The sequence below is a fragment of the Phascolarctos cinereus genome, unplaced genomic scaffold (assembly GCF_003287225.1).
Source record: "Phascolarctos cinereus isolate Bilbo 61053 unplaced genomic scaffold, phaCin_HiC Scaffold_9;HRSCAF=440, whole genome shotgun sequence".
Lineage (NCBI taxonomy): Eukaryota > Metazoa > Chordata > Mammalia > Diprotodontia > Phascolarctidae > Phascolarctos > Phascolarctos cinereus.
This window is the reverse complement of record NW_027556402.1, coordinates 263229144-263297992: the sequence shown is the minus strand read 5'-3', so window position 1 is coordinate 263297992 and position 68849 is coordinate 263229144. Positions and strand designations below refer to the sequence as shown.

Here is a 68849-nt window from a genome sequence, read left to right as displayed (position 1 = left end):
AACCGCAGGCGTCTGGTCCCCAACTCGGTCCAGCCAGCCCTCCTTCGTCCCAGAGTGCCGAAGGGTTATCGCGCGCATTAGGGTCAGTGGCCGTGCCCGAGCTAGCAAAACCCTCCGCCCTTCCCTTCTCTGCTTGAATGTTTGTGAACGTGCGCGTGTCTAGGCACAGTCCCAGGCGTTCGTTAATCTCGCAATCAAGCCTCCCATCTTCCCCCGTTTGCCGGCGTAGATGTGGGCTCGGCACCCCAAGCTAGCAAAGCGAGGTGTGTGTATGTGGCGGCAAGGTGGTCTAGGAGCGCGAAGCCGGGGAGCTGGGCAGCGCGCACAGAGCGCAGACCAGAGTCCTCTTGGTAATTGGTCTCGCGGCAGCGAAGGGAACGTAGGGCTCAGCTCTCTGTTTTCTGCGGCCTCCGGTAATTCTGAGGACCCAAGCCCCGAGTTCCCTGGACTGCTCTCGAGGGGCTCGAAAGTTCCCCAGACTCTGGGCGCAGCAGCTACCAGCTTCGGCTTATGTTTTCGGAAGAGAAAAGGAGGACGCACTGAGATTCCCCCCCCCCCAACCAATTTTCCCAACCCCGAAGGGGAGAACAGAGAAAGAGGCAGCCCGGGGCCCATAGAAAGAAGTTAGAGTAGTGGCCCCGAAACCGCTGCAGCCGCCGCGCGGACAGTCAACCAGCAGTCCACCGGCCGGGTGGGCAGGGCTCAGCGGGCGAGCCGAGAAGGCAAGCTGAGAGGGAGGCTGCGCCAGCTGGAGCCTGTAGGGGAACCGGTCCGAAATGGTCGCGGGGGCCCCCAAGCTCTGCCGACGATCAAATAAAGCTGCCTGCTCTCCTGAGTCCCCAACGCCAGGAGCACCCCTAGCTAATTCCCTTCCTACCAAAGACACAAAAGAAAGTCCCAGGAGGGGAGAGGGCAAGCTGTCTGGGCGCAGGGTACTGCCTTCCAGCAAACAAGGGGCCACCAGAAATGGTGGGGGTCCCTGCGAGTTAGAGGGCCCCCGCTAACCCACAACCCAGGAAAAAGCATACCCCAGATTTTGCGAAGGTTGCGGCGCTGTGCTGTCCTAGCGAGGCTGGGAACGTTTAATTGCTCCTTCGTTATCCTCCTCCGTGGCAAATAAACAGCGAAGTGTGTGTGTGTGTGTGTGTGTGTGTGTGTGTGTGTGTGTGTGTGTTTGCGTGCGTGCGTGTGTGTGTGTGAATTGTAGGGAGGCGGCGCGGGGACAGAGAACGGGGACAAGGGACAAGAGAGCCGCGAGGCGTGTGCTGGGGAGCAGGGCTGCGGGCTTGGGAAGGAGACAATACGCGGCTCCTCAAAGCCGGCGCCTTCCATACGGAAAACCAGTCAATCCCTGGGTGCTCAATGAACCCGGGGGGAGGGCAAGGGGACGGCTTGGGAGGCCAAGGACTCCCAGACTGCAGGCACCTCAAGCGGCCGGGGTCACTCTGTCTTGACCTTTAGAGAGAGAAGCGAGGCTGGAGGCGAGTCCAGATTTATCCCTGCAGAAAATACAAGATCTGGGGAGAGAAGCGCGCGCGGGGTGGACCAGGGGTGGCAGTGGGCAGGGGTACCTCAGGGCGCCTTCTTTCTCCTCCGCAAAAAGAACCTTTCTGAGGAAATAAAACCTGGAATGGCAGCGGGGCAAAGTTCGGCCTCTGCTTTAAAGGCAAATATTCAACCAGGCACAGTTAGTCCTTGGGACTCCAATCGAAAGAAAGGGACAAAGTTACCTTTCCAGTATTGTGTAACTGACCCGGGAGAGGGGTGGCTTCTCCCTGGGGAGGCAGGGACGGTGCAGGGACAGAGGGGCTGGCGGAGGGACCAGGCGGCCGGAACGCGGCGGCGGCGGCGGCGGCGGCGGCGGCAGCAGGGCAGATGCAGGGAAGGAGGGAGGGCGAGAAGGAGCGAAAGCGGCAGCTCTCCCGGGCGCCTAGGAGCTTTCCTTTTGCTGACAACAAACCTGAGTTCGTGTCTAAAAGTGCCTCTCGAACAGCTGGGATTGGGGCAGGGGATGGAAATGAGTTTGACGAAGCTAGTGGGAATGAGTCTGCTAGATGGGATGGAAATGGGTTTGGGGATGGCGCTCTGGAGAAGGGTGGAGTTGGGGTCCCACTTGGCTAGATGGGATGAAGATAAGTATGTCTTGGTTATAGCCGTGAGACGAAGGCCCAAAATATTAGGGTCACTGAGCTCATTTAGAAAAAGGGGGCCTTCTTGGGCGCTTGTGGTCCGGTAGGGCTTAAGCCACATTTCCCAGGTGTGGACATTGAGGCAAGGGCCCTGGGGACTCTATTGTTTCTGTAGCATCTGCTTGGCTTCGGAAGGTGGCTCCCCCATAAAAGACAGCTCATTTTTCCACCCAGGAGAGCCCAAGACAGAGTAAGAATGTTCCCCCTTTTTGGATCTCGGTTCCGAATTCAATCAAGCTAGTGTCCCACGCCAAGAATATCTGGCTTCACCCCCTCCAGATGACTGCCTCTGCTTCACACACCCCCACTCACCCCCCCATTATGCATTTTTTTCTACATCCCCATTTCTGCCTCGCACAGGGCTAGAGGGCCATCTATCTCCAGTGACCTGTGCACTTTTGCAGCTAGGCATACAGAATCCCGTGTCTGCAGGTTTCCAACCTAGCCGTGTCCCCACTGTTGAGACCCTGTGGAAACCTATACCCCAAGTGTCCCAAGCACAGCTAGGTTCTGGTGAGTGCAGAGCCAATGTCTGCCAGCAGACGGATTTACTACCTTTCCCAGGGGAACTGCACTCCCTCAGGGGGGAGGTTATGCCTTCTCCAGCTTTTCCTGGGTCTCCCACAGGACCCTGCCTAGAAAGGCCTCATTGCAACTACCTGGTGTCCTGCCAATATCTGGCCCAGACTCACCCTTTCATTTCTTACCTGCAAGGCATCTCTGATCAATCTATGCCCGAGGCACCTGGGCCTGTCACCTGTACTGCACCTCTCCCCTTCCAACTTTGCCTTTCCCCTACTAAGGAGGGCATGGTGAGGGACCCCAATGAGGCCAGGGCACATTCCCCAGCCTCTTCCACTATCCGAGGACTCCTTACCAAGGCAAACTTTCTTTTTTTAAACTCCAGCTGCCGCTTTGGCTCAGGCTTGACTTCCTGTAGCTGAGAGCTAAAAGCAATGTCCAGCCTCCTCATTTTTAGCAACCAAAGCCTGAAATGCTGATACCCTTCAGCAAAGCAAAGAATCCCAGAGCACTTGGCAAGATAGGATTGAGTGATCCTTGGTCTAAAAGAAAGTTCTACAACAGTACGCCCCCACTGCACCCCACAAAATTCGGGCCATTCTGCCCTCTGCTGGGACTTTTAGGGCACACACAAGAGCAATGGCATTTCCACAACCCTCAGTCTACTTTTACCCCGTCTGCAGGGCCTTCCCGGACCGGACCCAAAGTAAATGAAGCTCAGCCTGAATTCCCCTCCTCAGAAGCAGCCTCCAGCTACCCTCCCCTTGTGCCTGGACCCAGGTGAGCCCTCGCCTGAAGCTGCGTATAGCACACAGCAGCCTGGGTACCCGCAGCATCATCCTGGCTTTGCGGTTTGGAGCCCCGAGGTCCCCACAACTAGTTCTGGCTCTGGCTCTGGCTTGGCTTTTGGTCAGTTTGAACCCCAGGAGTACCTGGTGGGAAGTTTTAGCGCCCTCTGTTGCTCTCCTCCCTTGCCTTCCCAGAAGAGAAGCCCATTCCCTGATGCAATTTTGGGCTTTTTCTTTCCAACCCCTTAGCCCCCCGAATTAGGGGACCACTCCCCCTTCCTCCTTCTTGGCTTCTTCCTCTTTCTCCCAGCTCACTCCCCCCTCCCACCTCCAGCTCATCGCCAATGTTTTTCCAATTAATTTCTTTCAACGTCCCCACACTCAGTCAGTCCTCTGGGCCCACAGACACCAGCTGAGCCCACTTGGGAGAGATCGATGGATAGGGAAAAGGGGAAGGCCGGGAGGTTGACACAGAAGTCATCGTCTTACCTCCGGGGCCCTGGAAACTCAAACTCTGGAAATCCTTAGGGAAGAGCCTTGGATAGGGGCTAAGGAGACTTGTAAAGGGACAGAAGAAAGCGGCGCCCGGCCCGGGTCGCGCGATATCCACCAAAGGAGTGAGCCGGGTTGGCGAGGTATCCCAGAGCGGAGGAGGGGACGTGGAGTCCCCGGGCAATTTGGGAGGACTTTCCCAAAGTCTCTAACCCTAACCCTAACCCTTCTTCTCCCCGCAGCCACACCTCTGGGGAGGCCGCCCTTCTACCTCAGGAATCTCCCTGCTCCCCCCTGAGCCGGCAGCCCGCCAGGGTCTCTGCTTAGCCGGCCTAGTGACCCTCGCACCCGCAAGCCTTGGCCCGCATCCTGGCCTTCTTACCTGCAGCGTTCTTCCTTCCCAAGTACCACCACGCCCTCTGGCTCCCAGCACCTACTCTCTCTCTGTGTGCACCGCGGAAGGAACTACTTTCGGATCTGGGGAGTAGCCCCAGAGAGGATGAAACGAGCAGCTGGGTGCTTGGGGCCGAGCTTGGGCACAAAAGCAGCTCGGCCCTTGCTTGTAGCTGCCTCAGGGATTAGGGGCCCAGAGGTGACTGCCCGCCCTCCTGGCTGCCATCCTTCTGTGCTGCCTCCTCCAGCACTCCTCTGACCCTCCGAGCCTCGCAGGCTCTTTCTCCTCTTCCTCCAGGCCCAGGGGGGTGGGGGTTCATGAGAAGGGGTCCAAGGCTGCCTAACAGTTCAGGGATGCAAACTGGAGACAGAGCCGGAGATTTGACTCAAGGGGCTAGAGGAAGGGTGGTGCCTTAAGGTCCCCCCTTGAGAAGCCCCTTCAGTCTTTGAGCCCCACCCCAGGTTCTAGGGTTATCTCTCTTTTTTTTTTTTTTTAATTTTTGGCTAGGCAATGGGGTTAAGTGACTTGCCCAGAGTCACAGCTAGTTAAGTGTTATGTGTCTGAGGCCAGATGTGAACTCAGGTCCTCCTGAATCCAGGGCCAGTGCTCTATCCACTGCGCCACCTAGCTGCCCCTAGAATTATCTCTTAAGACCCTTTGGGGTCTTTTCAGCATCCAGCCTTATGGGTTGTGAGCAGCTAGGCCAGCTTCTCTTCTTGTCCAGTTAGGGCTTGCTCTGAGCCTCAGCAACCAGAAACTAGCCAGCCAGCTGCTGGAGGACTGTAATTCTGCCTCAGCAGTGCCCAGGTCTCTGGCTGCCTTGGTGGGCATACCTTTTCAAAGCCCTGCCTTTGAAAGTCAGAATCTGGGAGGGGATAGAATGTGTGTGTTGGGGGAGCCTGAAGTGGAGCAATGGATGGTCTCAGGGAGGCTCCTGTAAGCTACCACAGTCCAGGAAGGCCGCAGAAGCCACAACCAGAGCAGGGCTGCTTCTTTCTGTCTCTCACTCTTTCTTCTCTCCCTTTCCATCTTCCTCCCCCATTACTTCCTCCCTTTCTGTCTATCTCTGTCTCTTTCTCTCTGTAACTCTTTGTCTCTGTCGGTTTCTCCCTCTCCTTTCCTTTCTCTCTTCCATTCCCTCCCTCCCTCTCTTATTCTTCCCTCCCTCTTTATCTGTTTCTCTTTTCTCCTCTCCTCTCTCCCTCTCTCATCCCTCCCTATCTCTGTCTCTGTCTCTCTGTCTCAGTCTGTCTTTCTCTCTCCCTCTCCCATTCTGTCCCCCCAATTCTGCTGGTCTGTCTCTGTCTCTCTCTTCTTTCCTCCCTTTCTCTCTCTTCTTTTCCCTCTCCCATCTCTCTTTTCATCTCTGTCTCTGCATCACTTTCTCTCTCCCTTTCCTATCCTTCTTTCCCTCTCTGTCTCTGTCTCTTTCTCCTCTTTCTGTCTCCCTTTCCCTCTCCCATTTCCTCCCTCTCTCGTCTGTTTCTCTCTCCTCCTCTCTTCTCTCACTCCCTCTCTATTTGTCTCCATTTGTCTCTCCTCTCTCCCCATCATTCCTCCCTACCTCTGTTTGTCTGTCTCTGTCTCTGTCTCTGTCTTTTTCTCTCCCTCTCCCATTCCCTTCTTCCCTTACTCTATTGGTCTGTTTTTGTCTATCTCTTCCATCTCTCCCTCCTTTTCTCTCTTTGTCTGTCTCTCCCTCTCTTCCTTTCCCTCTCCCTCTCACGTCTCTCCTTCTCTGTCTCTGTATCACTTTCTCTCTCCCTCTTCCATTGTCTCCCTCCCTTTCACTCTTTATTTCTGTCTCTGCATCTTTCTTAGACTCTATTTCCAACTTTCCTTCTCCCATCCCTCCCTCTCTCCATCTCTCCCTCTCTATCTCTATTTGTCTCTCTTCTTCCCTCTCTGTCTCAGATTCTCTCTCTTTCTCCCTCTCCTGCCCTCCCTCCCCTCCCCTCTTCTCTCTCTGTCTCTGTCTCCCTGTCTCTCTCTTCCTCTATCCCTCTCCCATCCCCTCCTTTCATCTCTGTCTCTGTATCTCTCTGCCTCCTCTTTTCACAAAGCATCAATTTCTCCTTTGCCTTCCCCCCTTCTTTGACTTCCTCTTCTTCCTCTGCCCATCACAAGCATCTCTCTTATCTTTCCCTTTCTACTCTTTCTCCCAAAGTACCTTTCTTTTTGTCTTCTATTTCTTCCCATCTCCAACCTCTTCTCTCTCTCTCTCTCTCTCTCTCTCTCTCTCTCTCTCTCTCTCTCTCTCTCTCTCTCTCCACCCCCCCTCCAATGCTTAGCATGGTTCCTGGCACACAGTGGGCATTTAATAAATGCTGGATGAGTGTCTGACTGACTGTTCTCACAGCCTTTTCTCTTCCCTTCCTCTCCCTATATCCTGCTTTCCTGCCCTTTTCTTTAGCCCTGGATTGCCCTCCTGCCCCAGAGTCTCTGGTCTCTAAACTTTCAAGAATTCCTCCAGCTTGGGAAAGGGATGATAGCTCCTGCCCTGTCCCAACAGGAAGGTTCTACCCACCATGGAGGTTCAATTCCCTCAGTTGCACCACCTCCCCTTCCCCTTCCAAGACAGGTAAGCCATGTGGAGAACCCCAGAAGCCACCACAGAACAGATACAAGTCACTGTTGTGACTGATGCCAGAGACTAAAGCAAGGTGAGAGGTTTGGTGGAAGGCCTTTCTCAGATCTGGGGAGTGGCAGCACAGGCTGCTGTGGGCATGCAACTGTCTGTCTGTCTGTCTGTCTGATGAGGCTCCTTTCCCAGAGCCCCACCCTACCCTGCTCACCTACAAGTCTCTCCAAGTCTTCCAGGACTCATCCTAGTGGCCTTGCCCACAGTGCCTCAGAGGGCCTTCTTGCAGCTGGACTCTTAGATCTCTGCTTTTATCTGAAAATTTGAGCTTCCCCTCCCATTCCATATGGGCTTGGGGTGGGGGCTGGAAAAATGAGGGGAGATAATAGAGGGTCACCATCAATCCCCAGACTCCAGAGCATCCCCCTCTCTCTCTCCAATTCCAAAAACTTTCTGAGTGTCAGGAGGTTAAATCCTTCCCCTGCTCTGGACTGGGGGGTTCCTAGTCTCCTGGCACTGCAGCAGGGATCCGAACTCTTTTGCATTTCCCCTTCCCCAAGGTCCCTGGCTGCCTTGGGCCAGAGGGGGACAGAAGGGACTGCTTGTCTGCTGCCTTGTCTGTATCTCATATAGGTCAATATTTAAAGGGGGGGGAGTGACTTTTCTGATTAAAACTTCAGCTCTTCGAAAACTCAGACTAAGTGGAACCAAGGCCCCTCCCCAGGCCCCCATTCCCCACCTTGGGAATGCTGGAGAATCATGGGTGTGGTCACCTAGGCAGCTCAGAGAGATAGCAACCTTTGAAATCTCTGTTTTCCCTTCTCCCTGGTTAGGAGACCCCCCCCCCGCCCTCCTCCCAGCTGGGGGGGGGGGGTGCAACGCTTGAAATGCTGCAAAGTATAGCCCAGAATGACCATTAAAGTGTGTGTCTCTCTGAAAATGTTGCTGACCTTTGTTGACCTTTCAACTTCTGGTTTTCCCAGCTCCCTCTAACTCTCACCTCTCCACCCTGCCCCAAATAACCCCCTTCACCAATGTTCACAAACATTGAAGAAACACAATCCAGAGGGTTTTAAACAGGCTCCTGTTGGGTTGGGCACCAGGCCTGCAGTCAGGAAACCTCATCTTCCTGAGTTCGAATCCAGTCTCAGACACTTACTAGCTGTGTGACTCTGGGCAAGTCACTTCACCCTGCTTGCCTCAGTTTCCTCATCTGCAAAATGAGCTGGAGAAGGAAATGGCAAAGCACTCCAGTATCTCTGCCCAGAAAAATCCCAACTGGGGTCGTGAAGAGTCAGACATGACTGAAAAATAACTGAACAACAACAGAGTAGGTTGGGCAGAGGATTGCCTGCCAAAAGGACCCACAGCCCTCCAAATTGTCTCTGATTGGCCCTGGCCCCTGGTTCAATGGGAGATCCTGGGCTAAAGCAGCCAGGAGTTGGCCCTGGTTCTGATGTGCTCAGATGCCCCAAGAGGATGGGGACTGCACACCACCCAGGGCTGGGGCTGGCCTGCCAAGTACGACCCAGAGCCTTTGTTCCTGAGCTTTTCCCCAAGCTGGGGAATCGCTTTGTTCTCAGGTGGACCTGATGGACCTGGGATGAGAATCTGCCAGGTCTGGGCTCGAATGCTGCTTACTGGCTCTGAGACAAGAGGCAGGCCTTTTCATCTGCAAAACTCTGGTGGTCACTATCCCTCCAGGGTGGTGGCTGCTGGCCAGCTGTGTCCAACTCTTTGTGACCCCTTTTAGGGTTTTCTGGGCAGAGATGCTGGAGGGGTTTGCCATGTCTTATTCCAGTTCATTTGACAGATGAGGAAACTGAGGCAAGCAGGGTGAAGTGACTTGTCCAAGGTCACACAGCTAGTAAGGTTGTTGTGAGACTCAATGAAAGCACTTTTGCAAGGAGGTTGGCAAAGTTTAGCCATTGTGTGTGTGTGTGTGTGTATGTGTGTGAGTGTGTGTGAATGTGTGTCTGTGTGAGTGTGTGCAAAGTGTAGTATGCATGTGTGAAAATGTGGATGTGTGTCTGTATGTGCACATGTGTGAGTGTGAATGTGTGTGCATATGTGTGGGCATGTGCGTGTGCACATGTGAGTGTGTTCACATGTGTGAATGTGTGTGAAGTATGTGTGCATGTGTGTGAGCGTGTATGAGTGGATGTGCTCGTGTGTGCATCTGTATGAGTGTGAGTGTGCATGTGCGAGTGTGCATGAGTGTGCAATGTGTGAGAGTGTGTGTGTGTAGTTTGTTGGTCCCGAGCCCTGTCCATTTCCACTGAGCACATGTGGCAGGCCCACACCTGTGTCCGCACATGTTTCATGCAGCAGACGACTGTTACCATTTAGCTCTTGGTCTAGATTTAGGATTTCTTGGGTGGAGGGAAAACCTTGTTTGGGAATTCTCTAGTGACATAGAAGAGCAATTTATCTATAACTGAGCTTCCACAGAGGAGGGGCTTAATCAATGCTCTGTCTCCCACCTCGCTACCTGTCTGTGTCTGTCCATATCTATCAGTATCTAGCTATCTCTCCATATCTGTCTACCTATCTATTGGTTCTGTATCTACCCATCCATCCGTCTGTCTGACTGCCCATCTATTCAACCATTTATCCATCTGTGTGTCTGTCTGTCTATCCACCCATCTATCTACCTACCAATCGGTCCATTGGTATCTATCTATCTTGAACAGTCATAGTGTGTGGCCAGGAGCGCCGAGGGCTTCAGTGACTCTCCCAGAGTCACACGGCCCACACATGGCAGACAGAGGACTCCAAGTCAGGTCTTTCTGGCTGGTCCTCTGGCCACTACACCACACCCTGAGTTCTGCAGGGCCCCACCCACTGCCTCCCCTTGCCAGCCGCCATCACTGGCGCAGACTCAGTTGCTCCAAGCTGGGAGGGCTCATCCGATGCAGAGGCGGAGACGGAGGCAGGATGGTGCATCTCACCCAGAGTCCCTGGCAGGGCAGTCCCTCCCCAGCTTCCTGGCTTCCATGGCTCTTGTCTTTCGATGGTTACAAAGCACTTTCCTTCCAAGAGCTCTAGGAAGGAGGGAGGGCAGGCATTCTTAGCCTCCTTCTACAAAGAAATGGGGCTTCAGAGAAGAGACTTGCCCAAGGTCACTGGTACCCTTTGAAGCCCTGCTCTCCAGCTTCCAGTCTAGCTGTCTGTCTGTTCAGAGGCAGAAGTGGAAGCCACGTGGTGCCCTGACCTCCAGCCCAGCTTCTTCCCTGCTGTGCCCCAACTGGATCTGGGAGATTGAGAGAATCACAGTATAACAAATCCCAGAAGACACCTAGGGGATCATCTGGTCCAGCTGCCTTATTGGACAGTTGGGGAAACTGAGGCCCAGCAAGTGGAAGGTGACACGGTTACTGGAGAGAAGTTGCAGGGTCCTAGTCTTCAGCCTGAGTTCAGGGGGCTTTGGTGGGAGGCCTGCTGTGGGGGCCTGACTGGGGAGAAGGCAATGCAGGGGCCAGCCCCAAGGCCCCTGGCTTCACCTGCAGGCAACGACCAGGTGGGATGGCCTGGCTCCAGGGGATGCAGGGACAAAGGAAGGGGCTCGGGCCCAGGTCTGTGGCCTGCTTGTGTTGTTTCTCTGGGTGGCCTCAGACAAATCACCATCTCCTCCGAGCTCCCCTCATCTGTGAGTTGGAAGGATTGGCCTAGTGCAGGCCTCAGATCTCCTCAGCCCCAAGTCTGGAGCTTTGGACGAGTTCCTGCAGGCTCCTAGGGGCTATTAGTCAACAGAACGGGGTGCTCCCTGGTTTGGGGGACAAAGGCAAGGCTTCTCTCTGCTGGCCCCGAGGTCTGCTGTAGAGGCCATGCTCTGACGCCTGTTGGGAGTTTGTATTTCCCAGTGGCATTGCAAGTCTGGGGCCTTCCAAGAGACAGGCTGAGGACCCTGCTCCAAGGTCCAGGTGTGGGTCTGAGCCTCTGCCTTGGCCCTCCCACTCACTGGCCCAGATGCAGGAAATCTTGGTTCTTGGGATTTGTGGGTAACCTGGTCAGGAGCACAGACTGAGGAGGGAGCGTGACAGGTCCTTCCCTCCCCCCTGGGAGGCCCCACCCAAGAGCCCAAGCCTCTTCTCCCTCTTTGCCTCTTCCTTGGTCTCGCTCTCTCTTTTCTCACACATTGGTCTGGGCATCCCTTCTCCATCTGGCCAGAGGTGGACGAAGGGATAGGAAAGGGGACGCAGGTCACAGTGGGAAGGGTGGGCTGAGACAGCAAAGACTCTGGGAGAACCCCCTAAACGGCCTGATGGAAGGGCCCCCCACACCTATGGATCCTGATCTCCTCAGCCTCGTGAAGGCCAGCCTCTTCATGTCACCTAGGGGAAACTGAGGCTGGGGAGGTTAAGAAACACCCTTAGCAAGCATCAGAGCCAGCAATGGAACCCAGACAAATTCAGAATGCTCTCTCCGGTGCAACATCATCTCCTGTGGAGTCACCTGTGGTTCAGAGAGGGCTTCTGTCTCACCCAATGTCACCCAGAGAGTGGCCGCGGTGGGATCTGAGTGCTTAGCATCATGACAGGTCATAAATCACGTTGTAGGACTTGGAGGGGACCTTAGAGGCTTTCCCAGAGACCAACCCCCTGCTTTTACATGCAAGGAAACTGAGGCCTAGAGGTGTGGAGAAAGGAAGGGACCTGGCCATGCATCTGCAGCCAGGCAGTGGCCGAGATGAGCCTCAGATGCAGATGCTCTGGCTCCCAAGCCAAGGATCTCTTAAAGAAGGAGGTGGGGGGGGTCTCTTCCCAGCACAGAAACCCACAAGATTTAAGGGAAGCCGTCCCCTAGGTTTCCCCTCAGAGGTGGAGCCTCATGGGATCTAGAAGAGAGCTCAGAGGCCATCGAACCCATTTCACAGGCCCAAGAATCGCCCCAAGTCACCGAGTGGTCAGCATCGGGGGCTGGGCTGGGACCCAAGGCCCACGTGAGGCTAAGTCCTAGGACACCGGGCTAGGACAGAGTGTGGGCAAGCCACAATAAAGCAGACCCGGCTTTCAGGGCGAGCTCCGCCCAGCGGGCTTCTCAGGACCGGGTTCAGTGACCGTGGTCGGCCCCCTGCTGGCTACTCGTAGTAGGGCCCCAGGGGCCTGACAAGACCTCCCCTCAGGGCCAGTTAGGGCGGTGGGAGACAGCTCAGGAGAGAACGTCCTCGGGACCCTACCGGCACTTTGCAGACTATGGTCTACTGTGCGGCCCGTGCTGGTCAGGATGGAATCATCAGTCAGTCAGTCAATCAATCAATCAACATGTATTAGGTGCCGGCTGTGTGCCAGACACCGTGCTAAGTGCTTGGGATACAAACAGAAGACAGTCCCTGTCCTCGGGAGCATAGCAGAGGAACGGGCTGGTGCCGAGCCTTGGTCTTCCGGTGCTGATTCTGCTGGGAGCAGCGTGAGGAAATCCCTGCCTCCCGGGTCTTCTCCACTGCGAGGCGGAGGCTCTGAGGAGCCTCCTCTGCCATTAGGGAGGCCCCAGCCCTCCCAGAAGCTTCTTCTCTTGCTCCCCACAGTCCTACTCTGGGGCCTCCTCAGGAAGGCTCTCAGGCTCTCGTATGTGAGAGAATCCCAGGAGCTCTGAGCTTGGGAGGGAGCACCGAGAGCCAGAGCAGAGCCCCCACCTGAACAAGCACCCAGTGTGCATCCAGGGCCTGGTTGGAGGCTGTCTCTGATGGAAGAAGTCTGCTTCCACCATCCAGCCTCAATCTGCCACTTTGGCCCATGATCCCCATGGCCCCTGGTCCTCCTGTGGCCAAGCAGGGCCACGCCGCTCCCTCTGCTACGGGGCAGGGCCACATTGATCACTCTGCCACAAGGCAGCTACAGGGCAGGGCCACACTGCTCCCTATGCCACAGGACAGGGCCACACTGCTCCCTCTGTCACGGGACAGGGCCACGCCGCTCCCTCTGCAACGGGGCAGGGCCACACTGCTCCCTCTGCCACAAGACAGGGCCATGCCACTCCCTCTGCCACAGGAATGTTGATATCATGCTTCCCTGGAGTCTGGTGTTCTTCTAGCTTAGCTTCCTTAGGTTCTTCAGCCATGGAAAAGGCTGGCTCTCCTTTGTATATTGTCCAGCCTACAGATACCAAGTGTGGATGGGTGGCGGGAACCCTGGTATCAATAAGACCACGGAGCCCAACACCTTTTTGGCCCCTGCATCATGGAAAGGACACACCCTTGATTTTGAGGTGAAAGGGCTCTAGCCATGATCACCAGCTTGGAATGGAGACAGAAGCTGGGGCATTGGGTCCTCACCTGCCCCCATCCCCAAGGCCCTTTGTCCTGACCCCAGGGCTCCCTCCTCACCTTGGCCAGTCTGTGCTACAGGGAAAGAGAGGGTGGGCTGATTGGGAGAGAAGGCCTGTCAAGAAGGAGGCTCTGAAGCCTTCGGAAAGACCCTTCCCTTCTCTGGGCCTCAATTTCCCCATCTGTAAAATGGACAGAGTGGCTTCATTCATGGCCCCAGAGGGTGGGGTTCTTGCTCAGGATAATGAAGACAGGGAGGAGAGTGGGGAGCAGTGGGCAAGGGCCACAGGTCAGTCTTGAGGGCAGGCCGGTGGTTGAGCGGTAGCTAAGGGCCATCTGAGCATCCCAAGGCTCAGGACAGCACCAGACTCCCCCATCTCTGGCCACTAGCTGTTACCGTGGTCAGAGGCTGCCCCCTGGTGGCAATCCTCTGTGCTCTCCTCTGCTGCAGTGCAGCCCAAGCCTGCCCTAGACAAGCCCCCTGAACTCTTTGAAACCCAAGACCACCAGGGATCTTCGGGCTGGGTGGTGGGAACCTTGGGTCAGAATCTCTGCTGAAGTTCGGGGTCCATGGGACTCATGGGAGGAGAGCCCTCTGACCAAGCCAGGGACAGACGTCCCGTCCCATTACGGACTCTTGCCATCCTCAGGGGCTATGCCCTTGTCATTCAGAAGGGGAAACTGAAGTGCAGGGAACATACAGAGTTGGTCCCAGAAGCCAGATCCCTGGCCCCCCAGGCCCACCAGGCCCCAGAGGGACCACTCATCACAGCAGCTCCCGCAACCTTTAAGAAGGAAGGGGTCATATTCTTAGCTCATTGTGCCTGTCTGAAAATTGAATATCTGGGGAGAGGGGAGGAGATGGCTTGGGGGTATCACAGCCAGAACCCCTGAGGCCAAGCTGGACCCTTATCACCATGTCTCCCTGCCAGGCCCATTGAGAGACCCTCCCTCCTTGGGTGAGGAAGTTGGAAGAAGCCCATTACCAGAGGCCTGGTCAGCTGTGGCCAGAGACATGGCCAGGAGTCGAGGTCCTGGCCTTACATCTTATGAACCAGTGAGACCTTAAAAAAGTGCCCTTGTGCTCCTGTCAGGCTCAGTCTCCTCTTCTACAAAAAGGCAGGTTAGATTCAGGGGCTCAAAGGACCCTCCCCAGCTCTGACATCTATTGGTTTGTTTGGTTTTTTTAAAAATCCTTTTGCCAACAGAGAGAAAAGGACAAAAGTAGTGCTCTCACCACAGGCCAGGAGAGGGGTCTGGGAATTCTTGCTGGGGTGGCCACAATCTGCTAGGACTCTCCCCTCCATTCCCCACCCCCACTGCCTCCCTAAGCCCCCGCCCCAAGGGGGAAGGGAACAGAGAATCCTGGGATCTCAGGACTGGGATAGACCCCCCAGCTAGGGCAACTTGGACCTGAATGAGAAACACACACACACACACACACACACACACACACACACACACACACACACACACCCCCTCATACACACACACACACACACACACACACACACACATACACATACACATACCCTCATACACACAAACACCCCCACCCTCATACACACAAATACACACCCTCACACACACTCTAATATACACACACACACACCCTCATACACACAAACACACACACTCTAATACACACACACACACCCTCACACACACAAACACACACACACCCTCACACACACACTCTAATACACATGCACATACATATACCCCCATACACACAAACACACCCACACTCTCACACACACACACACACACACACACAATTGTAGAACTCCCAAGACAGTGTCTGTTGGAGGGTCTCCAGGAGGGGGAACCCACCCCTTTCTGAGAAAGCTGTGTCCTCCTCTTTAGGACAGCTTGAATCCCTGCAGTTTTCTCTTCAATCAAGCTTGACCTTAGCTAATTTCATCTTCAATCAAAGACAGCTAGGGCCCTGAGCCCAGAGTCAAGAAGACCCGAGTTCCAATCCTTCCTCAGATGCTTACTAGTTGTGTAAGCCTAGGCAAGCCCCTTAGCCTGGGGTCAGGGGCTGTTGTGAGGACCAGAGGAGATCTTGTAAAGCGCCTGGAACAGAGGGCTTCCCTGCACCCTCCACCCCTGTCCCGTAGAGTCCACAGGGCTGTCTGGGAGCATTGGGGGAAGAGAGGGATGGAGGAGGCCCGTGGGGAGGCTGCCCAGAGGAAGGGCAGAGAACGAGGATCTTGGATGAGACCGAGGCGAGCGCCAATCCAAGCCAGGAGAGCCCAGAGACAATGGCAGGAACAGAAGAAGAGCTCCTGGCCCAGCTGGCCCCTTGGGAGCTGTTTCCCAGCCCTCCGTGGTTCCCCGTGCCCTGGCTGGGGATGGCTGAGGCTCAGGAGGACTGAGAATGGGGTCTTTAGTGCCAGGCCTGAGGCCTACATCCTGTGGAGCCTCAGGGGGATGGATCACTAGCCGAGCACCAAGGTCCCAGCCCAGCCCTAGTTCACTAGCACTCTTGCTAGCCGTGTGTGGTGGCCAGCAGCTAAGGGGATCGGAGGAGCACCGGCTGTCCGGGCCCTGCCCAGGACCCTGTCCTCCCTGCAGCTGGCTTTGAGCCCTCCCCCCCCCCCCACCCTAGCCAGGTCCTGAGGGCAGAGCCCTGCCTTTTGCCAGTTCCGGGCCAGGAGGTTATGCAAATGGTGGTCTTGGTTAGTGATTCCCAGGTGAGTAATTAGGGCCAGGAGGAGGCTGAAGGGGGTCTGTCTTCCCAGAGGGCTTTGCCACTTCATCTGGCCCCCTCCCCAGCGCTTCCTGGGCCCTTCCTTCTGTGACTCAATGCCTCTAGCCCCCCACCATCCCTTCCCCACTCTTCAGGGCCCTCAAACTTGGGAAGAGCCCCAACCTCGGGAGGGAACAGCTAGACAAACCCATCCCACTGCAGCGTGACTGGGGGCGCAGCAGAGGGGGTGAGGGGAGGAAGAAGCTCCAGACCATCCAGGGGGCACAGGCTTCATGGAGAAGGGGGCTGTGCTTTAATGGGTTCTTGAAGGAAAAGAAGGATTGAATCTAAGGTGGGAGGGGGTGGCTCGTGGGAGGTCGCAGAGCTGCCAAATGGGCCGCCCTGGTCGGAGCAGGGGAGGGTCCTGGTCACAGACTACCCAAATCTCACTGCTCTGCCCAGCTCCTGTGCCCATCCACCAGGCCCCCGGGGACAGCCACCCTTGCTGCTCCCCTCTGCGCCCAGGCAGGGCACCAGCTCATACCGGGAGGATCTCCTCCCTGCTTATATCAGTCCTGGGAAGGAGGGAAGGTACAGATGATCCCTCCCATTCGACAAAGGAGGAAACTGAGGCCCAGCCAGGGGAGGGAGTGGCCTTCAGTGGCAGGGCCAGGAAAGGCATTCTGGCTTCTGGCTCCTGCCCAGGGCTCCCCCAGCAACAGGAAAGCTTGGCTTAGTGGGGGGAGGAGGAGAAGTGGGATGTTCAGAGGACTAAGCCCCATGACCTCAGGAACTCCCTGCTTGTTCCCTAGACCTGCTTTTCACAGAAATTTCATAATAGGCATTTTATGAGGTGCTAAGATGCACGTATCCTAGCTGGTTGCCCATGTTAACACTGATGCCTGGGGGCCTTGGGGGCGCCCAGAAGGAGGCCAGGGTGATTTAGAAGCTTCAAGAGAAATTTACTCTTGTTTTTAATTAAAAAATACCCTTTATTCCTTTTCCTGGAGAGACCTGTTAAATTGGGGATGGGGAGGGGGGGAGTGAGAGAAAGACCACCTCTGGTTCAGACTGGGGCAGCCTGGGTCCGCTAGGCCGGGCCACACCTGCTCGAAGACCCCTTTTATGGGGAGACTTTGGGCCAAAAAAGAAAGTAGCGGGGGTGTCATAGAAGCAGCAGCTCCAGGAGTCGGGGGCCCCGGGTTCATCAGCTGAGACCGCAGCCTCTGCGTTATCCAAACACTCTGGGGTGAGGATAAGGGCTGTAGGGGTTATTTTAATTAAAAAAAATTGATTAAAAGAGGAGACAGTCTCGCTTTTCATTGAGAAATAATGGTTAGCACATGCTAGGAACAGGAGAGAGAGGTACCCTAGGGTGGGGGTTGGGGGGTCTGCTTAGGCCTAGGTCAGCCATGGCCCCCAGGAGCCAGGCACCCCAGCCAGGCCCATCAATATTTCCAGGAAGCCCAACTTGTCCCACCCCAAAACCTGATGTTCTGGCACGGGCCAATCAGTGCCAACAGCTTGTCGGGTGAGCAGACACATGCCAAGGCCCTCACGTGTTCAGGGAGTCCTGGCATGTCATGCAAGCGTGCACATGCATACGCACACGCATGCATGTGCACACGCACACCCACACACCCACCCACCCCATTTCCTTTCCAGCAGGTCTCTTCTTGGACAGCCACTCCCACTGACGGAGTGGGACATCCAAGGTAACCTGCTGATGGCTCATCCTGCCTGTCACTGTGATTTTGGACAAGCTGCCTCCTCTCTCTGGGTCTCACTTTTCCCATCTGTACAATCGGGCTGGGATCAATGGGCACTTTGGGTCCAACATTCTCTGCTTCTCTCTGAGCCCCATTTTCCCATTTGTAAGACCCAGGAGGGTTGAAGGCAGTGGCCTCTTTGGCCTCTCCAAAGTTCACGGCTCTGAGCTACAATCTGTCTGTCTCCTTCTGAGTGCCAGCACGGCTCCAGCCATCTGTGTACTGCCCAGCTCTCCCAGGAAAAGTAGAAAGAAGTGTCAGAGGGAAAGAAGGGGGCATCTACAGATGATCAGGAAGACCAGCATGGCTGAACCCAGAGCCCAGAACCTCGAAGGGCTCCAGGACCATTGGTGCCTAGAGTCATGGTGTCTGATAGTTAGCTGGGACCACAGAACCATGTAACCCAACTGAGGCTTAAAAGGAACCCCCCCCCCATATACTCTGCCAGCCTCTGCTTGTGAAGATCTCTGGGAGAGGGGCCCCTACACACACAAGCACCCCAAACTACAGTCTTGAGAGGAGCTTAGAGGTCATTGAATCCGAGCTGGTGCCATCCCCACCCCCACCCAGAGCCAAGACCATTCAGCCAGAAGGGCCGAAGAGCCTCCTGGGCCAGAGGCAGGGACCTGTGGGGGCTCTGGGGAGAGAAAGACAGAAGTGACTGTGCCCTCAGGGGCCTTCCAGAGGATTCTTGGAAACAAAGCAGCTAATGCTAGAGGCCAGGCAAGGCCACACAAGCAGGATGGCACAGAATGAATCTGTATCTGTGGGACTGAGCTCAGCCGCCCCGCTGTCCCACCCCGCAGGAAGCTAACCTCCAGTTCCTCTGAGATGAGACTTGGAGCAGGGGCTCCCTTGCCTGGCATACATTCCTGGCCCTCCCCCAGGCTCACACCCTCCCATTCAACAGAGGGGGAAACTGAAGCCCAGAGAGGGAAAGGGGAGCCCTGGTCTCCTGCCTCCAGAGCTCTTGCCCAGAAAAAAAGTGTTTAGGCCCCCTTTGCCCAGGCTGGTATGAAGGAGGAGAGGGGAAGTCCGAAAGAGGCCGCATTCTCAGGGCTGGGGTACTAAGGGCAGAGGAGGGTAAACTCTGGTCTCTCATCTTCCTGGGGCAGGCCCTGGACTGGTGTCAGCTAAAGTAAAGAAATAGTTTGTAAAGAGGCCTGGAGCTCAGGAGCCATAGGCTGACTGGGGAGAAGGGTCCTCGGGTGGACAGAGTGGGCCCACTGTATAAAGCTATAGCCAGCCTCTGCCATAGGCACCCGTTACTGCTGGTCGACCCAGCCCAGCCCAGCCTGGCTGAACGCTAGGACAGAAGGGCGGCATTCACCCCTGCCACAGATGGCAAATACCGACTGATTGCTTCCTGGGTGCAGGGCCCCGGGCCAGCCGCGGAGTTTGGGAGGACAGCTCCTCTGCCCTCAGATGTCCCCAAAGATGGAGGACTGCTAAAGCTGGCAGCCAGAAATTGCTTTCCTCAGAATCTTCTGGTCTCCCCAGAGAGTGAGGATGGGAGCCCCTCAAGACAGGAGATGGGGTGAAGGCCCTCAAGCACCAGCCTGCTGACCCCCCTTTGGGCCTCCCCATCCTGTCATCTGGAGCCCAGGATGGCACCTCTCTCCCTCTTGTCCATGCTGTGGCCCAGCCCTGTTCATTTCACCTTGGCAACATCCCCACATCCACCCCCACCCTGCAGACCCTCAGCACTTTGGGCCTGGACCACGGCCATCGCCTGCTGGGGGCTCCTCCTGCCCCCTCCAATCCATGTGCCATTCTGCTGCCAATGTCACTTTCCTAAAGCCCAGGCCTGATCACAGCACTCCTATTTATTAACTCCAGAGGCTCTGTTGGGCCTTCAAAGTCCTTTATAACTCAGCCCTGGCTCCCGTTTCCCCCTTCTTGCTCCTTACTGCCCACCATGTTCTCCCTGATCCCGCGACCCTGGCCTCCTGCATCTCTGGTCTCTACGTCTTTGCACTGGCTGTGCTCCCTGCCTAGAAGGCCCTCCCTCCTTTCCTCAATCACTTAGAATCCTGCTTCCTTCACAACTTGGCTCCAGTCCCACCTTCTGGGCTAAGCACACAGGAAGCATGTTGGATTTTAGAAGCTGCCCTGGAACCAGGCCCTGGCCATGGACACACAAAGCCCAGGGGTGCACACAAAGTACACCATCCACTAATGACCAGCATTTGTTGCTAATAGTAAGCGTGGCCTGACAACCTTGAGGGCACCGTGAGGAAACCAGGTTCCTGGTTTGGTCTTCTTGCCTCAAACTTAAAACTGGAGTTCCAGGTAGCTCTCCTTAAAATGGCAGAGATGATGGGAACATAGAACAGGATGTCAAAGCTGGGAGGGAACTGAGACCACAGAATGCCAGGACTGAGAACCCAGAACCTAGAACATGGCATTTAGAGCTGGGAGGAATCTTAGAACCTAGACCCTAGAATCTCCTATTTGGAAGGAAGTTTGGAATATAGACTTGGAAAGACAAAGCTGGCAGGGACTTTAGAATATGGAATGTCAGAGCCAAGATAGACCTTAGAATATCAAATTCTGGGCCAAGAGGAAATCTAGACCTGAAAATAGAATTTCAGAGCTGGACTGGAGCTCAGAACCTAGAACTGAATGGAATGTTAGACATGAGAGGCCCTTAGAACACAGAACACAGAATATCAGAGCTAAGGAGCCGTAAAATATAGAACATCAGCCCGAGGTTGGGGCTTAGAACACAAAACATGGACGTTAGTGCTGGGAGGGGCCTTGGAACCCAAAACACAGACTGTCAGAGCTGGGAGGGTCTCTGGCCCACCCACTTGTTTGGAAACCTTGCAGTATGAAGGCCCCAACAGAGCCAGGAATTCTCCAAGGTCACCCAGGTGTCCAGTGGCCTTGAGGAGGCTCCAGCGTAGGCCTCCACCTCCCATTTGGCCTGCCCCTCTGGCCACATATGCTTCAGGGTGCTGCCAGCCCCCCACTCCTCTCCCCTTTCTCCTCAACACAAGCTCCATAGAGAAAGGGCCCATGAATGCCTCCACTGCCCAGTCAAGACCTCCTCAGCTCCGCAGCCTCCAGGAGAAAAGGGCCTTGTCTTGCCCACACATCGTCCTCCCCAGCTTTGGTCAATATAAAACAGTGCTAGGCATCTGATTGGCTTTTCCAATCTTTCTGGATCGGGGGGGGCATGCCATTCATTCTGGCTGTTTGCCCCAGTTTAAATCAGTCTGATTTTGCCCCATTCCCGAAGTCCCGACCATGAAATGCTGCTTCTGAACTCCCCCTCCCTTCCCCAGCCCAACAGAGCCAGCTTGCCTGCTGTGGGCCCCTGGGGGGCAGGGGGCTGCATTGGAATTGCTCACTCCATCTGCAGATTCAGCACCCAGCAAAGTCCTCCTCAGAGGGACAGACATGCTCCTGCCCAGGATTCTTCCTGTTTTTCACCCTTGAGGGGCTCAAAGGAGTGTTGCTTAGAGCCTCTCCCTAGCCTAGCGGCCCAGTAGCAGCATCCTCACCTGGCCACCCAGGACCTAAGGCTGCATTTTGTGCCATTCTCGGAGACCTCTTCCAGGAGTCCAGGCGCCTGTGGCCAGCCCCTCCTCAGTCAGTCTGGGCTGTTGGAGAGCTTTGGGAAAGGTGCCGAGGAAGGATGGTACCAGTGCCCTCAGGGTGGAGAGGGGAGGCAGGGAGAAACAAAGCCTTAGCAATGGGACAAACCCTTGCCTGCCCCTGCCCTTCTCACTGACTGGGGTCCCAAGACCCATACAAAGAGTGTACAAATGGGGAAACTGAGGCCCAGAGAGGAGGGCCAGTTCCGCAGCAGAGCCCAGATCGAAGCCAGATTCTCTGACTCCAGGGATGCTTCCTTCCTCTGCCGCCCCAACTGGCGCCCCCCAGCAGTGGCCTGGGCCCCATAAGCTCAGCTCTGAATCTTCCACCTCTCTCTAAATCCGACTCCCTCCCTGAGGCAGGCGTAGAGGTGGTGAGGACTGACACGTGAGCTGGCTTTGAGACCCCAGCCTCTCAGATCCCCAGCGGCTGCTCCCCTCGACTCTGGCCCAGCCTGGGCCTGCCTTTCGGGCCATTGTCCAAACCCTTCTGGGGCCTGATGAGAATGGACTTTAACAGGGACCCCACGGAGGAACAGAGGCCAGGAAGGGCCCGAGACACCAGATTCTGAGCTCCCCGGGGGTTTCCAAAAGCAGCCCTGTCTGGATCCCACTCCCCCCACCCCATTCAGGCTGAGGAATGTGGAAAGTATGGGCAGGGGCCCAGCAGGGGCAGACCCAAGGGACCTTATATAACGGGGCCCCCAGAATGCTTTGGGAGAGGATAGAGAGGCCAGGCAAAGAGAGCCGGGAAGCTGCCTGTTTGTTTGTTTGGCAGCTGCACATACCCAGCCCGGCAAGGAGACCCCAGGAGGCCGGAGCAGTATTCTCCCAGCTGCGGGGGGAGGCAGAGGATGGGGCCCCACGCCCCTCCAGACATCACTTTCGAAGGAATCTGCAGGACTGTTCCTTTGGCCAGGGCCAGAAACAATAATGCCAGAGGGGTTGCCGGAGACCAGCTGACAGTACTGTGGGAGGCAGGGGGGGGGGGCTGCTCGCCCTGTTTATTATCATTGCTCACGCTTCCCCCAGCCCATTCTGCCCAGGGCTGACCTCTCCCTTGGAAGAGGCCTGGTCTTTGTTCATCAGTGGACCCAGAGGGAGGGGCCCTTTGAAAGAGGCTCTGGGGAGCCTGGGATTTGTGCTAATGCATTCTGGTCCCTGGGTCTCAGTTTCTCCAGCTGTTGAAGGAATGGTCTCTGTGATCCCTTCCAGTTCTGACATTCTAAGTCCTCTATTCAATCGGATTCAGTTCAGTGAGCATTCATCAGGAGGCTGGTGCAGGCCAGGCTCAGTGCTAGGCACGAAGGCCCCTCCCGGCCCTGCCATTCCACAATCTATCCTGTCTGGTTCCTTCAGTTCTGGTGCTCTCCCCACCATGATCTGGGTCACTCAGCAAGCATTAATGAGGTGCCTGCCAGGCATGGGACACCAGCTCAGAGAAAAACCCAAACAGCCTCAGGAACTCCCAGTATGGGTCTGAGCCTGGGCCTGGCTCACAAGTAGACTGACTCCTCCAAGCCTCATTGTTCCTGTCTGTAAAATGGGGACAGTCTCCAAGGACCATGCCCACCCTGATAGTCTGGGATTTGGGCTCATTCTTGTTAAGATGCTGCCTTAAAAATAAATTCCAAGTTGGGAGGAGGGTTGAGTTGGGATTCTCAGGGTGAAAGCAGGCCTGGAGATCCCTCTGGGCCTCCCAGCCCAGCCCTTCTGCCCCTACCACAGACACGCTCTCTGCCTCAGAGCACAGAGCTCACTTTCCACCTGGAGCTCTCCTGGCTCTTGGGGCTTCCTGAGATCCTGAGCCTGCCCCGCCCCCCCCCCAACGTGGCTGCCAGCTTGTAGCACTCAGACTGGGCATTTGCAGCTCGCCTGAACAGGGCCTGATCTCAGTCACATTCAGTTCACATCTCATAGTCCCCTCCTCCACTAAATTCCCCAAACCCAAGAGTGATGGATGAGGGGGTCCAGGGAGCAGGGGAAGGAGTCCAAGACTGCGAGTCTGGACACCTGCTTTGAACCGGGGTTCAGCCTCCGGCTTTCTAGAGGATCCCTCCCTGGGCCTTAGACCAGGGGAGCCTCAAGGAATCAGTGACTCTATCATCCCTGACAAATGGGTCCCTGTTGCAAGAGCCCTGAACACACAGCCCTGCTGGGGCCGAGACCCATCTTCCTCACTAAATGAACACAGTCCCACTTGCTGGTAAAAATAAGGATGGAGGACTGAAGGTGGAACCTTGGCGCCCTCTGCTGTCTGCCCTCAGAGCTGCAGCACATGGCTAGCAAGGTGTATCCATCTATCCATCCATCCATCCATCCATCCAACCATACTTCCTTCCATCCATCCATACTTCCTTCCATCCTTCCATTCATCCACTCATCCATGCGTCCATCCATTTATCCATCCATCCATCCATCCTTCCTTCCTTCCATCCACCCACTCATCCATCCACCCGCTCACCTCTCTACCCCTCCATCCATCCATTCATCCACTCATCCATCCATCCACCCACTCACCTCTCTGCCCCTCCATCCATCCATCCATCCATCCACCCATCCATCCATCCATCCATCTATACTTCCTTCCATCCTTCCATTCATCTACTCATCCATGCATCCATCCATTTATCCATCCATCCATCCATCCATCCATCCATCCATCCATCCATCTTTCCTTCCATCCACCCACCCATCCACCCACCTCTCTACCCCTCCATCCATCCATCCATCCATCCATCCATCCATCCATCCATCCATCCATTCATCCATCCATCTATCCTTCCATCCATCCATCCACCCACCCATCCATCCACCCGCCCATCTCTCTACCCATCCATCCATCCATTCATCCACTCATCCATCCATCCACCCACTCACCTCTCTGCCCCTCCATCCATCCATCCATCCACCCATCCATCCATCCATCCATCCATCCATCCATCCATCCATCCATCCATCCATCCATTCATTTATCCATCCATCTATCTTTCCATCCATCCATCCACCCATCCATCCATCCTTCCATCCATCTACCTATATTGCCTTCCATCCATCCATCCATCCATCCACCCATCTATCCATCCACCTACCCATCCATCTCTCCATCCATCCAATCACTAAGGACCTCCTTGGATACCTGTTTCTGTGTTCAGAACTGGGGGGGAAGGGGAAGGGGGTAACAAAGAGCAAGCGGCCCCTATGTGTCCCTGACCCACTGGAGCTCCCAGAGGTAAAGCCCCAGGAGAGAGCACTAGTCCGGGGGCTGGGAGAGCAGAGTCAGCCTGTAATTAATTCGTTGTTCAAAAGCAGGTGGTCCTCTCTGGGGCTCAGTTTCACCCCGTAACAAATGGGAGGAGGGGGTAGCCTTCTCGAAACAGAGCTCATGGGGCATAAAGCAGAGACAGCTCTACCTCATGACTCCATTTCCCCAGAATGTCTGGCCCCGGCTGCTGGAGCTTGTTTTAACTCACCCCCTCCACCCTGGACCCCCAACCTGAAATCCTTGGAGTCAAGCCCTTTCTTTCTCCAGTCACTCACCCTCTAGTGGGAATCATTTTGTCCCTTCCTCTAGAAATCAGTCTCTGGAATGGGGGAAGGGGGGATAGGTTTGGGGTGCTCCTTAGAGGGGCAGGCCTTGGGTGCAGGGCTCTGGCACAGCAGGAGAGTGGGGAGTAATCATCCAGCCTCCCCATTTCATGTTGGGTCAGGCCCCACAAGGACATAGGAGGCATGTGGGGGTGAGATGCTCCCCCAACCTACCACACCAGGTCTGAATGTGTTTCCCAGTCCAGCAGCTTCTTCTCCTGTTCTGTTCCTTGCAATGGGCAGAGGGTGGCCACAGTATTGGCCCAAAGGGAGAAGGAGAACTCCCCTGGCGACCTCACGGGCTATGGCCACCCTCTCCAGCCCCTTCTCTTCTGCTGGCATCTCCCTGCCCATGTCTAGCGTGCCTTCCCTCCCTGCAGGGCCTGCTGCAGAGGGTGCTGCTCATGGCCTCCAGGCCTCCTCTCAACTGCTAGCATTTCTAAGGACTCTTCTACCTCTCTCATTTGACTTTTAAAATCCTTCTTGAGCTCTTCTAAGAAGGCTTTCTGGGCTTCAGACCAGTTCACATTCCCTTTTGATGTTGCAGATGTGGGTTTGTTGACAATGTTGTCCTCTTCAGAATTTCTGTCTTGATCTTCACTCTTCTCATAATATGAATCTGTGGTAATTTTCTTTTTACTCATGGTGTTTCTTTATTCCCTGGCCTTTAAAGAGATTGAGCTCTCCTGCTGGGGATCAGAGGGCACTGACCCAAGCTTCTTGTGTTGGGAGCCTAGGTCTTAGTCACCGGCTTTGTGTGTTGGGGCCTCTTATGTTGGCAACTGGAGGCTGTAGGTTTCTGGCAGCTTACCTCATGTTGGGCTGGAATCAGCAAGGCTGGAACTTTCAGGCAATTCTAGGTTGCCTGCTTTTCCTTTCCTTTAGCTTTCTTCAGCTCTTTTTAGATGGGTGCTGCAGGGTCCCTTTAGTTCTATCTCCCTTATTTTTGCTGATGTACTGGGAGACCTGTTTGCTGGGCTGTTGTACTGCTGCTCTTTCTTCTAGTTCAGCTGTTTCAGGGTTTTTTTTTCTGGGTTTTCAGAGGTTGATAGGGGAGAGTGAGAGAGGCTACCTTTTCACTTCACCATCTTGGCTCCCGGAAGCTAGCATTTCTAAGACATGATGCATTTTACTGAGCTCCTCAATCACTCCAACAGTCCTGCTTTTTGACCTTCATTTGACAGATGAGGAAACCGAGGCAGAGGGGAGTGAAAGTGATTTGCTCCCAGTGGGGGCCCATCTGAGGCAGGATTCAAAGACAGGTATCCCTGACCCGGGTCGGGTCCTCAACTTGCTGGGCTAGATATCCAGGGACCTAGGGGCCACCCCACTGCTGCCCATGACTGAGCCAGCCTGGGCCCTGCTGGCAGAGCCTTGGCACCCCTAGCATAGGCTCAGCCCCCTGGGATGGGCTGGAAGAGAATGCTGGAAAAGGAGAGCCCAGGAAGAGGTCTTCAGCCTTTGATCTGTGCCACCCTGGGCCACTGCGATAAATGGTCTCTTTGGGGTTTGCCTCCTCACCTCCAGGCTCTGCTAGGGCGATGGCTCTCAAGCCCTGCTCTGCACATGCCGCTTCCTGGTGCTAGTAGCTCCAGTGACTCCCTGTTCTTGGATCAAATACTAACCCCAGGCATGGCCCCGGCCTCCCTTCCTTCTCCTCCTCCCCACATTGGGATTCAGCCAAACTGACTGTCTGTCAGATGCTGTTTCTCCCCTCCAAGCCTTTGCATGGGCAGTCCCTCATGCCTGGCATGCACTCCCTCCTTGCCTCTGCTTCGATGAATGCCACATTTCCTTTAAAACCCTGCTCGAGCACTGCCTTTCCCTGATAGCCTTTGTGGGCTGATGCCCGCACCACCCAACTGCCTCATATTCATTCTGGGTCTATTTAGGGGTGTACATGGTGCTTCCCCAGAGCAGGGAGGCTTCCCGAGGCCAGGGTTGTTTTGTTTCTGTCTCAGTGGCTAACACAGAGTAGCTATTTGCTTAATAAATGCTTGTTGATTGAATGAGTGAGTGACTGATGCCAAGATAAGACCAAGTCCAAACTCCTCACTCTGTCATTGGGAACCGTTCCTCTCTGCCTCCCTTCCGTTTGTGTGCTCTGTCTCCCAGCCAGATGGCCCTACAAGCTGTCTCCTGCACTGAAGATCTCCCACCTCCACGTCTTTGCACAGGCTGGCCCACAGGCCTGGAATGCTGCTCCCACTCTGCTCCATCTCTCCTCCTCTCTAACTTCCTGGGCAGCTCTGCTCCACTCAGGGCTGCCTCCCTGTTCTCTCCCGGGTATTCCTCCCTTTACTTTGCATCTCCTTGCCTTCCTGTTCTCCGTCCTCTGGTGGGGCTGGGACTGTTTTCTGTCTGTGCAATCCCAGACCCAGTCTGGGGCCTTGCACACAGTAGGCCCTTAGTAAATGCTGTTAGATCTGTCAGCCCGGGTGGGGTCTGGGAGAGTTCTCAGGGCTGTCCTTGGGCTCCCTGGGTCAGCTGCAGATGCTTCTTCTGGGCCTGAGCCACTCAGGTTGCCCCATGGCCAACCCCAAGCATCCTTTCCCACAAGAGCCTTCCCATCCGCGAGAGGGCATGGGCCTGGCTGCCCAGCCTTTCCCCAGGGCCTCCAGGACCCTCCAGGCCAGCCAGCAATAACAGCTGGGGGGAGGGGTGCTCAGAAACTCTGCTCCCCCAGGTGGCCGCCCTTGTCTCCTCAGCTGCATCTCCAACAGGGCTCTGTCCTCCTCCTCCCAAAGACCTCTGCTCTGTCTCCATGGAGGCCTCCTCCCCTTCTCTTCCCACTGCCCTGAGGGTTTCTGGGGCCCTCAGGCTAAGCCACAGCTGTTTGCAGGACCACCTTCCACCTTCCCAGGCACATTTGTCCATCTGTCCAGCTTCCCACCCCTCTTCCCCTTGCTGGGGCCTCTTGGGAGGCCTGGGACTGTCTTCTTCCCTTCTCCTCAGGGCCAAAGCAGGATGGGCAGGAGGGGAGAGAGAGGGGATGAAGGAAACACCAGGCAGTGTCTGAGTTCCTGAGCTCTGCCCATCACTGGCAGCCGGGCACAACAGCCCCAGCTACGGGTGGGGCCTCCAGGAATGAGGGGAGATTAGCTTCAGCTGAACGACCTGGCCTGAAGCTGGGAGGGTCACTGGCCGACCTCAGGAGCCCTGTGCATGTTGTCACACAAGGAATGCTTGGTTTGGTGAGGACAGAGCACAGCCTGTCTTCTCTGCATGACTTAATTCTGTTAAGTAATCTTGGGCAAGTTACTTGCTGGCTTAGGGCCTCAGTCGTTCCACTTGGGAAATAAGTGATCTCCCTCCCAAGTCTGGGGCACCGTGATTCAGGGTCCTTGCTCAATGCATAGACACTGCTTTCTAGCCTCTCACCTGCCACCCTCAGACAAGGGCATCATCCCCTGCCCCCAGGACAGTGAGACATCAGAAGGTCTGAAGCTTGGGAGGTGTCCTGGGGGGCTCACGGCTCACCCCTCCTATCTTGGCTAAGGACACAGAAGCCTCCACATTCTCTATGCCCTGGCTCCCAGAAGCCTCCCTCCTTGGCCTCACCCCACTGAGTCCCTTCTCTGCAGCCTGGCACCCTCCAGTGATACTCTGCTCTTCTGAGGCCAGAGCTCCTGAGAGACAAGTCAGGTCTGACACAGGGCTCTGCTCCCATGCCCCGGCCCCCACTTATTATTCTCAGGTCCCCTATGCTCGGCCACTTCCAATCTGAAGTCCAAGTCTCAGAGCCCAGGATCTAAAGATTTCTAGGTTCCTCTCCACCCCCTCCTGTCTCTCCCTGACTGCCTGAGCTGGTCCTGCCACCTTGGGAAACGGGGATAAAGGGCGCCAGATCAGAGTTCAGGTCGACAGGCTTTGCTCTGTGACCAGCCTCTTTTGTCCCAGGGACCACAGACCCCACGACATTCTCTGGAGCGTCCTCACTCAGGGACTGTCTTGTCCCTGAGGGCTGCTCAGTGACTTCCCATCCTCTCAGCCAGTGGCCCGGCCCACCCTGCCCCTTGTCACCCCCTGACACAGGGATAGAGGGAGGAAGGGAGGAAAGTAGAATGGTGCTCCATCACCCCCAGGGCCTTTCTTTTTCCAGCCCCACATAACTCTTTGGGGAAAGGGGAACACCTACTATGTACCACGTATTATGCTAAGCGCTTTACACACTTTGATCTCATTTGAACCTCACAACAACTCTGAGAGTGCGGTGCTGTTACTGTTCTCATTTTTTACAGATGAGGAAACTGAGGCAGACACCCAGGATCTCACAGCTAGGAAGTGTCTGGGGTCAGATTTGAACTCAGGTCATCCTGACTCTGGGCTCAGCCCTCTACCCAGCGCAGGGGACCTGTTTCAGTCTCCTACTCTGCTCACACTCCTGGTGGAAGCCTCCTTTTGTCTGGGCCTCGGTTTCCTCCTCTGGATGAGGAGGTCTCTACCTCCGTTCATTCTCTTACAGCCTTGGGGTCTCACCCCTGCTTTCTCGGGGCACTCCTTAGGGGTTACACTATAAGAAGGGACTTGTCTCGAGGCTCTACGCATCCACAGAGGGCCCCGGGAGCAGGGCAGATTGTTTTTACTCCCTTGCTAGTCTCCCCTCCTCAGCTAGTCTGGAAACTCCCCCAGCCCACGGATGGGCGACCTGCTCTCCCCTTACCCCAGAGGGTCTGCCCTTCCTGGGCTCCCTGCGCAGCCCAGGAGAGCCCAGGGCTGGGCACCCAGGAGGGAGGCTCAGAACCCTGGACAGACTCTGGAATGGCCTCACTCCCCTCCCTGTCTGAGCCAGATTGGGGGGGGGCTGGGGAGGGGGGACACCGAGGTAGCCCCGAAGCATTCACTCCTCCAGAAACGGTATTTCTTTCAATTTTATTCAGTTGTTTCAAAGCTCTGTAGTCGGAAAGCGCCTTCTCGCCTGCGCCGGGCCCACGCCGCGCCCACCGCGCCCACCACGGGTCCCGCCTGCCCGCCGCTAGTTGCAATAGGTCTCCAGCTGGTAGAGGGAGCAGATACTGTTGCAGCACTGCTCGACGATGCCACGTTTCTGCAGCTGGTACTCGGGGGGGAAGGGCAGCTCTTCCCCTCCGGCCTCACCCACTGGCAGGGGAGAAGGGGCCAGGGTGAGCAGGGGCCGGCCACACGGCTCCTCCCAGCAGCCCCGCAAGCACCGTTGTCCCCATTCCACAGAAGAAAGGGAGGCTCAGGGAGCGGTAACTGGCTCGGGCCACAGGGCTGAGCAGTGTGGGAGATGGGATTCATGGAGGCAGGGGGGGACAGAGGGACAGTGAACTCCCCCCCCCATGTCTTCTGGGCTTGTTCTGACAACAGAGGAGTGACCCTGGGGGAGGGATGCCTGCAAGGAGAGAACAGGAAATCTGGGGGCATTTAAGCAAGATTTCTATAAAGGGGATGGGTGGGGAGTCAGGTGACCTGGCATCCCGCTGTGTCTCCAGAAACTTCATTAGGCAACTTTGGGAGAGCTTCCCCCTCTGTCATCCCTACAAAGAGCTAATTAATGAGATCCTTGGGGTGGGGGGGATGCCTTAAAGTGAGGTGTGACTCTACATCCCTGGAATATGTCTGTCTCCTGAGCCTTTTAAGGGGGCTCCTGGGCCTGGGAGGACAAAGATGGGGACAGGAACCTGGGACTGGGGGGTGTGGGGGCCGGCAGGAGAGCTCCCTCCAAAGTGCAGACGTGGCACATGACTGTGATCGGCACCCCAGTGTTCTGCCTCATACCTGGATGCCCCTAGGACTTCAAGGGCTGAGGGACAGGCACAGGTCGGGGATGAGGGTCAGAATACTCACGCAGTGGCTGCTCCGCGTCCCGGCGTGCTTTGGGGGTGTAGAAGAAGCCCCTCTCCCCACACACCAGGTACAAGGCCTCCACCAGGTGGGAGCCACATAGGTGCTGGTTGACGAGGGCTTCACTGGCCGGTGGGCTGGACAATGCCAGCAGGACCGTCAGGGACAGGGCAGCCAACCAGGGAGCCATAGCCAAGCCCTAGCGGGTAGAGGGGAGGGCTGAGGGGGCAGAGAGAGGCAGCCTCACCGACCCTGTCTCCCTGGCCTTCCACACAAAGATCTTGTTGAATTAGACCCACAGAAAAGAAGAGGCCTCCTCATTCTACGTGGGAGGACACTGATGTGGAGAGGAGGGGGGCAGCCCTTGTCTGAAGTCACAGTGGGATCGGGCTGTGGGACAGAGAGGGCAGCCTGGCTTCTGTGAGTGTGGAAAGAGGCCCCTCCCTTCACTACCAGAGGCTTCCTCTCTCAGGGAGCCGAGAAGCATCTTGCTGTGTGACCCTGGGCAATGCCTCACGTCGCTGGGCCTCAGGCCTTCAGTGAGAGACATGAGGCTTGGCCTTAGAGGTCACCAAGTCCCTTCTAACACCGTTGGAAGGCAAGAGAGACGTTTTCTCCCCTGCTTCAGGAGATGAGAGGAGGCCCTGGATGGGCCTGAGGTTGGAAGGGCCTGGGACTTGCCAGAGGAGAGGCCTCTGCCTCCTCCCCCAGTCCCTAGCCGGGTCTGTGTGGCTTAGGAAGCAGAGAGAAGACAAAGGGTAGGACCTGGCTGCTAATGCTGGTTTCTGCTCTCTCTGCCCACCGCCCCCAGCCACTCAGAATGCCTGGCCTCATGGCTCTGTGGCTCCCAGCAGACTTACTCAGAGGAGAGACAGGAGAGAAGGAAGCGGTTGGAGTGTTGTGTCCGAGGCCGCTGCCTGACCCTGACGCTGACAGCTTTTAAACAGTGCTCAGTGCCCCTGTCCAAAGCAGGGCTGGCCGCTGACTCTCCTCCTCTGGCCGGGCCAGCGCCCCGGCTTCTGCTAACTGGGCTCATTAGGGCTCCGGAGTGGGGAGGCTGGGGGGGGGGGTCACCAGATGGTGCGAGGCCCAGTTTGGTGTTTCCAGATCATTTCCCAGCTCTCACCAATAACAGCCACTGTACCTGGCTTAGCAGGGACCCCGAGAAGCAGGTGAAGTGGCTGCTAATGAGCAGGGCTAATGAGGGGCTGGTGAGCAGCATGTGATGGATGAGCTGTCCCTCCTGACAACGCTCAATGGAGCCCTAAAATTAGGACTGCACATGCCTCCCCCGTGCCCCTCGCCCCCCCCCGCTTCCCTGAAGGTGTTGCTGACATGGGGTGAGGAGTCAGTGAGCCAAGGCACAAGGGGGGGAGTGGGGGCTGTAACCTAGAACTCAGGGGCCGTCGCGTTTCGGAGGGGCTTCATCATCTGTCGGAGGAAAGCAGGGCCCAGAGAGAGAGGAGTGTCATGCCCAGCCTCCTGCAGGGGTCAGAGTCTGACCTTATTGCTTCTGATACCTTTAGAGGAGGGTGTTATGGGGGTGCCCTGGGCCCCCTTCAGCACCTCCTGAGGGCCCCAACTCTCTCATTCTTGTTGGTAAACTCCTGGGTGCAATGGGAGGAGGAGCCACGGGGCAGCCCCAGACAATCCTGTTCCCTCCCCCCTCAGGAAATGCCCCCCAAGCCCTGACAGCGCTATCCAGGGCATGGCTCCTCAGGACTGCAGGGTGATGTCCGTTCTGCAGCTGCCCTGGGACTCCTGAGCAGGAGAGCAGACCCCTCATGGAAACGGGGAGACCAGGACCCCACTCTCTCCCCTCCTTGACCTAAGGATGGGCTCAAAGCCGGAGCTGCAGCCCCCTGTCAAGCCCCCTTCCCGCCTACCTGTCTGCCTCCAGGGCCTGGGCACCTCTGGCCCTCTCTGAGCCCTCCCAGAGGCTCCTCTCAAGTCAGAGAAGTGGGACCAGTGAGAGATGAAAGGGAGGTGGGATAAAGGATGGGCGCTAGGGACAGGGGAGGCAGACCTTGGTTCTGCTGTCATCGCCACAACAAAGATGATGACAGCGCGCGCTTATACGGCTCTTTGCGTATGCCCTCTCGTTCCGCGCTCTCAGTAAGCCCGGGAGGTATGTGCAAAGACTGCCCCCATTTTACACAGAAGCAGACTGAGGCCGGCCCCCTGTCAAGGACTTTCTCCCTGTCCACCTTCTGCAGGAAGTCTGGCCGACCCTGGAGCCGCTCTCGGCGGCTGCCTCCGACTCGCACGGAGCTGCTGTAGATGGGGAGGGACTAGGAATTTTGCCTTGCTTTGTGTTCCCAGGGCTTGGCAGAGTGCCTGGCACACGGTAGGCGTGTAATGACTGCTAAGTGGTTCAGAGAGGCTCAGGGCTACAAAGCTGGCATGTGTCTGAGGCAGGATTCAAACTCAGGTCTTCCCGACCCCAGAGCCCACCAGTCTATCCACTAGGTCATCAGCCCAGGGCCACTCATCTTAACTAGGCTAGAATCCCCATTGGGCCACTTACTGGCCACGTCTAAGCCTCAGTTTCCCCATCTGAAAAATGAATGGGTGGGCCCACGTGATTTCTAAGTCTCCTTTCAGTTCTGAACTGTGCACTCCTAATGGACAGGGTTGCCTTGGAAGGTAGAAAGCTCCCTTTTGTTGGAGGGATTCTAGCCAGACCTCTCACACAGAAGGGCCTGCCTAGAAAGGACCTGGAAGCCTGTAATTCTATGACTGTCCACTGGAGGGCGAGGTGGGCCAGGAAGAGATGTTTGGTGCTGGGCAAAGCTGGACAGAAGCCATCCTCAAGGGGCTGGCCATCGGGCCATGGGAAGATTCTCAGTCTGTCCTCGTCCTTCTCCCCTTGTTCTCTCGTGCTCCGAAAGAGAGCCCAAGGCCGAGGAGTCATCCCTCCAGGACACCGTTCTAGGTCGGGGCAGGCTGGTGCGTGCAGGGGCTGAGAGTATCGGGGGGACACACCTTAGGGACCAGGCCAGAGATGTGCCTCGTCGGCAGCTGTCCCAGAGTAAAAGAAGCCTTCAGAGACAGGTTGCTTGTCAAGAAATAGATTTTGACCTTTATTGTCATGGCCATGGCCAGTCATGCAGGACACCCCCCCCCCAAGTGGTAGCAGCAGCTCTAGACCCTGGGACCTACATAGGCAGGGCCCTTTGGACTCAAGGAAAGTCAGAGAAAACAAATGCACACACTTACACCCACACACACAGCAGCAGCAGCAGTGACAAGGACCATAGGGACATGCTTGGGACCCCTACCCCCCAAGACCCAATGCACCCCAGAACCCCAATGAGTCAGGGGCCAAGAAGGCCCTCCAAATCAGCTCCACCTCAGCCCCTCAATTTAAACAAAGGGAGAAGAAAGAGAAGGGGGAAGAGAGGGAATGGATCCACACTGGGAGTTGGGAACCCTAGGTCTGGACACTGGCGTGCAGGCCGGTAGTCAAGGTGGGGGAGGGGATCACCCTGTTCCATGTCAGCCGGGCTGGTGCTCAGGGGGCTAGGAAGAGTGAGGGGCTGGCTGCTATCCCAGTGTGGGCGTTCTTCGATATCTCAGGCCGGGGTGGATGGCTTCTGGGCCCCACACCCACCACTAATCCTTTCTTTATGGGGCTGGGGGCTGGAGGGCAGAGTGCTAGCTAAGGTTTGTCCCAGCCTCATTCAGTGGAAAGACCCCAGCACTCAGGCCTTTGGGGCAATTCCCTCTCCTCTCTGGGTTTCCCCTAGGCATCAGGACTGTAGTGGACTCTTAGGCCCCCACCCAGCTCTCAATCCTCAGTCTCCTCCTAACAGCCCTGGGGTGGAAGTGGTACCAGGGGGTACCAGGGCTTGCCTGTAAGGGTCTGGGCCAGGATTTCAATGCAGCTCTTCAGGCTGAGAGTCCAGGGTTCTCCACCCCAGGTGGGACACTTGCTGCCGCCTCTGCTGCCTTGACGCCAACCTTGGGGATCCATGAGATGGGGGCTAGGGAGATGGGCTATGCTGGGGAGACAAGGCAACACGCCGGGTCCTGGGCAGAGGTGGGGACAGACACGGGGTGAGGAGGCTAAGGGGGCCAGAGCGCCTGGGCATTAGCTCATGGCATTGAGCGCATGGGTCAACAAGTGAAGCTCATCCTGGACGCCTTGCAGAGAGCGCTGGATCTTCTGGGGGCTGTCCAGGACCTCTATGCCCAGTGTGTAGGGGTCAAACTTCACAGAGAAGGGGCGGCAGATTTGAGTCGAGTAGTTCCTGGGGACATGCAGAGAGAGCAAAGAGCCCCGGGGAACACAGTTCAGCAGAGGGACAGGCCAGGGCTTCACGGTGGTCCAGGGCAGAACCCGGGCAGGACAGGGAGTCACCCACCCCCTTGTCAAGAGAAGAAGAGGGAGGGGGAAAGAACACCAGCATTCACTGAGCATCTGCTATGTGTTAGTGAAGCTGGGGGCTATTTTATCCCCATTTTACAGTGAGAAAACTGAGGCAGGCAGTGGCCAAGTGACTTGCCCAGGGTCACCCAGCTAGTGAGCATCTGAGGTGGGACTCCAGGCCTGGTGCTGTAGCCACTGAGCCTGGAGTCTCTATGCACATGAGGAAGGGCGAGGCATAGCCCGAGGAGAGACAGGGGCTGCTCTGGATGGCAGGTCAAAGGAAAGGATCCTTTTTAGGGCTCCTTGTCCAGATTGGTCACCTGCACCCCCTGTACTCTGAGCAGCTTCTACTCATCTGGCACCCCAGATTGCTCCCCATCCCCTCCCTCGTGGCCCTGCCCCCATGTTAGGGCTTGCCTTCTGGCCAGGCCAGCAGTGCGGCTCCCAAGCCCCTGCCCAGAGTCCAGGCTGCTGAGAGACCTATTGGGGTCCTTGCCAAAGCCCGCCGGCTTCCTTCTCCTCCCCCTCCTCCCACCTACCTGAGCTTGTCTTTGGCATCACTAAAGCTCTCCGACACGAAGTAGACAGGCTGGTAGGTTTGGTCCTGGTACGGCTGCACAGCGGCGGCCTCGGGGTCAAACTCCCGGACCTCGGGCTCCTCGGACAGGGAGTGCTAAGCAGAGGACCCAGACCGTCACTTCACCCCCTCCCTCTGACTGTGGGCAGCCCTGGGCTACAGAAAGGCAGACCAGGGATGGCGCATCGATGAAGATGGCACCGGGAACATTAGAGCTGAGAGTGACTTCAGAGGCTCAGCCACTCAGGGTGGGTGAGGGGACATGGTTGGCGGGGTCCCAGCCTCTGTATCTTGGCATCTCCCCAGGGCCTCCCAGACCAGGAAGAAGCTTCTGCTTGAAGGGAAAACCCACTAGCAAGGCAGCTCCCATAGAAGGGGGGGCCCCGAAGCAGGAGAAGGACACCCCTGCCCAAAGGGTGGGGCTGGTTTACTGAACAATGGCCCAAGTGCCCTAAAGACCCTTCCCAGCTCTGTCTGCCAGATCTAAGCCCTGCCCCCACACAGATCAGGGGGCTCTCCATAGTGAGTCTCATTGGGGGCAAGGGCCCCAGAAGGCTCACTGACTGACCGCACCCCGGGGCAGATCCTATTTGGGAAGTGGGATTCAGTTTACAAACACTCCATGAGCCCAGCAGAGGAAAGGGAGAGGGCGGTCTGCCACAGGGCTGCCTTCCTGGTGTGACGCTGTTCATCCCCCAAGGTGGGCAAAGGCAGCAGGCCCCATCCCCCACCTCAGACCCTCTGCCTCTGGATGATCCCAAGTGGCCCCAACCCCCAGCTTCCCTGGGAAGCCAGAGCCCCCGAGGACCGATGCAGGTGAGGAGGGCTTCGAGGGAGGGAGGAAACCCCATCTGCGCAGGAGCTGGGAAGGGGCAGGCTTACGATGAGCTCCCCATAGGAGGACAGGAGGCCGGCTCCATAGGCTTTGACAGCTCCGTTCTGCTTGCAGAGCCCAAACTCCACGGTGAACCAGTAGAGCTGGAAAAGCATGTATCCCCCAGATATGTGGTAGGAGCCTGCTCTCTGGCCTGGGGGACCCCCCCCCAACACACACACCTGGTGGGTGCCTGCTCCCCACCCTCAGACTCAAGGCTCCTTGTAGGTAAGGGCCTGTTTCCCCCTGCCTCCTTTATCCCCCAAAGTAAACCCAAAGAGGCCCTTGTAAGGATATCCTGTGCTCCCACATCTTTGACTTCTTATGCTAGAGAGGAGGGGGAGGAGCAGCCCTGGGCCCCTCGATGGAGGAACAGCTCTGAGCCCAGCAATGGAGGAGCCTCCAGTCTGGGCCAGACAGGACTTAACTTTCTCACTCTGGGAGTGTAGATATGGATTTGACACTTCTATGAACTGATTTGCAGAGCGGAAAGAGATTCTAGCTGAAATTACCTCCTCCCAAACCCCCAACATAGCCAGAAGCCAAATCCTCCCCACTCCCCCACAGCAGCCTCCATAACACACCCCAGCCCCTACCCCCTGGCCAGGCAGACCTACCGTGGATAACTTCTCAATCTCCTCATCGGTGGCACCGAGGGAGGCAAGGCCAATATCCTGGGAAAGGGGAGGAGAGGATGACAGGGGCCAAGCCTGAATCAGGTGCATCTGGGTCAATGCCTGCTTCTCCTCTCACCTCTGGCTACCCCCCCCAAACATCCCTGCCCTTGGAAAAGTGCCCAGGAGTCACTGCCAATGCCAAGCAAGCAGTGCTGAGGCTGTGGGTGTGAAAGCCAAGAGGGGAGGACTCACCTGGGAGAACTGGGCAAAAGTCCTGTCTGCCAGCATGGGCACGTGCCCCAGGAGCTCATGACAGCAGTCCCTGCAGCCAGCACCCGTGGGTGCCCAGAAGGCAGACAAAGGAGCAGACACTGCTGGTGAGAGGGCTGTGGGCACAGTCAGTCTGTCCCAGGGACACACCCTCGGCCCCCATGCCTTCCTACCCTCTGCCTTTTGCCGGCTGGCCCCAGAGATGGCTGCTCCTGCCATCTTAGCCCCTCTTTGGGATCTTCTCCCCCTCCAAGAAGCCTCTGCCTCACATTTGAGGCTCTCCACAATGGCTTTGCCTTCCCAGCCCTATCTCACCTGGTTCCCTGTGCCCAGAACACCTCCTTTCCCTTAAATAGTGCCTGACCTCCATGGAAGCTGGCCACTTCCTCCAGGGAGTCTTTCTTGCCCCCATGGGTCTGTGACAAGTGTTCCCCTCAGAGGGTGGGCAGCTGGGAGTGTAAAGGCACTTACCATGTGAGCGAGTGCTTCTGTTACATGGGGGGGATCTTACTCCATCCCCGCTGGGTGCCAGAGAAAGGAGGCCTGGCCTCACCTACACTTTCTCCTTGCCCCAGCATCATGTTCTACTAGGCATCCCCAATGCTTAAATAATGTCTGTTGGGCAAAACTGAATTCAATTGGTCCTCTTCTGCACCCCCACCCCAGACCTAGAGAAAGCATTCACTAGGTGAATTTGAGAAAGATGTGCATGTAGCTCTCTGGGCCTGGATTTCTCCTTCTGTCACACAGAGAGAATCATCCCAGCAAAGAGCTGATGAGATGGAGGTTTGGGAGGGAGCAGTGCACCTTGAATGATATGAAAGGTGTTATCCTACACCCAGGGAATGTAGGTCCCTCCCTGGGCCCTAAGGAGCTCCTGGAGAATGAGGCACCCTGGGCCACAGAGGGTAGGTAGGGTCAGTGAGGAGGCCCACAGGCTATTCCTCAAGCCCACTCTGGGATTCAGGGACAGAAACTCCAGAGACAGACTTCTTACTGGGCCTGGGGATGGTAGGAGCCCCTACTCACGGCTCTGGGGAATGCATGGGCGAGGAGGCATGGCGGACATATTGGGTGCACTGGAACACCCTGAAAGCCAGGCTGGACAGGAAGTCTCGGGCAGAGAGCAGGCCGGCCACTGGCCTCAGCTGGAAGCCTGTCCTCTCTGAAAGAGCAGAGAGGGATGGGCTGAGAGCTATTAGCCCAGCTAGCCCAGAGCCAGGGAGCCTGGGCCCTCAAAGTTTCTCCTGGCCCTGCCCTTGGCAATTTTCAAGGCCTTGCTTACCTCGTACTTCTCTAGGGGCTACTCTGGCCCACACTGACCTTCCCCTTCTTCCCCACCCTGGACTCTTGTGACTCAGATCTTCTCCTGGCCCCCGGAAGCTCTCTATTCCTGCCTCTGGACATTTTGCCTCCCTCCCATGGCTAAGGTCTGTAAGGGCCCCAGGAGGCAGCCTGGCCCCAAGAGATGGGGAGTGGAGTCATTCTCCCTCTCTGCCCACCTGGCCCTGGCCCCCACACAAACTGCTCTTACCCTTCAGAAAGCGGGACACATCTTCAAGCTGGGGGATGTTATTCTCGCTGTAGCCGCAGGACCTTTCCAGCAGCTGGAAGGCCTCCACATGCTCCCGGCAAGCATGGGTAGGGTACAGGCTCTTCAGGGTGGTGAAGACCTCTCTCCTAGGGAAGGAGCAGAAATGCAGAGACATGAGCCTGGAGAGCCCCAGGGAGCCTGGACATGGACACAGGTGAGCCCTGCTTCGGATGAACCTGCAGTATGTAATAGAGAATAAAAGAGTCTGCACCTGCTCCTCATCCATTTACAATGAGATTCTAATTGGCAATGCTTTACCAACTTCTCTTGTAGGAGGAGAGGGAAAGCTGGGGCAATGATGATGAGACAGGAGGAAAGACAGAGGTTAATTGGGCTCTTCTCATCCATCCATCTATTCACCCACCCACCCATCCATCCACCCATTCATCCATCCATCTATCCATCTATCCATCTACCCATTCTTTCATCCATCCATCTATCCATTCACCCATCCATCCATTCATCCATCTATCCATTCTTTCACCTATCCATCCACCCACCCACCCATCCATTCATCCACCCACCCATTCATCCATCCATTCATTCACCCACTCTTCCACCCACCTATCCATCCATTCACCCACCTATTCATTCATTCATCAGATAGGCACTTTGCCACCAGGAGATCCTGCTCCTTATCCCCTGCCCTGCCCAGCTTCCTTGCCACTTTCCTGCCCTCTTCTAAGCCATCCTTCAAGGCCCAGCTCAAGCTTCATCTTCTCCAGGAAGCTGTCCCTGACCTCTCCAGTTCCCTTGAACACCTTCTGACCTCCCAGAGCACAGTCCTCAGGGCTCAAGGCCCTCCCTGATCACCCCAGTTGCTCACGTCCTCCCACCCCAGCCCAAATGACTATGTCTATGTTTTGGGTTTACTTATCAGCACTCATTGTGTCCACTGCAAAGACCATAATATTGTATCTTTGCTATCTGGGCTCTCCTCCACCCCCTGGCAGGGATCCTGTCTCGTCTAAGCTTTGACCCTGTCTGGGTCCTGATGCTGGGCATGCATCAGGCATCTGATAAATGCTGACAGTTTGCCAACCTTTCCTTGGATCTTCCACAAAGCTCCCTCTAGCTCCCAGAGCCAGTGACTAGCCAGCTGGCTGACAATGCCCCTGAAAGACCATCAGCTCTCAATCCCTGGCTGTTTCCAAGCTCTGCTGGGGGTTTCTTTTCTCCAACTCGCTCCCCTTCTCTTCCTCGACCTCCCCATGCGCCATGTGGCCACGTCCTTACCAGGTGGCGATCTCCTCTGCTGTATACTCCACGCGGGGGATCGGCTCTCCACTGAAAGAACCCATGGTTAGTTTCATCTGTTCCACATCCCCCAATGACACTCCCCAAAGCCAAGGCCCCCACTGGACTAGATGGTTTCGAAGACCCCCCTGGTCCCCCAGCTCAGATGTTCTACAGTTAGCAAAGGCAGAGCCTGCATGGCCTTCAGAAGGCTGGCATCAAGAGGTAGATGCTGCCCCGCTACGTCTCAGCTGTGTAACCCACTGTGAGCCACATTCACAAAGCTATGATGAGATCCTGGCCTCACATGTGGCCAGCCACCTACACCTCTGGACACGCCCTTTTGGGGCCTTATTCAGTGAACCCGTGATCATTTAAATATCCCGTCTGTCTATGAGAGATCTCTGGCTCTGTGTGTGTCAGCCTTCCCTAGACCCCAGCCTGGCCACTTGGCCCAGGCCCCCTGCCACGACCTTGCCCTTTGGTTGGTGGTGGGAGACTCTCGGGTGCCAGGGCCCTTGGGGGTGGCGATGGGCTGGGTAGGGGAGCTGGCCTGGCTTACTGCTTGTATTGGAAAGCGATTTCTGCTATCAGCTTCCTCCGCTGGCGATAGACCTGATCAGAAAATCCCTGCAGAGGAGGAGAGGTAGAGGGGGTTGCTCAGGGCGCGGCTCCAGGCCTGAGCCCCAGGCCTCTTGGCCATCCCTCAAGCCTCCCTGCTCCCCCCACAGGCATCAAGGAGTGGACTCACTGGGTGGTCCAGGTCCAGATCAGGGTCAAATTTGGTGACCAGGTGGTGGCATTTGTCCAGTTCGGAGATCTTTCTGGGAAACCAGTGAACTTCACAGAAAAGAGGCGGGATTAATTCTACAGATGCCATAGAGTGGTTCTCTCTGTCCCTGCCAGGTGGATGGAGCAGGGCAACCCAACTCACCCAGTCAAGAACGGTAAGGATGCTGGTGGGCCCCCATTTCTATGGCACTGTGGCCCTGTGATGGCTAGGGAAGGTGAGCGTCATCCTCTCCTTCTCTGCCAAGGGACAGCTTCCCTTACCCCCACCCACATCTCAGCCTGAGGACCTGGGAGCACAAGGTCACCTGAGAAGCTCACTCCTTCGTCTGAGCCTCAATTTCCCCACCTGCACTGCATCCCCTCCCACGGGCTATGGGAGGAAGGACCTCAGGGCTCTACTGAAATGGGAGGCTCAGCGCTCAGCCAGCCACAGCCCAAGACGTGACCAAGGACTGGCTGCTGCCTTAGGGGAAGGACCCCTGGCCACCCCCACCCCTGGTGCAACCTGCATGGAATAGAGCCCGCCTCCGCGGCCAGTCCAGGAAGGTGTGTGTGTAGGGGGGTGTTAAACGTTCCTCATCTGCCAATGTGAAGAATTCCCCTTGTAATAGTGCACTAATCATAACAGAAAGATGAAGCTGTGGGCCAATGGCAGGGGGACAGAAAGAGCACAAGCATTCTAGCTAGGGTGTTGTGGGGACACTATAGCTTCTCTGTCCTTGCTCCTATGTCTTCTGTCTAACCCAGAGGAAAGAAGGGAGGGAGGGAGGGAGAGAGGAGGGAAGGAGGGAAGGAAGGAAGAAAGGAAGGAAGGAAGGAAGGAAGGAAGGAAGGAAGGAAGGAAGGAAGGAAGGAAGGAAGGAAGGAAGGAAGGAAGGAAGGAAGGAAGGAAGGAAGGAAGGTGAGAGGAGGGAAGGAAGGGAGGGAGGGAGGGAGGAAGGAAGGAAGGAAGGGTGGAAGGAAAGAAGGAAGGAAGGAAGGAAGGAAGGAAGGAAGGAAGGAAGGAAGGAAGGAAGGGAGGGAGGGAGGAAGGAAGGAAGGAAGGGTGGAAGGAAAGAAGGAAGGAAGGAAGGAAGGAAGGAAGGAAGGAAGGAAGGAAGGAAGGAAGGAAGGAAGGGAGGGCTCTTCCAGCTCGGAGCGGCTGGGGACTGGGGCGAGGCGCGGAAGGGAGCACAGGACTCACTTTTGTGCTCCTTGGTGCTGCGCACCTCGTCGGAGACCCTCCGGACGGAGCTGAGGAAGGCGCCCAGGTCGCTGCTGTGGACTTCACAGCGGACAAAGTATTCGAGCTCCGACGTCCCCTCCTTCGGCTTCCTGTTGGTTCTGGTCTCCAGGTGGTGGATTTTGGCTTCGAACGTCTCGTGGAGGGAAGTAGAGGAGGAAGAGCTCACTGAACACTTGCCCGTCCCCACTCACCTGCCCTTCTTGGCTGCCCAGGGTGAGGCCAGGGACACTTATTCTGCTGCGAAGGGAGGAGCGCCAGGTCCACCAGCCGGACCTCAGTTTTCTCCTCTCTATCATAGGCATGATAACCTGCTCCCTGCTCCTGCTGAGGTCTGTTGGACTTAGAGCTGGAAAGGGAGTGAGGCCACCCCTGTTGTTTTACAGGATAGAAAAGTGAGTCCCCGAAAAAGCTTGAAGGGACGAGTCTATACAGTAGCGCACATTTTAAAGGGCGCCAAGGACTCTCAAGGGGCTTAGGAAATATTCTCCCATTTGATTCCCACAACAATGCTGGGAGGTAGATGCTATTGTTGGCTTCATTTTACAGATGAGGAAAACGAGGCTGGAATAAGTGAAGGGACTTCGCCAAGGACATAGCTACCATAGTGTCCGAGGCTGCATTTGAACTCAGGTCCTCCTGGTTCCAAGCCCCTATGCCCCTCTCTGCTTCTGGAGGACAGTGAGATAAAGAGACTAATAGCTCAGCCCCATTGCTCAGGCACTCCCAGGTTGGCAGAACCTTCCTCACCAATGCCCAGTGAGGGAGGGAGTATAAATTTCATTATCTTCATTTGACAAATGGAGAAACTGAGGCTCAGAAGTGACTGACTTGCCCCCTGTGGTCTCAGAGCCAGACCCCATACCCAGGTCTCTGCTGATTCTGGGACCAGAGGATTGCCTCTCAAGGCACTGTAAGAGAATGAGCCCCCCTCCCACCCTGGAACATTTCCTCCTGCAGGGGGGTCAGAAGGGGAAGCTGGGGGTCAAGTTTAGGGGTGGCATGGGTTTGGAGTCAGAACACTCAGGCTTGAGTTCCGTCTCTGCCCTCTGTGTGACTTTGGCAGGTTCCTTCCCCCATGGGCCTCAGTCTACCTCTCTGTAAAGTGGGCTTGTTGGTCATGATGGCCCCTCTTCCAGACCTGCCATTGGCTAGCAGGCTGGACACAAGCCTCCCTTTGGCAGTTCTGAAGGGGCTGGGGGCTGTCCAGGGCGGCTCAGAGTGAGCTCAGAGCCCCCACCCCCAGCCCATCCAGGCTGCACCCTGCCTCCCACCTGCTGGCACTCATCACATCAATCCCTGGTTAATTTGACAGCCACTCTCCCATTAGCTGCTCTGGCCACATATAGGGGCCTGTGGCTGACTGGCAAATGTCATTAGGGGGTGGGGGGGGAAGAGTCGGGGCTGATCTGCCACCAGACTCTGCCACCTGCACAGCCCCAGGCTGAAAGATCGATCCCTGGCTGCTGCTGCCCACCCAGACCACATCCAGATGCATGTGCTCTCTCTCTCTCTTCCTGTCTCTCACAAACACACACACACACACACTCTTACACACAGATACTCATGTACACTCACACACATACAGACACACTCTCATACACACACATACAGACACATGTACTCACACACTCACACGCAGGCACACATGTACTCTTTCTCACACACACATATAGACACACACTCTCATACACACATATACAGACACATATGTACTCTCTCACACACACTCTTACACACACACTCACACACACATACATGTACTCTCACACACAGGCTCACATGTGTTCTTTCTCACACACACGTATAGACAGACACTGTCATACACACACTGGTACAAGTACAGATACACACATACCTTTCTTCCTGTCTGTCCCAACCTGCCCCCCCACCCTTGCCTCCAGCACATGACATTGCTCCAGCCCTGAGGTGGGGGCTGGGCTCAGAGGAGGCCATCCATCCCGCCCATCCTGGGAACCAGGGCAAGAAGGAAGGAGGGGTAGGTGTGAGCACTGCCAGGTCCACTTACCAACAGCTCCGTGAAATCCTTCATCCAATTCCCACCCAGCCTTTTCTTCCCAGACCCACAGCTTCCAGTCAGTCAAAGCCCTCAGGCCTCCTCCCTCCCAGAGAGAAGCCTCAGCCAATGGAGCTTGAGACCCAGAGGAGCTGAGTTCGAATCCCAGGTCTGCTCTGTGGCCTTGATCAAATAGATTCTCACCCTGGGCCTCGAGTGCCTGAAAGTGCTGCTTTGGAGGACCTGCCAAGCCCTCCCATGACTGAGCTGGCCATCCTCTGGTCTGATAGCCTTCACTTAGGGAGGTCAGTCACCTGGCCATGGCCTGACCCTGGCTGTGATCACAGAGCTCCCACAGACCAGGCCCCTCCCAGGCTGGTCCGAGCTCACCACAGAACTACATAGCCACCCCTACCCAGCTCCCGCGGGCCAGCAAGAGCCCCCCAATCTCTCACCTCGAACACTTTCAGGGCCCGGGACAGTGATGTGGACTTGGCTGTCTTCAGAGTGAAGAAGAGGTTGAGGAGGGCCTTTCCATCCTTCTCCTCAAAGACAATGGCGTCTAGGGGATCCCCGGAGGCCTCCGCTGCCGCAGCTGCCATGGCTGCCTCCCTTTCCTTGCGAGCATCTTCAATGAGGCTCTGCCGCCTGCCAATGAACCTCGGGGACTGGACCAGAGACAGAGTAGGGTCAGCAGCACAGGGGCCTCCATCCTTCTGCCAGTCCCCCTCTGGGACCCCGGGGGGAGAAATTCACCATCTCAGTGGGCATGGGCACTGAGGCCAAATGGGGAAAAGCTGAATCATGCTTGCGATGTCCCTTGAGCCCTGGATCCTGTGTTCAGAGCTCCCCAGGTTCACTCTAGGGAACGGTCGAGTCCCAGGGAGCTGTGCAGTGTCCACTCTCCTCTCTACCCCTCATAGTATGGGATGAGCCAGAAGCCAGCTGCCTTCAGGATCCAAACTGGACATTTCAGGCAAAAAAAAATCTGTTTTGGGGTCTCCACAGTCTGGCTGGGCCATCCACACTGGCCAAAGCAACCAGCTGGTGGCCTGATCCCTGGCTTACTTTGGGCTCCCTAGACACTGCTTCCAAATCCATTGTGTTGGGGGATCCAGGCAGGCATGACTACAGGGTAGGATTGTTAGCTTTCTAACCCTCTGCTCCATGCCTTCGCCCCCTCCCCTCAGTAATCCACTCAGCCCACCTCTCTGGAGGCTCTCTGTGGGGATAGAGAAGTCTAAACAAGGGATGCCCACAAATGAGGCAGGGACCCCCCAGAGGGTCTGCTAACTGATTCATGGGATAAAAGGATGGTAGGGCAGGAAGGAGCCTCAAAGCCATCTGGGTCCCCCCTCTCATTTTGCAGATGAGGAAACTGAGGCTCAGAGAGGTATAAGGATTGACTGAGGCCACCCAGATGCTCGGTCCTCCCCCTCTGCACAGCTGTGCTCCCAGGGAGTCCTCCTCCTACACTATGACCCCCTTCTCCCCTAGCAGGTGGGCTCTGGTCATTGAGAGCTCCGTTGAGAGCTGATACGTTGTGTGCGATGAAGGGCTTGCCAAGGCAGCCCTGGGAGGTGGGTGCTCCTCTACGGAGGGTGGCAGAGAGTGGCCAACCTTGCCCAGGGTCACCCAGCCGGGTTCAAGGAGTTCTCTCCTCTCCGCCTGGGGCCTTGACCAAGTGAATCTACTCGCGTAGAACCACGTCCTCACCTCCCCATTTAACTAATTAACCCATGCAGCCAAACCTTCCTCCCCGTCTTCCTGGGCTCTGGACTTTGGTGCCCAGACACGGAGTGCTGGAGGGTCTCGCCCACCCAGCTGGGCAGGCCTGAAGGAGTGCTGGCAGTGGGCTGTGTGGCTGATTTCAGAAGCTTGACTCAGAGCATTGAATTTCTCCTGTTTCTATGACCAGTTGGGCATCAGGAACACGGGCAGCTCTTGAGGACCCCCCCAGAGATAAAATGACATTTCGGCCCTAGCTGTCAGCCCGTCCCTAACTGCATTAGGTGGGAAAGGGTGATAGCAGGAGTGGGAGGTGGCTGTTGGCCCAGAAAGCCTTCGAGGGGCAAACCTAAGCTAGCCCTAGCTAGGGGAGTGTGGGGCAGTGCCTGGCAGGCGGCTGGCGCCTCCTCCACCAGGGAGCCCTCAGAGGGCTGACCTAGCCTGCCTGGAGAAGGACTCCTCAGCCTCACAGCAGCCACCAGCTTTGGAATGAAGACTTAGAAAGGCAATCAGGGCGTTCTCTCTGGGTCTCCTCTCTGAATATCCTCACGCCCCAGGGGGCCTCTCCTGCCCCTGCCCTCTCTGGGCCCCCTTAGAAGTACCTCTGGCTCGGGGTCCTTCACCTCACCTGCAAGGACCTGGCTCTTGGGACAGCCTGGAGCAGCCCCTGCTCAGAATCAGGCTCTTAAGCTATGGGAGGGAAAGTCTGGTTTCAACTACAGGGGGTAAAAAAAGGGGCGGCGGTCTCCTTTCCCCCTCTGGATTGCCTCGTGTGTCAAAGAAGGCCCTTGGGTGGGCTGGGGATTAAGAGCCCCCTCCCAACTGGCCGTTCTGGCTTGCTGGGGAAGGTTATGGAGGAAGCCCTCAGCCTGGCCCCAAAGGTCTGAGGAAAGAGGCTTTAGACAACACCCAGGTCCCCCAGAGACCTGTGTCTGCTGGTGGGCAGGTCCAGGAGAAAGCGGTCTTTGTTATCTCCAAGATTTCATCTGGGGCCTCACCAAAGCAGCTGCTCCTCTTGTCCTCTGCACAGGGGAGCCGAGTAACTTCCTCAAGCCTCCCCAGGGCACCCACTCGCTGTGGGACATCTTTTAGCCTCTCTGAGACTCAATTTCCCCCTTTATGAAATGAGGAGCAGGTAAGCCCTTACTCATTTCTTTCATGACCTTCTAAGGCTGTAGCCTCCAGGCCCTGAAGGTGTGGAATGGGGTTGGGGGCACACAGAACAAGGGGACAGCCATGTGAGGAGCCCAACAAGGACTGGGTCAGTCAATGACCGAGGCCAGCCCAAGCCCCAGGTGTCCTCCTGGCCAGCCTAGGAGCACGACCTGATTGGGAAGGGTTGGCCGAGGTCTCAGTCTCAGGGGCCCCTATGCCTCAGGGGCAGCCCCTCCCCACTCACTGCGCCTGTCCCAAGGAGTGGGGGAGGGGGTCCTGGCCAGGGGCAGCAGGGCAGAGAAACCCCGGGCTCAGGAGCTACCCATCACGTTAGAAAAATCACCCCTTAATTCAGCACAGCCAGAACTTTTGTGATGGGTGCCAGGCCCGGTGCTGGCTGCTGGGCACACCAAACCCTTGCCCGTCTCAGATGCCCATCTCAGATCTCTTCCCAAGAAGAGTGTCCACCTCTACTACTCCTTCTCACTCCCCAAACCCTAGAAGCTGGTAGTCCAAAACTCATCACCCCCAATCAGCAGATGTGGAAACTGAGGCCTTACAAGCCATGACAGCCTTGGGAAGTTTAGGGCTATGCCCACTGCACCACCCAGCTTCCCAGGGTCCTTCACATACATAGGATTGAAGGGCTGGCATTCAGGACACTGGGGTTCCAGCCCCAGCCCTGCCTCTGTCTCAGAGCTGTTCCCTTCTGCCTGGGCCTTGGTTTCCTTCTCTGTAAAATGGGGGGGGCTCAACCTCAAAGATCCCTTCTAGCTGATCTATAGAGTCTGGGCTTCTTGGGGCGCGTGCACACACACACACACACACACACACACACACACACCACACACACACAAGATATGACAGAGACACAGACTCCAGACCCCAGGACTCTCCCCTCACCTCAATGCGCACAGTCACAGACACACCCAGGCCCAGAGAGCCACCCTCTGACCCATGGTAAGTGGCCAGGCCCCTTGGGGCCCTAGGAGAGGGTCCTGGACACAGCCAGTGGAAAGCAAAGACTTGCCTTTGGCATCCTTCGGCCCCTCAGCCTCATGGCTCAGCATCCCTATGCCGGGGTGGGGTGGGTCAGGGACTAGAGCAGCTCAGGAGATAGGGACCGTCCCCAGGAGCTGGGCTGTAGCTCTTACCATAATGGCCTCCGCCTGTTTGGAATCCAGCTCGGACACTGCCCTGCGGAAGCCCTTGGCCGGAGGCGTGGAGATGTTTGGAGTGGGCATCGTGCCAGAGGGCTGTCCGTCTCTTGTCCGGGGTCTCCACTGTCGACTCCCCTCTCCCAGGCAGCCTCTTATAGGCAGGGCTGACGTCAAAGCCCCTTTCAGATCCCCCGCTGGCTCCCCCCACCGCCACCTCTGTGCCCCCCTCCCTCCCTGGCTCTCTGGTTCTGCACTGCCTGAGGGAGGAAGGAGGAGGGGGCCAGAGATGAGAACGGGCTCTGTTCTATTAAATCTAATTGCTCCCAAGATTGCAGACACTCGCCTTTGGAAAACGAGTTATCTGCTCCTCCACCATCACCTCTGAATCATCCCCTCGCCCTGGAGAAAGCTGAAAGAGCCAGGGTGGGGGCAGCGGCCAGTGCCTGCCAGGCTTACCCTCCCAGGGGCTGGGTGGCAGCATATCTCCTCTACCCAGGGACCCCCAAAGACAGTGCCTGGGCTTCTGCTTCCGGATAGGCTCGGGACCAGATATTGGAGGCCCGGTACCTGGACTGAGGGAATTGGTGCCACTTCCCCCAGAAGGGAAGGGTGGAGGCATCTCTGCAGACCCTTTTGGACATGGGGTCTTGAACTTAAACACTCTGGGCCTCAGTTTCCTTCTCTTAACTCCCGCCCCTCCTGGCTCCCATCCCCCGTGCCCTCCTCTGTAAGACACGGTTCTGGTGGGGACATAGCCTCCCTTTCCCAGAGCACGGCCCTACCAGGTAGGAGAGATAAAGGTTATTCATCATTCCCGTGCTCTACACTAGCTCAGAGATGCCAGGTGACTTCCCCAGGGTCACCCAGCTCGTGAGTTTCCAGCCCTGGCCAAGGCTCTCCCACTGCATCGTGTGGAATCCTCAAGACTCCACTCATGGAAGGGGGAGGAACGGCCCCATGCTAGAAGTGACAAGGTCTGCTTCCATGTCTCAGCTCTTCACTCTTCTGCTGTGTGACGCTGAGCCAGACCATGTCCTCCCCAGAGCCTCGCCTTCCACAAAGGAGCTCACAGTGCTGACACTTTCCTTCCCAGGGTTCAAGGATGAAGGGGAACAGGGGCCATCTCTCTGGGCTTGGTCTCCCTCCCCTGTCCATCTCCATCCTTCTCTGGTCCTGACACCCATGGGATCCCACGCCCTGCCCACCTAAGTGGGGAGAAGTCTAGGGAGGGTCCACACCAAGCCAGCTCGGGACGTGTCTTCACTGAGGCACCAAATGTGATTTGGCCGAGAAAGATGAGAGTGAATGAGTGGATGACCATGTCTCCTGGGAGAACCCCCACCATGCAGGGCAGGCATCACCTCACCTAGCTGTCCTTTAGAAGGCTTCCCCTTCCTCTGCTGACCACGTGTCTTCCCTTGAAGGACCAGTCACCGACCACGCCCAGGCGACAGGACGGCCAGGAGGAGGCCCGGCCAGAACACCATGACTATGGAAACATGACCCCCAGGATGCTGGGGACCCCCAGCAGGACAGAACTCCTCTGGTCACTCTGACACACACACTGTTCTCAATCCCATCATGGCCCTAAAAGGCCCCTGGGCATAGCAAGGTATTGAATGGAACTCATTCCGTGCTTGGGGTCTTGTGCATTGTCCATCTCCCCACCTGAGGCGGGGATTCCAGACTCCCCAATCCAGTGCAAAGTGCAGGTCTGCCAAATGACAGACCTCTGGAAAGAAAAAGATGTGGGCGAGAGTACAGGGATCTGGGTGCGAGTGTGGGACCTGCTCTCCCCTCTCAAGGCCGCCTTCCCCTCTCTGCGCCTCTCTATAAGATGAAGAGTTCAGACTCAAGGATCTCTAAGCATCCTCCTGTCTCTGACTTTCTGGGAGCCTTTTGTCTCATAGCATTTTTATTTGCACCTTTGGGGTGTGTCTGTGTGTATGTATATGTGTGTTGTGTCTGTGTCTGTCTGTATGTCTGTATGTCTATGTGTGTGTATCTGTGTCTGTCTGTCTGTCTGTATGTCTATGTGTCTGTGTGTCGGTGTCTGACTGTATGTCTATGTGTCTGTGTGTCTGTATGTCTGTGTCTGCCTCTGTGTGTGTCTGTATACGTGTATTATGTCTATGTGTCTGCCTGTCTGTGTGTCTGTGTCTTTCTATATGTCTGTATGTCTGTGTGTCTGTGTATGTCTGTGTGTGTGTCTGCCTGTGTCTGTGTCTGTGTGTCTGTATATGTGTATTGTGTCTGTGTGTCTGCCTGTCTGTGTCTGTATGTCTGTGTCTGCCTCTGTGTGTGTCTGTGTACGTGTATTGTGTCTGTGTGTCTGCCTGTGTGCATGTCTGTATCTTTCTGTATGTATCTATATGTCTGTATATCTGCATCTGCTTGTGTGCCTCTGTGTGTGTGTGTGTGTGCACATGAGCTGGGAGCAGGGCAGCCACGTCCTCGTTCTAGGTCCATTTGCACTGGGGGATCCCAGGCAGTCCCTTCCCGTCTGCAAGACAGGGGGGTTGGGGGAGGGGGTCCTCGGGGTCCCCTCTTGCTCAGACCCTCCTATTGGCGGGGTAAGGTTGAAGCTGGCGGGGGGTGGGGCACGGATGACGTTGCCACCCCTCCCCCCAGTCCCCAGTGGGGCTCTGTCCTGCTAAGCGGTTTGCTCAGTCCCGGCGCGGCTGATAATATCTCCTAAATAGCAGGCTGTGGAAATGCCGCCAGGCCGGCAGACAGCAGCGGGCTGTGGATTTAACCTTTCGCCAAACGCCTCCCGTGGAGACAAATGTTGTTTTTAGCCATTTCCCAGGCTGAGCCCGAGTCCTCGCGGAGGGAGGCAGCTTAGGGAGATGAGCTGCCCAAGCGCCTCCCCGGCGCGGCGCCCGCTCGAGCCCTGCACGGCTGAGGCAGTCCCCGGAGCAGCCCCCGCGCTCGGCTTTAGCATGCCCACCGTTGCCCGGGAGGCGAGGCCTCTAGGGCGCGCCACAGTGCGCAGAGAGCCGGACCCGGAGTCAGGAAGACCTGAGTTCCAATACTGCTTCAGGTTCTTCCCGCCTGTGCAAGCCTGGGCAAATCACTGCTGTCTGCCTCAGTTTTTCTCATCCATAAAATGGGGCTAAAACTGGCACCTACTTCATAAGGTTGGTGTGAGGATCAATGAGAATATTGGCAAAGAGCCTGGCACACACTAGGTGCTTTATAAATGCTTCTTTCCTTCCCTCCACGAGGTTCCCTTTCTCAAGTGATGAGGCAGTGCAAAAGAGCCCCACTTGGAGCCAAGAGAATCCTGGGTTCAAATTCCAACTCCCTTGCTCCCTAGCTGTGTAATAGCGAGCAGATTTCTCAGCTCTCTGCCAAAGCTCATCACTTCCAGGAAGCCTTCCTAGTCTAGACCGAGAAAGGAAAAGTGAGAATCGCATCCAGGAGGGTTTTGAGGGGATTCTTGCTCAGATTAAGACCTTGGCAGAGGCTTCCTGCTTCCAGTGCAGGGGTTTGTGGAAGCTGTGAATTGGGAAACACGGCAAGGCAGGGGAGAGATTTCTGGAGGGAGGGAGGGAGGGAGGGAGGAAGGAAGGAGGGAAGGGAGGAAGGGAGGGAAGAAGTAAGGAGGGAGGGAACAAGGAAGGAAGGAAGGAAGGAAGGAAGGAAGGAAGGAAGGAAGGAAGGAAGGAAGGAAGGAAGGAAGGAAGGAAAGAAGGAAGGAAGGAAGGGAGGAAGGAAGGAAGGAAGTAGGAAGGAAGGAGGGAAGGAGGGAAGGAAGGAAGGAGGGAAGGAGGGAGGAAGGAAGGAGGGAGGGAGGAAGAGGAAGGAAGAAGGAGGAAGGAGGGAAGGAGGGAAGGGAGGGAGGAGGAAAGGAGGGAAGGAAGGAAGGAGGGAAGGAGAAGCTGAGGAAGACTCATTCTCAATACGAGAGAGGGGTGGAGGGAGCAACCTCCCTTTCCCACCAGCTACGAGTCCTTCTTCCCTTCCAAGCTCTGTGGGGGTGGGGGAGGGGAGGGGATCAGTGAAATAGAGCAGACAAAAGAGATTGAGAAACAGTAGAACTCAATAACCTAGCATTTGATAAAGTGAAAAATCTGTTACTTAGGAAAGAACTCCCTGTTTGATTCAAACTGCTGAGAAAACTGGAAAGCAGCCTGGCAGAAATGAGGCTTAGACCAGCAGCTTATACCACATTCCGTAATATATTCTAAATGGACACATGACTTTAATATGAAAGTTCATACCATTAAAAAAAGTTAGAAAAGAAACATATGGTACATCTCTCACAGCTCTGGGTAGGAAATGTGTTCTTAACCAAAAAGAGATAGAGGCTATTAGAAAAGAGAAAATAGAGAACTTTGATTACTTGAAACTGAAAAGTTTCTACACAGATCACATCAATGCACCTAGGATAAGAAAGGAAGTGGTCAAGTGGAGGAAAAATCTTTGTATCAAATGTCTCTGATAACAATTTGGTATCCAAGATCTCTATCTACTATCTACCTACCTACCTATCCATCCATCCATCCATCCATCCATCCATCATCTATCTATCTATCTATCTATCTATCTATCTATCTATCTATCTATCTATCTATCTGTCTGTCTGTCTGTCTGTCTGTCTGTCTGTCTAATAGCCATTCAAAGGATATGAATAAACAACTCACAAAAGAAGGACTTCAAAAGTATTCACAGACACATAGAAAAAAGTGCCGTAAATCACTAACAAGAGAAATGCAAATCAACACAGCCCTGAGATTTCACCACACTTTGCAAATTGACAAAATGACAAAAAATGGCACCAGTCAGTGTTGGAGGCATTGTGGGAAGATAGGAACACTAATGTGTTGTTGGTGGAGCTGTGAAATGGTACAACAATTTTGGAAAACAATTTAAAATTATGTAAATAAAATTACTAAGATTTCCATACCTTTTGAACCAGAGACTCCATTCCTGGGCTTATATGCCTCCCCCACCAAAAGCCATTGATGAGGGAAAGGTTCTCATGAACTCCAAAATATTTGTAGTAGCACTTTTTGTGGCAGCCAAGAATTGGAAGCAAAGTAGATGCCCATTGACTGGGGAATGGCTACATAAATTGTAGTACCTGAATGCAATGGAATAGCAGTCAATCAATCCATAAACACTTATTAAGCGTCTACTATGTGCCAAGAACTGTACTAAGTGCTGGGAATACAAACAAAGAGGCAAAAGACAGTTCCTGCCCTTGAAGAGCTTGCAGTCTAACGGGAGAGACAACACACAAACAGCTCTGGACAGGATAAATAACTGCCATAGGAAAGACACTGAAACAGAGAGGGGTTGGGGAAGGCTTCCTGTAGAAGCCGGGATTTTAACTGAGCCCTAAAGGAAGCCAGGGAGCTCAGCAGTCTGACCTTATTGTGCTGTAAGAAATGATATGTGTGAGGAACACAGAGAATCATGGAAAGAGCTATATGGACTGATGCAGAACGAAGTCAGCAGAGCCAGTGATGGCAACAGTGTATGTGGAAAGAACAGTGACGCTGACAAAATGGAACAAAATGATGAAGCTGAAACAGGACTCAAATGATGAGATGAGAAGACAGACCCAGTGAGTGGGAGGTCCACAGGGGTCCCACATGGCACGGGGTTAGGGACTTCTCCAAAGTATCAATAAGCTGTCCCACCTTTTTTTCCTCTCTAAGAAAATACAATCTGTCACATGGGATTTGGCAGGGTCAGAGAGAGAGGGATATGTGAGTTACTATGCTGGTATAAGAAAAGGAAAATATCAATCAAAACCTTGAAAAAAAAACTATGTCCTTCTAATGGAAAAGAGAGGGAGTGGGATAGTGGGGAGAGAGATGGACAGAGCTAGAGACAGATGGACAGAGACAGGGGGATAGACACTCAGAGAGATGAAAGAATGGGGACAGAGGCAGAGACAGAAAAAAGGAGGGTGTGACAAAAGAAAGGAGAAGAGGAAAGACTCCAAAACCAAAGATGGGGGAAGGAAAGGGGAGGAACCTGAAGGAGAGGAGAAGAGAGATCTGGGCAGACATGGAGACACACTGTGCCCCACACCACAGCTCATGTACTTGGGGGAGAGACAGGGCAGTGACATGGAAAATCCCTGGATGTGATGACAGAAGACTTCAGTTGGAAGCAGGTTAACTTTGAGCAAGGTAGCTCCCCTCTCTGATGCCCCCTCCCCATCCATCCCCCAGAGGCAGGTCTTCTGGCCACCCCCTCTGCCTGCTCCTGAACAGCAAGGAGGTGGACCTGGAAGGTTGAGCTAGAGCTGGTCTCTAGGCACTTGAGGTCTGCTGGGAAGGACCCCCGAGGCCAGCTGCCTGGGCCTCTCCATTGCCCCCTGGGCTCACTCGAATCACACAGATTTACCCAGAGCTGCCCTCACAGCCACAGTGGCAGAGGGAGTGAAGGAAGTATTCCTCCCATTTTGCAGAGGAGGAAAATGAGACCCAGAAGGGAAGGGACTTGCCCAGGATCACATAGCTAGAAATATCAGAGCTGGGATTCGAACTGGGATCTTCTGACTCCTCCATGTCCAGCACTGTCCCCACCACAGTAACTGTGTGCATGCCTACCTCTTAGCCTTTGCCTAGATGGGTCTCTTCCCCCCCCTCCATCCCCCCCCGCCCATTTTGTGATGCCCTTGGAGCACCTTCCAGCCCTGAATGCCATGATTCTGAGAAATGCCGATCTTTCCTGGGATCTGCTCAAAGGATGATCTCAGTTTGTGTGTATATAGAGGGGGGTTAGAGGAAGGGCTGTATATGGAATAAGAGGGCTGTGGGGGAGTATGTGGGGGCACTGTGGGGGAGTATGTGGAGGGGAATATGTGGGGAGGCCTTGGGGGTCTGGAGGTCTAGGTATGTGTTTCTGTGTTCATCTTCATGGAAGCATCTCATAGAACCACTGAATTACCAAATGGGAAGGGCCCTGGGGACCCTCTAGTGTGGGGAACCCACTGCTCCCACCCCTCAAAGCCACATGTGGTCAGTTCTCATTAGGAAGTCTTTCCTGACATCCAGCCCCATCTGCCCCTCTGCTACTTCCCCCACAACTCTGGGTCCAAGCAAAGAAGGTTCGGCCCTCTTCCGCATAGGACAGCCTGCCCTTTGGACACATGACCCATCAGCCTTTTCTTCTCAGGCTAATCAGTCTCTTCCCATTGGGCAATGGCCTTAAGAGGTTCTTGGCCCCCTGAATGTCCCAGCTTCCTAACACTGTTCCTGCAGGCTGTGTACCAGCCATTGCTTCAACATGCAGGGCTGCAGAGGTCGATCAGAGATGTGAGCCTCTAATGAGCACTCATTAGGCGCCTGCTATGTGCCTAGTGCTGGGGGGTGCAAAGATTCTCCCACCACCAAAAAAGAAAGTTGCGAAATGTTCTCTGCTTTCAAGGGCCATAATATATACACTATACTGGACCAACCCCTTTAGTTTCTGCCTGCTGTGTGGCACTGAAGCCAATACCCAAACCTGTCTCTGTCTCTCTCTGCAGCTCTCTGACTCTGTCTCTGTCTCTCTCATCTCCACATCCCTGACTGGCTTTGCTCTCTCTTTCTCCATCCCTTTCCCCATCTGTCTCTGTCTCTCTATTCTTGTCTTTTTCCCTGCATAGCCTCTTTTTCTGTCTCTGCCTCTGTGAGTTTCTGCCCATCTCTGCCTCAGGTCCTCTCTTATTCTTCCTCTCTCTGCTCCCTCTAGTTTTCTGTGCATCTGTCTGTTTCTCTCCTCCCTCTAGTGCCTCTGTCCATCTTTCTCCCTGTTCTCTCTTCATTCTCCCTGCTTCCTTCCCCTCCTTTTCCTCTCTGTGTCTATGTTTGGCTGTGTCTGTCTCTTCTCCCTCTTTTCTCTTCTCTCTCCCTCTCCCCTCCTCCACCCTCTTGCCTCCCATTCTCTCTGTCCCTTATCTCTGCCTCCTCTGTTACTCTCTGTGTCTCTTTGTCTCCCTCTCCCCTTCCTCCGTTCTCCTCTTCCTGTACTTTTGTATAATTACAGACTGCCAGTTGGGGTAATTAGCCCCAATTTAGACAGCTCAATCCAAAGTGATTTTTCTCTCTTAACAGCCCATTCAGCACCCACGAGATGTCACAAAGGGCTTAATAGCCTGTAATGACAGGCCGCCCACTCCTCAGCCTCCACCAGCTTCCTGCCCTGAGTGGGCTCATTGTCAAGGAAGCTTCACCATGGGCCATGGTCAGCTTTGCCCTCCCTCTCAGCTGCCAGTTAGCTACGTGGCATTGACTTTCAGCCCTGAGTTCTGGAGCTTCTGGCTGGGGGCTTGGGAAGGGACAAAGCCTCATTCAGTGAAATGAGCCCTCATCTTACCTTTCCCCCCACCCTTCTCATCTCTCACCCTCCTTCCAACACTTCCCCTTGCATTAACCTCTCCAAACCTCTCTGTCTCCATCAATTCCCTGTTCATTCTGCTGTCAGACTAACCTCCCCTGAGCTCAGGTATGGCTGTGGTGCTCTGTTTCAGTCTTTAGAGACTCTCCCTTCAAAAAACAACCCCAACAAAAGTCCATTCTGCCTTTCCAGCCATCTCTCACACTGGTTCTCTCCAAGTATTCTGCCTTCCAGATGGACAGTGTGACTTCAGCTCCTAAACAAGTCTCTTATTGCCTCACCTCTGTGTAGGACCCAGCTCATGCTGGCTCCAATGCCTGTAGCCACCTTCCTCTCTCTCCTTCATTGATCTGGCTCCTACCCATACTTTTATGCTAGCCTAATTCCAACACTGCTTCTGCCCCCCTCCTCCCTCCTCCCCCTCCTCCTCTAGGAAGAATCCATTGGCATTTTATGAGCAAGGGTGTGAAATGGTGAAACTTCTGTCTTAGGAAGATGATCTTGGCAGCTGGATAGAGAATGGATTGGAGAGGGGGGAGTCTGGAGGCAGGAAGACTAATGAAGAGGCTCTTGTGATGGGGGTGAGACTTGATGAGGGCCTACACCAAGGCCAGGAGGACTGGGTGAGGGGAAGGACATCATGGAGAGATGTTACAGGCACAGAATTAACCAAAATTGTCAACCAAGGCAAGGAGGGGAAAGTCTGTGAGGGGGAGGGAAGAGTTCAGGATGATTCTGAGGTTGTAAATCAGATGTCCTTGACCAAAACTTTTAATATTGACAAGTTCTGAACTTTACAAACACAAATAAAATGGGCAAAAGGAGGTTTGGCCGGGACATCACCAGCTTCTAGTACCTGGCGCTTGCTTTTCTTTATCATTATACATGTGAGCTTTGCCTTTAGGGAATGAGAAGCCACAAGCAGGTTTCAAAGCTAACCTGCTTGTCCCTGAGTCCTTCCACTCTGCCTTCTTATTTTTGCATTTTAAAAAATGCTCTACTGACCCTTTGGGGGGCTTTTCTTTCCCTAACTCTCTCTCTTCTTTCACTAAAAAAAAAGACATGTAACAAATATATATATTCAAGCGTAGTCACAGGTTCCCATATTGACCTTGTCCAAAAATGGATGTCTCCCTCTCCATCCCAGGTCCAAGCCCACACTGTCAGTCAGTGGGTAGAATGTCTCTTCATCATTAGTCCTTTGGAATCATGGTAGGTGACTGCATCGAGCAATCACAGACTTTCTAAGTCTTTAAAGTTGGTTATCTTAACATTATTGCTGTTACTGTATGAATTGTTCTTCTGTTCTGCTCACTTCCCTCTGCATCAGTTCATACAAGTCTTCCCAGGCTTCTCTGAAATCCTCTCCTTCATCTTTTCTTATAATTCAATAGTATTCCATCACAGGCTTATACCAGACCTTATTTAGTTGTTCCTCAATGTATGGGTGCTCCCTTAGACTCTATTTCTTTGTTATAACAAAAAGAGCTGATAGACACATGTTTTTACACACAGATCCTTTCCTCTCTCTTTGATCTATGTAGGCCATGGGCCTAGTGGTGGTATGTGACCACCTAGGAGTGGTCAAAGAAGATGCACAGCTCAGGAACTGTCTGGACATAGTTCAAATGGCTTTTCCAGAATGGTTGGACCAACTCCCAGCATTACCAGCAGCACGCCTGGTTCCCTTGAAGCCACGAACATCTGTCTTTTCCCTTTTTTGTTGGCTTTGTCAATATGACGGGAAGGAAGTGGAGCTTCATAGTTGTTTGAATTTGCCTTTCTCTAGCAATCAGTTATTTGAAGCATTTTAGATAGTTATCAATAGCTTGCATAACTTCCTGTGAAAATTCCCTATTTATACCACTTAACCATTTATTGGTGAGGGAAGGAATGGATTGTGTTCTCATCAATTTGAGTTTGTTTCTTATATATCTTGGATGTGAGATTCTCATCAGAAAAAAAAATTTGCTGCAGTTTCCCCCCTCCAATTACCTGAAACAGGAAATTCTGTAAAATGTGGGTTTTGTGGGGGGAGGTTGTGGGGGAAGATAGAGTTCCATTTTTGACATTTTGAGCTTGAGATGTCTACAAGGCAACAGGCGGAGCTGTCCAGCAAGCAGCTCGACATTGGGCCTGGAGCTCAGGAGAGAGATGGTCAGGGTCTAGAGATCTGGGAGTCATCTTCAGGGTAATAACAATCAAAAACATGGGAGCTGATGAGATCAGAGCTTATCACAGTACCTGGTGCGCAGTAGGCATTTAATAAATGTTATTGACTGAGATCGACAGGAGAGGGGTTAGTAAGTGCCTAATGTGTGCTTAGTGAATGAATGAATGAGTGTAGGCGCAGTCCTAGTCTCCCTCTACATTTCATGCATGCTTTTCCTTCTCCAGTCACACAGTTCCTAACCTAGTTCAGGTCCTCATCCCCTTTCACCTGGATTATTGCAATGGCTTCCCAATTGGTCTCTGCCTGGTCTTTCCTCTCTTGAATCCATCCTAGATACAGATGCCAAAGTTATTTTCCTAGAGCTCAGGCCTGAACATGTTCCTCTATTACTCTAAAATCTTCCACATCTCCTGATTATCTCTAAAGTAAAATATGAAGTCCTAAGCCTTGTATTTAAAGCCTCCCACAATCTGTTTCCCATCTACCTCTGTGGTCACTTCACACACAGCCCTTTATAGCTTCTCTTTTATGCTTGGGAATAAGGTCCTAAGTTTACAGATAAACGTCCCCTAGAAACCATCTCGTCCAACCCCTTCTGGTTACAGAAGAGAAAATGAGACCTAGAGTGAAGAAAGTACTTGCCCAAGGTCACTTAGTCAGTGACGGAACCAGAGGTTCCCTGCTGTCAAATCCATGCCTCTTTCTGTGAGAGCAGCCAACCTCCCTTACATACATGGATGATTACAGTCAGGTCCCCTGTTATCCACAGCTGGAGCTTTCCCCAGACTGGATTTCATTTCCAGGAGGGGTCTGGCTGTCCCCAAGGGGCTCCCTAGCCCCAGGCCCCAGATGCCCTGCTCCATGCATAGAAGGACCAAGGCAGTCAGATGGTGTTATGGAAGTTCAGGAATGGGGGTGGGGGAGGTTCCCAAGGGAGTCCCACCATACTAGGCTGGGCTGCGCTTCAGGAAGCAGGGATCTCCAAACCCAGGGAAATACCAAAGGAGAAAAGATGCAGCCTCTAGATTGCCTGAAAGAACAAAGCCTGTTGGAAAATAAAACAGAGATGCCTACCTCCTGTCCCCCCCCCATCATTCCTACCCCCCCACCACTGTCAGCACCATTCAGGAAGAGAAGAAAGGTCACCACAATTACCACTAAATAGGGCCGGGAGATGGACAGGCAAGCAGGGCAGTCAGGAGGCCGGAGAAGGGTATTGACAAACTGGTGGACAGCTCAGAATCCAAAAGGCTGATTTCCTCTGCATCGATTGGAATTCACTTAACTCTAATTTGGTGCTTAGGAGTTCAAACACAGGCAGAGGGCTGCCAGACATTTTGGGCTGAGGCTGGTGGGGTGGGAGTGGGGGGTAGCAAGAACCTGCAGTGGCTCCCCACTGCCCCCAGGATCAAGGCCAGACTTCTCTACCTGGCACTCAAGCACTTCCAGGATTGTTCCCAGCCTCCTCCCTCATCTGGTTCAATGAGGCCCAGACTCTTCTCTGTCCTCTGCCCACCCCCCAGTTGCTTCCCCTCCTGTGCCTGCATCCCCACCTGGAAGGCCCTCCACCCCCCTCTCTGTCTCTCTAGGGCTCACCCATTCCAGAGAATCTAGCTCTAGTCCCACCTCCTCCAGGAAGCCTTCCTTGGCCACCCCTTCCATACAGAGCTCCTTCCTTCACAGCCTCTGACCTCACAGGCTGGCAGAGCTGCAAGAACCCCCAGAAACTCCCACTTCATCCAACCTCATTCTATGACCAAGGGAAAAATAGAGGCCCAGCGAGGGATCATAGTAAGAGAGCTAGTGGGAATCACCTAGTACAAGGTCCTCATTTTACAGATAGGGAAGCTGAGGCCTAGAGAAGGGAAATGACTCACCCAAGGTCACAAAGTACATTGTCCTCTGATTATTTTGGGTGTTTAGTTTTGTTCCCATAGATAGACTCCTCAAAGGCAGGGACTATGTCCTCCACAAGATTCAGCACATAGTAGGTATTCAGTAAAGATGAAAGGAAGGAAGGAAGAGAGGATTGGAGGGATGGATGGATGGAGGGAGAGAGGGAGGGAGGAAGGAAGGAAGGAAGGAAAGGAAAGAGGAAGGCATGAAGGGAGGGAGGAAGGAAAGAAGGAAGGGAGGGAGGGAGAGAGGGAGGGAAGGAGGAAGGAAGGGAGTGAGAGAAGGAGGGAGGGAAGAAAGAAGGAAGGAAGAAATAGAGGGAGAAAGGAAGGGTGGGAGGGAGAGAGGGAGGGAAGGAAGAAGGAAAGAAAGAAGGAAGAAAAAGAGGGAGAGAGGAAGGGAGGGAGAGGGGGAGGGAGGGAGGGAGAGAGGGAGGGAAGGAAGAAAGAAGGAAGGAAGGAAGGAAGGAAGGAAGGAAGGAAGGAAGGAAGGAAGGAAGGATGGAAGGAGCTGAAATTGCTCTAAAATGGGAAGCAACATAGCATAGAAGGATTTCCCTATGACACCTTCCCTGCACCACTCTCACTTTTCCAGAGAGCTTATGGCTTTCCTAGTCTTGTTGCACTTAGGTTTGAATTAACCACATATTGAGGTGAGACTATTTTTTTTTCCCTAGAGAAATATCAGTTGAATTTAAAGGTGGGAGTTACAGCAAATCGAGTCTTTACGAGGTGGGATGTCAGTTTCACCACATGGGAAGAGTGCAAGCCACCCTCTTTCCTACTCTGGCCCAGGAATGAGCGCTCTTGGGTCCCTCCAGCTCTTGTCTCATTCTCCCAGCCTCCAAGAGCTCTTTTCTGGGCTTGACCATACACAAGCCCTGGCCCTAGGGATGCCTCTCCCTGGCTGTCCCCCTCAGTAGGGGTAGGAGGTAATGAGCTCTGCATCTGTAGGGCTCTTCAAGTACAGTTTGGATGGCCACATGTGGGGGCGCAGGTACAGGCTTTGCTCTGATGTCCCCGAGACAGACTCCTCCCAGCTCTGGGCTTTTGTGGGTGGTAGAGTAGAAATCGACACAGCCTGATGAACACTTATTAATCACCTACAGTGGTGCGGAGCCCTGGGCAGACAGACAGACCTGCAGACAAAAGCATCTGCCATTCTTCAGGAGCTCTCCAGTGTTCTGAGGGAATCACTTTGCAGGAGCTTGATAAGTACTTGTTAGCTTGAGGGAGAGCGCGCACAACCTGTCTACACCTGTCCATTCTATTCCCTCCCATTTTGCTTACCTTAAACCTGGCAGCTGATTCCAGCACCTGACTGGCACTGCACTCCCTCTCCAAGGACCAGACCCAAGGGTCTTTTCTCAGTCCACACACCCTTGACCTCTACAGTATAGGACCCTTTTGACCACCCTCTTCTCTTTTTGGATATCTTCTTTTCCACCGGTTTTCAGGAAACCACTCCCTCCTTATTTTCCTGCCACCTCTCTGACCATTCTTTCTCAGTCTTGGTTGCTGGAATCATCCACACTTTCTTCTCATGCATGGGCTTCCTCCAAGGATCTGCCCTGGGTCCTCTTCCCTTCTCTCTCAGTGATCTCATCAGCTCTCATGTATGCATCCATTCAATTATCAATTTTATGTCAGCAATTCCCAAATCTACATCTACAGTCCTCATCCCTCTCCTGAGCTCCAGTCCCCCATCCCAGCAGTCTACTGGATGGCTCCACGTGGCTCCACCTTGCTCCACCTGGATGTCTGGCAGCTATCTCAAACTCAATATGTTCAAAACAGAGCTCATTAGATTTTGCCCAAAGCCACCCCTCCTCCAAACTCCTTTATTACTGCTGAGGGTTCCACAAGCCTATCACCCCCCTTTCTAGCCCCTGAAGTTGGCAGCCTCAGAGTTATCCTGGACTCCTCACTCCCACCCCACCCCCCCCATCCAGCCAGCTGCCAAGTGCAATTTATTGTCTCTCCACAACATCTCAAATTGGGTCCCTCCATGGCTACCATACTAATTCAGGACCACATTATTGATGATAACAGTATCTCGATTAGTCTCCTGCAGCAGTCTCTTTATCCTTCCTGCAGCTGGGACCTTCCTAAAGCACAGATCTAACCATGTCACTGACTCCCCATCACCTCTAAGATAAAATGCAAACAACTTTGGGGCCCTTAAAGACCTCTGTAATCTGGCTCCATCCTATCTTTCCAGACTGATTATACATTTCTTCCCCTTGTGTATTGTATGTTCCAGGCAGACTGGCTTACTGGCTAGATTTGTCAAGACAACCTTGAGCAGTGATAGGACAAGGGGACAAGGGATTGGAAAGGAGACAGTACACAGTTGAGTTGTTTCACTATAAGGTCAGGATTTCAGAGAGGGAAGTGAGGTCAGACCAAGGGTGAAGGTCTAAAAGAAGAGGGAGGGGTGGAGAGACTGGAGGCCACAGGAATATGGGTGTGTGGCAGAAGGAGAGAGGGGAGGATAAGAAAGTAGGATAAACTACAGGAATTTCAGGCTTGTACATCCTAGGCATGGACAGTTATGGCTGATGGTCAGGGAAAGGAAGGGTATGGCCCCTGGAGGCAGGGTAATGCTGTGGAAAGCATCCTGAAATTGGAGTCCTGGCACCTGAGTTCCAATCTGATCCCTTGGGTAAGTTCTCTGGGCCTCAGTTTCCTCATCATGGGACTAGAGCTGGACTAGATGACATCTTACATTCTTTCCAGATCATAATCTATGACACTAGGTTCCCTGTGCGTGTGTGTGAAGTGGAAGGAGTCAAGTTTCTAAGAGCAGACTCTGGAAGGGTTATGAGAGAAAGTCTGGAATGAAAGGACACTTGTGCCTTGAGGTTCCAGAGGGCACAAGAGAAGGGGAGAGCAGAGTGGACCAGGGAGTCCCTGGGCATAGAGGAGACAGCACCAAAGGGAGAGCACATCTGCCCAGGAAGCCAGTGACTGTGAATCCCTAGGATCAGGAAGAGATGAACTGGGAGTGTGATTGCCATGCATTTGGCAGCAGCTCCCATCTTTCCCATTCTGGTGCTGATGGAAGGCAGCCCCTACCTAAGGCTGAATCCTCAGGGCAGGAGAGAAAATGGAATTAGCATCTGGGACCCTGAACACCTGGTGATACCAGACCTGGCTGATCTGGCTTGGACTCATGGAGGTCCCTCCCTCCATCCCAGCTCTCAAAGTTTGGGCTTCAGTGAGCTCCCCTTCAGCACAGATCTCTGCCTTGGGGTGTCATGATTGACGCACAATCAGAACCATCTAATCAGTCATGAATCTCCTGCTATGTTCTAGGCTCTGTCCCAGGTATTGCTGAGGCCTGCAGGGAGGTTGGATCCTGGTCAGGCTCAGGGTCTGAGGCTCTAGTCCTGGAGGCAAGAGGTCAGGCGAACGTGTTGCATGATTGGGGTAGGGGAGGAGGCTGAGCATTGTTGATTTTCTCAATCTTTTGGAATCAGGAGCCCCTGCATTTGAATCCCATCTCACACAGTCAGTGGTTCTGTGATTTCAGAAATCAGCTTCTTGGACATCCTGGGAAATTGCTGACACTTGCTCACCAGCCCCATGGCTCATTAGCTTAATGAAGACCTTACTGCTCATCCCCTCCCCCCACCCCAGCCATGGCAGGGCCCCCACGCTCTGGTCTCTGACCTTGCTAAATCTGTGCTGGGAGGGGGTTGGGGGAAGGATGTAGACTCAGGGCTCCAGCTCAGCAGAGAGGGGAGGCTGAGGGTGGGACCCATCCCCCATAAGCGCCTTATGATAACGGTGAGAGAGCCAGCAGGGAGGCTGCTGACATTTCCAGACTGAAGCCAGCCGCCCCAGCTTGGCCTCTGATATTTAGACAAAGATTAGTTGCTCTGTGATTCCTTTCAGGGGTGAGTACTAGCTCATTTTACACTCCCCTCTGGCTTGCTTTGATGTGAAGTGTTTTTAATAAACTACCCTGCCCTCCCCAGCCCACTCAGCTCCGCTCTGCCCAGGTTCACCACTTGGCTAAAACTCCTCTGGCTTCCCCTGCCCATATGCCCACCACAGGGTTCACAGCTCTGTCTGCCTGGTGCTTGCCTAGACTTTTCCACAGAGAGTGTGGCCTCACACAGGCCTAGGCACCTGGGGGATGAGCAATGTGGGCATTGAATCCAGCTCAAGAACACACACACACACACACACACACACACACACACACACACACACACACACACACACGATGCAGCAGCTACTTTGTCAGCCTTGAATCTGGGCCAGATGGATCTGGGCTCAGTCAGTTCTTCTGTTCCATGGAGTTGGGACTGGGGACTTTGTCCTCCCTGTAGCCAAATGCACTGCTCCAAGAGCCAGCTTGTTTTTAGGTCTGTGTTAACCCCGGGGAAGCTTGAGGTGGTGATAGCAGTAGCTCTGGCCCTGCCATGAGGCAACACCTGGCTTCTAGTCCGAGCTCAGCCAATGAGCCCCTGACACTGCACCATTAACCTCTTATCTTACAACCTCAGTTTCTTTATCCAGAAAATTGGGGTCACAATGCTGTTATCACCTGCCTTCTAGGGGAGTTATGAGGACGACACTAGTTAAGCCTCAAAGTCAAAAAGAAAAGGAAGATCTTAAACCATAGATGGCAGAGAAGCCACAGTGAAGCGGCATGCATTCTGCACTTGGACCCGGGAGAGAACTGGGTTCTAAACCCACCTCTGACAATCCTATCAAAGCCTCTCTGAGCCTCAGTTTCCTCATTTGTAAAATAAGAACAAAAATACCCTGTAGCACCTGCCTCCTTCACAGGGATGCTGTAAGGCTCAGAGAATGCATTGGTGAGGTGCTAAGCAAACACTGGAGTGTCCTGGGTTACTGCTGATCTGAAAAGAGGTGAGGAAACGGGCTGGTGGATAGCAGCTCGGGTCACACAGAGTGAGCGATTGAGTGGGTAAGGACCATGGCCAGCTCCCAGCTCCTAGGTTGGTGCAGTCCTCCCTCCTCTCCAGTCCTAGGGGAGGAATATAAACATTCCTCACTCCATCCCTGGGCAGACAAGCCTTATTCTCCCTGTTTTACAGAAGAGGAAACTGAAACTTAGAAAGGGGAATGGACGTCCCTTGTTCTGTTTGGCATTCAAAACCCTCATGACCTAGCCACCTCCTACCTCACTAGATTTTTTACACTTAATTCCCCACATGGGTGTCCTCTTGGATGCAATGACACTGGTCTGCTGGCTGTTCCACAAACAAGACCTTCCATTTCTGGGCTCTGGGCATTCTCTGGCTGTCCTCCCTACCTGCAACCCCCTCCCTCCTCCTCTGACTACTGACCTCCCACTTCCTTTCAGTGCCAACCAAAATCTCACCATCTGCAGGCAGCCGTTGCCTTCCTTCTGTTCATCATTTCCTATTTATCCCATACATAGCTTGCCTTGTATAGATTTGTTTGCATTCTGTCTCTCCCATGAGATTGTGAGCTCCTCGAGGGCAGGGATAGTCTATTTTCTCTATTTGTATCCCCAGGGCTTGATACAGAGCCTGGCACGTAGTAGGAACTTAATAAATGTTTATTGATTGATTGACTAGGAAATGGCAAAGTCAGGACTTGCACACAGGGCCTTTGACTGCAAACCCAGAGCTCTGCGCTCTGGGACATTTGGCCTCCTGAAGATGCATGTGTCTGCATGTGTGTGCACATGTATGTGTTATTGCACATGTCTGAAGCCTGCAGTACAGGTGAGAAGGGCAGTGAGTTGCCAGAGGCCCACTAGCAAGGGTTGGGGGAGAAAGGATGGGCATCTATCCATCACAGCAGGCTACCAGCCCTTGGGGGACTGCTGGGGCATCTGGCCTTCTCCCTGTGAGCTGGGGAAGCCTGCAGGACAGGAGAAGAGAGGGGCCAGGGCTCCAGAGCTCTGGACCAGGTGCCCCACCTCTCACGTCCTGCCATTAAGAGAGAACAGGAGCCAATTAGGCAGAGATGAAATCGGCTAGTCGATTGGTTCCAGTGACAGAGAAGGACGGGGCAGCAGAGCTTTCTGCTGGAGGGATGCTGGGAGATCTGAGACCCCGACAAGTGTATAACAGCATCAGGCTCCACACCCCAGCGCTGCGGCGAGCAAATCAGTGAGAAATCAGATCTGCCTCTGTCGCCATCTCTGGCGGGAAGGAGGGAGAGGGACCCCAGAAACCCCCGCTGTAGGGGTTTGTCATCACTCTAGCTGATGTTTATATGGTGCCCAGGCTCAGAGAGGTCAGTCATTTGCCTGAGTCACATGCCTGGGGTCAGAAGCTAGACCTGAACCCAGATTTCACTGACTCTAATCCAGCACTGTCTCCACTAGGCCACACTGCCTGAAAAATGAAGGGCCCCTCCAGTGTCCCCAGTAACTGAGCCTCCACCTTTGCTTGACGAGCAACAGGAGAAGAAAGGGAGAGCTTCTCAGGGGCGGACCGTAGGACACCCTCACTGAGCACTGGCTGCTAACCGCTGCAGCCCACCCTCATCATTCCCCTTCTGGGCCACCTGCCTAGAGCAGCATCTCTGAGCCCAGAAAGCACATTTTCGTTTGCCTGTCCCATTCTCCAGACACCCCAGGGCTCTGCTGTGTGATCCTTCCTTCCCTCCCTCCCCATCAGGAATGAGCTCAGGCCTGGGCACAGGGCAGCACTCAGGAAGCTGCTGACCTTGTCCAGGCAGGCACCGTCCTGCCTGCTCTCCCCAGTACCCATACCCTTCTCTGTACCCACATGGCTGTTGCCCAGGTTCAGGCCCTTTTTACCTCTCCCCTGGACTCCCTGGTTTCCCTGCCCCTAGCCCCACCTACCACAACCCAGCCTCTACCAGCTGCCAAAAGTCTTCTCGGTGCCCAGGCCCGACCTCACCCCTCTCCTGCCCACAGGCTAGAGTCCCAAACCTAGCTTTCCTGACCCTCCCCTCTCTCAGCTCCCTCTTCTCCCCCTACCTGTCCTCTCCTCCATCAAAGCTGGTCCCCTCCCTTACAATACCATATCTCAATGTTGTCATGGTCCTGAGGAAGGCCCCTCTGCTCTGACCCCTCCTTTAACCCAGGAGTTCCCTGAGACCTGGCAGAGGGAGGGGCCTCCCCAAGGCCTGGGATGGTACCAGAGCCAGCTTGTGCCCAGGCCAAGCAGTACAATGCCCCACATGGGCACTATTCTTACTAATCTCAGCTGCTTACAATTTTGCAAAAGTAAAATGAGTGCCTGGAGCCAGAGTCCTGGTCTCTCCTCCCTAGTTCTGCCTCTGCTGAGGGCCCCACAGTAGGAAAGCCAGGAAGGGTAGCCAGGCTCTGTAAATGGAATCCAATTTCAGAGGCAGACAAGGAGCATCCTCCAGAATGCTTCTTGTAAAGTGCCTTTCTTCCCTTCTTCCCAAGTCTGCCTCTGTCTTAAGTGGCTCCCAGGACTCCCTGTCTATGCTGAGGCCCATGCTGAGGCCTGGGGGTTTGCGGAGGGGGTGGGCTTGGGGAGCAGGCCAGGACCAGGCCAGCAGAACATCAGTGACTGTCTTCTGGCCACACGCCCACAAAGCAAACAGCCCCCTCCAAAGACCAGTCTCTGGCCTCCCCCTGATAAGGGACACAGGGCCCAGGGCTGATGCGGCCTCTGTGTCCTGATGCACATCCTCTTTGTCATCAATATCCTCCTTCTCCTCCTCCTCTTCCCTTCACCTGCCTGCGGCAACATGAGCCCAGATGCTATTAAGATCCAGAGATGTACCCTGGCTGAGGAGGCTAGAGGAGGGCTTGTTTCTTGGGGGAGAGGCTCTCCCCAGACCATCTTCACTACTCACCCCATTGTAAACCTGATTAGCATTGAGGCTGCTTCCTAGGCTGAGGCTCCTACCAGCTCTGGCGATGGGGAGCACAGAGGGAAGGACTCTTGTTTCCAGCCCGAGCCAGCAGGAGCTTGTCGAAGGCCTAGGAGTCACACTACTAGGTGCTGGGAATAGAGGCAAGGAGACACGTCCTCCCTCAGGTAGCTTAACATCGGAGAAACTGAGGCTGGGGAAGGGGTTTGCGGTAGCTGAGCCCCCCTCCTTTGGCTCCACCTCAGGGCTCCCCCGGCCCTGGGCCACTCATTTGTCTCCCAGGGGCTTCCTTTCTCTTCTA

General features: G+C 54.8%; 3 protein-coding genes across 5 annotated transcripts in view; all 3 read right to left on the bottom strand.

The window, feature by feature from the left end:
- IGF2 (insulin like growth factor 2) overlaps positions 1 to 1646 on the bottom strand; it is a 20173-nt gene extending 18527 nt beyond the window's left edge. The window contains exon 1 of one of the 2 annotated variants that reach the window (XM_020970779.2): positions 1572 to 1646. The gene's annotated coding sequence lies outside the window, so the exon portion shown is untranslated. Of the gene's footprint in view, positions 1 to 1028; positions 1137 to 1571 lie in introns of those variants that run through there. The other variant, XM_020970778.2, reaches the window with a different exon arrangement.
- Positions 1647 to 29742: 28096 nt separating this feature from the next.
- On the bottom strand, positions 29743 to 33655 carry INS (insulin). The gene is made up of 3 exons (XM_020970881.2): positions 31554 to 33655; positions 30697 to 30892; positions 29743 to 29985 (listed from the first exon to the last, which is right to left on the bottom strand). The coding sequence occupies exons 2-3, from the start codon at positions 30881 to 30883 to the stop codon at positions 29861 to 29863; spliced, it is 312 nt and encodes a 103-aa protein (XP_020826540.1). The 5' UTR covers positions 30884 to 30892; positions 31554 to 33655; the 3' UTR covers positions 29743 to 29860.
- A 93-nt stretch (positions 33656 to 33748) lies between these two features.
- On the bottom strand, positions 33749 to 48434 carry TH (tyrosine hydroxylase). Of its 2 annotated transcripts, XM_020970878.1 has the most exons (13): positions 48302 to 48434; positions 44720 to 44932; positions 42209 to 42383; positions 40985 to 41073; positions 40796 to 40863; positions 40234 to 40284; positions 38938 to 39083; positions 38433 to 38568; positions 37386 to 37455; positions 37134 to 37190; positions 36525 to 36620; positions 35605 to 35738; positions 33749 to 34946 (listed from the first exon to the last, which is right to left on the bottom strand). In XM_020970878.1, exons 1-13 carry the CDS (start codon positions 48389 to 48391, stop codon positions 34787 to 34789), a joined length of 1485 nt encoding a protein of 494 aa, XP_020826537.1. In that variant the 5' UTR covers positions 48392 to 48434; the 3' UTR covers positions 33749 to 34786. The 2 variants fall into 2 exon arrangements, with proteins under 2 accessions (XP_020826537.1, XP_020826539.1); XM_020970880.2 differs by lacking the exon at positions 33749 to 34946 and having other exon boundaries at positions 35724 to 35798.
- Between the last annotated feature and the right edge of the window lie 20415 nt (positions 48435 to 68849).

Coding starts and splice junctions, on each gene's coding strand:
- INS (XM_020970881.2), bottom strand. CDS start 30,883: ATGGCTCCCTGGTTGGCTGCCCTGTCCCTGACGGTCCTGCTGGCATTG. Junction 29,986..30,696: donor GGACGCGGAGCAGCCACTGC/GTGAGTATTCTG, acceptor CTCCCCTGCCAG/TGGGTGAGGCCGGAGGGGAA.
- TH (XM_020970878.1), bottom strand. CDS start 48,391: ATGCCCACTCCAAACATCTCCACGCCTCCGGCCAAGGGCTTCCGCAGG. Junction 38,569..38,937: donor TGTGTCCCGCTTTCTGAAGG/GTAAGAGCAGTT, acceptor CTGCTCTTTCAG/AGAGGACAGGCTTCCAGCTG. Junction 37,456..38,432: donor CCCATGCATTCCCCAGAGCC/GTGAGTAGGGGC, acceptor TGCTGGCTGCAG/GGACTGCTGTCATGAGCTCC.